The sequence below is a fragment of the Anarhichas minor genome, unplaced genomic scaffold (assembly GCF_050575085.1).
Source record: "Anarhichas minor isolate MPS153535 unplaced genomic scaffold, ASM5057508v1 ptg000027l, whole genome shotgun sequence".
In the NCBI taxonomy this organism is placed as follows: Eukaryota; Metazoa; Chordata; class Actinopteri; order Perciformes; family Anarhichadidae; genus Anarhichas; species Anarhichas minor.
Genome location: NW_027466473.1, coordinates 13,354,387 through 13,412,200, shown reverse-complemented (window position 1 = coordinate 13,412,200; position 57,814 = coordinate 13,354,387). Strand labels below are relative to the sequence as shown.

Below are 57,814 nucleotides of genomic sequence, written 5' to 3'. Positions count from 1 at the left end.
TTTCAGATCCAGAAATGCCATTATTCCAACATGGAGGGGTTAGTGTTTTTGTGTATTTGCATATATGTATATTTGTATGTATGCAGGCTACGCTATGTACTGTATGTGTCTCCTAGGTTTTTAGAAACTCTTGTGACAGTTCTGATGTGAGTGGGAGGGAGACTTCTGTGTTTTTAGCATTATTTATATGAAAAAAGGACTTGCTGCCACATTTCAACAGTAGGAAACCAAGCACAGCTCACACTATGCTGCGTTGTTACCTTAAGATTTTTTTCTTTTTTTGTCAAATTGTAGATCATCACGAATCTAAAACAGCAGCTGGAAGTAAACCTGTGATCAATCTTATTGCCTGCTTCTCAAGCAGTTCATCACTCTGTCGTTATGCACAGCAGCACATTCCCTTTGTTATTCAGGATGAACTCAATTTGCTGATCAACTCTGTCTCTGACAGAAAGTGTTTCCTAAAGTCAATTAACTTAACTAACTTAAATGCATTTTACTGTGAAGTTGTTCGTCTCAGCAGAACAAAAATAACATGCAATGTAAAGGCTGGGATTCTCATCAAGAAAGTGGCATAACTTGGAGAAATGTAGCACATGAGCCAGACAAGAAGGAAGCAAACGTCTGAATGCATGAGCCCTGATACATTTAGCAAGCGGTGCAGTAATTATTTTCCATCTTAACTTTCTTTTCTGTGCATTTTATTGGTGAGATTCGCTCATCTAGATTGTCACCGACATGATGAGGTGTTTTCTGGTTCCATGTGTTTAACTCATCATCTGCACCTTCTTTTTTTTCTCACATTGTTCAGATCCAGTTGTAGCAGTCTGCTCGTGTAGCAAAGGCTTCAAGACTGTCTTTGTCATTCTTCAATATGTATTTATCCCTCTGGTCTGTTTCTAATCTTTTTAGGTAATTGGAGCATTTCAAAGGATGGCTTCTACCTACGTTCTTTGTTCAACATAACTCTACAAATCGCCTCATGTGAAGCTGGCACCGGTTCAGCTAAAAGCTATGCCACAGACCTTGCTCCAGCACAACATGTTCTCAACTCATAATCAAGGTGTTTCAGAAACATTTCTGTGTTGGAGGACCTCCATTTGGAGTCCAGTTTGAGATGACTCCCAGTGACTGAGCAGTGGAGCAATGGCAGAAAAAAAGAGCTGTACATGTATCTAAAGCAAATAATAAATTCCTACTGATCTCTTTTGACAAACTGGAGTCAGACTCTTCTTTTTTATAATTCAAACCAAGGCTTTGAGGGAAGAACTGAAAAACAATGAAAGTTTAACAATCTTCCAGTTATCTTAGCTGTGAACTTTGAAGAGCTGGTGTTAACTTCAGAGATTTATGAGAGGGCTGTTACTGAAAGGAGGGGCAGACTTGGCTTTTGGGCAAAATCATAGCAGACCTTATGAGGGCAGTGGGCCAGGAGACAGAGACTTAAACCCAGTATGGTCACCATCTGGTTAGAACAGTAAATATACAGCTGAAGGCAAAACTGAACAGTAGCCCTACAAGCAGTATATACTGTATCATCATATGATCAAGATGGATTTATTTGTTTTTTAAATTTGGTTTGGTTTGTTTTTAGAAACCGAGATGGACAAAAACAAAAAAGAAAACTGAAAAGAAAAAAAAGACACAATACAAATATATAGATTACATTTTTTTTGCAAACTAACAATTAAATTAGTAGACATTAGGCTACAGAATGGCACCCACTGTAGTAGACTGAGGTCATCTATATCAAACCCCTGACTTGACATGATGTGTTTAACTTGGTATCACAAACATACTAATATACAATACATAAGACATTTGATTTTACTTTTATATTCTGCTAAATGTTACAATGAAATCTGAATTTACATCCTAAAAATGCTCTCCACAATGTGTTTCTATCACAAGATAGAGTAAAGGCCTTCAAACGTATCGGAGAAACCTGAGATCTAGCCAAGATCCAGTCGCCAGTGGATTCACTTCTTCCAGCTCATATAAAGGCATATGATGTTGATGTAGCTGAATAATTGCTAAATGTTTATTCATATGGAGCACAGACGTGTTTGCATAGCTGCTGGGGATTTCTGCGTCATTTGGTGATCACACACAGCCGTGTCGTGTTTCTGTGGCTATTGTTATGTACAGAAGGAGCTGGACATGGGCTTTGACAAGGTGCAAAAGAAAATGCCAGAGACAGAAGCTCCTGTGGTAAAGTGAAACATGCACAATACTTCTTGTGAAATGAGAGGTGATGACGAATTGTGATACTAACTATATTTGAATGTTGATCGTGCTATTTATATAGTGAACAAGCTTACATTTGTAGTCAGCTGAGGTTCAATTATACACTTCACAGAATAATGAACATATAACTAAAATCTTGCCTGCAAAAAAAAAAAGCTTGCTGCCCTCACTTACACACTCACCTCAACACAGCTGTGTTTACAGCCTGCTGTCCCAAAACTTCCTTTGCAGCCAACTCCTTCACTAGCCCCACACATCTTCGAATAATCATACGCACACACATGCACACGCACACACTTATAGGCTACTACACAGTGACACACATGGCCCACAACAATCTCCCCAGCTGATATTGGCCCAGATCCAGCTCCTACAGGCACATACTTGGCAGGTTATTTCGTCAAATCTGGGACAAATCTCTCTGGAGCAGAAGTCCTTTCCCTGGAGATATTGTTAGCCAAATTAAAAGATTGTTGGTACAGTATGATACTTATATGTGTGTGTGTGTGTGTGTGTGTGTGTGTGTGTGTGTGTGTGTGTGTCATACGGCTGTATTGTAGGCCTAATGTTAATATGTGATACCGTGGTGATCAACTGGAAAGACACAATACATACATCTCCTTCATCAGGTGTTCTAGTAATGAGCACCATGGTACTGGAAACCTATTGAACACTTGAAATGAGCAAGTTATGAAATGAGTCCTTTTTTACTTAAAATGGTAAATACATTTTGGCAAGAACATAGACTTATGTCAGTGTGACATTGTGTTTGTGTGTGTGTGTGTGTGTGTGTGTGTGTGTGTGTGTGTGTGTGTGTGTGTGGGTGTGTGTTTCGAGTGGTGCATTTATGTGCTGTAGAAAGCTTGGAATTTCTATTCTCCAGCGATACCAGACATGTTATTGTGGACTGACGAGATACATTTCCCAGATCTTTTGAACACAACTTGCTCTTCAAGAAGGCTATTTGTTTGTTTGACTTTAATTGATGAAACAGGCTACTTCGTAACAAGACAGAGTTTGGAAAACACACAGACAGTTTAAGGATTCTAAAAGCTGAAGATCCCATGTTTTCAAAACAGTAGGCTATATAAAAATGTATATGTATTTAATGGCAAATATTTTTGTAACTAGACTTGTCAATCTTAATCTGAGCAATGGGTTCCTTAAAAAAACACATTCTAACAGTATTTTATCTCAAACTTAAACTTTTGTACTTGCATATTTAGTCAATAACATCTAATGTTTTAGATATATTACTATAAGTATCCCAAGTAGTCAAATACTAAGGTTTAAAACCAAGTTTGAAGGGGCTTCAATATGCTCAACATCTTTCTTCTGAGTCAGCTGAGACCTCTGAGACTATCACTGTAAAATGTTGTTTTAAATGTTTAATATTTCACCTAATTTAACTTCCATTTACCTACTCTACAGGAGATTGGATCCATTTTAATTTAGCACTGTTTGCGCTTTCAAAATGGAGCACAAATACAGAATTTCAATGTAACATTCAATTGTTAAGAAAGAAAGAGAAACACAATTATGTACTAAAACGTATTCTCCACTCTCGGGAAAACATTCCAAGAAAGCACACTCTGACCATGTTTTTTTTCCAGTGGGTGTCTGGGTAATCTGCAGCTGCACTGCTGGAAACCAAGCCTGTAAATATCATGTTAGACTTGGCCCGTGCTGTAGTTAGCATCCAGGTGCTCTTTCATTCTGACTTCCATCAGTTCAACTTTATTAAATGATGAATCAGTACATGCATATTAATGTGCAGCTACTAAAACAATAACTATACAAGCAGCTGTTACGTATAAAGTATTGTGCGTTGTATATTGCAGACAAACATTGACGCACCGCAGCAGATGAGACAGTATTCATAAATGTAGGCCAGTGCACACACTGAAAGAGGTGGAAAAACAATAATAAAGAGGAACAGCTCTGAAAGTAGAAATCTTAATTGTAACGTTTAGCTGAGATTGCGGTCCTGCAGGGATTTGTTTTTCATTGAGGCATAATAATGAAAAACTGTTGTTAAAGTAAGTGCCAAATGTGATGTCTGTTGTGCAGCAATATTGCCTGTGTTTCATGTTGTTATGAAAAAGACTAAAAGCATCTGAAAGATATTAACTATGTTGCCTGGCGTCCTCTTTCCAATGATTACACTTAATTCAGTCTGATGAAATACTGATAAAAAGAAAATATTTCTGGCAGCTGCTTTTTAAACTAAAGCCATCTAAGATGGATGGTTGGTCAACAACCTTACACGAACAAATTCTCATGCATTCAACTGATTTTTTTGTTTACTTGTCATAAGGAGTAATATACCTGAGAAAACAGTTGTATAATGTCTTCTGTGACCTCCGTGAGAAAATGTAATTCTTGGGACTTAAAGCAAGTGGGCATTTAGGAGGCAGGAAAGGTCTTGATTGTGTTATGGGAAATATAGGATCGGTGTTATTGTTGCTCGACCCATAATGGGACTAAAAGTCAGGATATCTTGTCCGTCCTCGGATGCACAAATTTTGACCATTCTTTTTCAAATTTGTCCATTGTGAGTCCACCAACTTTGAAGAGCAATACTAAATCACCAGAGTACCGCTAAAAAGTATTTTGGCCCTTTCGTTTCTACGTTTCATGAAATCGAAAGTATCAATTTGAATTGTACACAATAAGGAGATTGTCCATCATTTTGCATATCCTTTTATTTGAGTCAGCAACATACAATTTTACTTTAAGGTAAAATAGGAGTACCTTAATTCAATAATCTATTCATTGTGTCCTCTTCACCCGGAAATTTCTTTGAACAGATTCCCAGAGCTACAAACAGGACCCGTGGTGGAAGTCGGCTGAGGTAACTTCTGCTCCAAGGTCAGGCGGGCCCCTGTGAATCTGTTCCCACTCTCTGGTATCCCCCACCCCAGGAAATCACCATGAACACATACATCCCTACACACTGACATTCAAAGGCTCTCAGCGGTACCTTTGGGGCCAAGATCCAGTTTCATGCTGTTTGTCAGTTGTTGTCTCTGCTGGTGAAGGAAAAGCTTCTCACTGTTCTCCATTGCTGTGTTGTTCGAGAGATGTGTGTGTTGAGACGCTGCGATGTCGGTGCACACGTCTATGCCTTCTTGTTGATATTGTCAAGTGGTAAACTTCCACTCATCAACGTAAAGTATATTACATCACTGTAATCCAAGACGTTCATTAACCTAAAGAACTGCAGAAATATCTCAGAATTATTTCTGCATCGCTTTTGTGCTCTTCCACTTGCGTGACTAAAAGGATTCAAGGAGGAAAAACAGTCATCGGGGCGCTCTGGCTCATGGCCTCTGAATTGCTATTTTTAGTGAGTTTTCACTTTTTTTTTTCTGTGGCGTCAAGCTTAGAAAAAAGAGACGGGAGAAAGGAGCCAGCTGAGTCAGTGTGAGCCTGGTTCTCATTTGTGCTGACCTTGCTTTACAGGACTCCCTCACTAGTGTCACTCACACCTCACACTGCAGGAGGGAGCAGGGTGAGATAGGAAAAGTTTACCCCAGTACTTGTTGGGTTTTAGAAGTACAATCAAATTCGGTGTAATAGAGCCAAAATAACAGGCCCCTAAACTCTGCTGCATTGCTAATTACTGAGAAATTACAAGAATGGAAGAGAATAATTCCGCTGAGAGTTTCGTGCCTTTTTAGCCTTTCTAATTACCATTTTGACCGTGTGTTTAATGCGCATTGTTTGTACATTGTTTAAAAATAGCACCATTAATCAAGTTTTTAAATGTTGAAAAAATAAATTGTTCTCTGGATTGCAGCGCAGAGCAATCAGTCGGCAAAGCAAAGTCTGAATGGACGAGAAAAATACAATGTGCTTCTAAAAAATGCTCATTTCCCCACAGCTCCCGACTGTTTCCATGTGAGAATGTGCAGGTGTGAAAGACTCTGGTGAGAGCCCAAACATTTCAGTTTATGGTCAGTCAATCAATCTGTTGGCTTTTAGAAGGCTGGAAGTACCTCAGGCACGACATTAAATATGGACTACATATAAACATCCATGAACTCTCCTCAAATGTTGAGACTCCGTAGTATTTGCATTATTTTTCCAGTTGTTAGATACCTTGTTCTCTCTTGCGGGAATTTCAGCAGTTTATTTTACAAGATGATGAGATAATTCAATTTCAATGCGTGAAATAATGAACCTAAATAAATTATTAGCTATCATCACAGCCACTCTCAGCGTCAATGGTCTGCTGATAATCTGACTTTCATAACTTTTTTCTCGATTGGTAGCATTTTGAATAAGTGTACTTATTTCACTGGAATAATGTCAGCAACAACACAAAGTACAACACCAGACAGAAGAACCCCAAATAGCCTTGATTAACCTTTTGTTCTGTGTTGTAGCCCTCCACAGCTTTTAATAATAAAGAGCAGTTACACATGTATCATGAGCTCATGTTCTGTGCCTGTATGGGCCATTCAACACTGTCCAGGTGGTGGCGTTGCCAGCCAACACATTATAGGGTGGGGCAACTTTCTAATTAGTAATTCTTTATTTGCATGAATGACGAGTTCAAAGGTCGTGTGGATGGCACCCAGTTGGAAAGTACAGAGGAAAGGGAGGGAAGCTGAGTAAGCGTTTGCCAGGATTATTCAATCTTCCCTGCTCTGCAAAAGTCCTGATGGACTCCATACTGCTCTCTCTGCTCTGTTTCTCTCTGTGTTTCTACAGTAGACGACTGCGGCAGGAGAGCTGGTTGTGGTCCTACTGCCCGTCAGCCTCTTAGTCAGTGAGGATTGTCAGGATGTCAGCAGCAGTTTAGTCTGAGTTCACAATAAGGTTCGGAGTCCTGAATTGCTTTTTTTCTTTATTCGTCTGTGTCCATGTGTCAGTTATGAAACCTCACCGTTTCTTAGTCTACTTCTATCCATCCCACCGGCCCAATACTGTCCCCCTGTCTTGATGTCTTCCAGCCTCCTTTGTCTGCTACATTTGTGTCCAAGATGTGAGCCAAAGGTCTGAGGGAGATACCGAACTTAAGAAAACACTCTTGGCCCTCAATCGGGGAGGTTAAACCAACACTATAGGCAAAAAAAAAAAAAAAAAAGCAACAGGACAACAAAACCACTTCTGCTCAGTACTGCAAACAGAAAAGGGCACTTTGAAAGAGAAAGCCTTTAAAAGGGAAGAAGCTGATTGTGGTGGAGGCGAAGCATGTTTCACATTACCAGCCATTATGTTGATTTATGATTGATAGGTTGATAGACTGCCTGAGTCAAGCTTTTCCTTAAATCTATCTACAACGTTGCACCGAGTGTTTTCAGCATTTTAAAACACCACAGATCCCCATGGCTCTGCACATCACGTGCACACCTGATGTTTTTTTCCACTGTGTGCAGAGCGTTTCCCAAAGCTCTGTAAGGAGGTGTAGGTCACTGACCCCTCAATGTCAAGGAAACGTCAGGCATTATCCTCTGCAGGTGTCTCAAATAAAAACAATAAGGACAAGCTTTACTTGTGGGGTTACAGCTGGCATTCCATCCAGATTATTCATCTGCTACTCAGTCCGGAGCAAAATCTCACGCATGTAAACCTTCCTAATGGCTTCAATAGGAGCAGGACAAATCAGCGGAGATCTCAGAGCATTCACTTGGTCGTACACAGTGAAAACAATAGCAGGAAGTAGCTGCTTTCCAAAGTGTTCTCTGCAAGTGTCCTTTTCAATTGATTTCCATGACTGTCATCTGACAAGATTTATTCAGACGAAATTGCATAATTAGTTTCCTGTAGTGAATAAGCACCTTGTGTTCACTCAGTTCTGTTATGATTCTTCTCTAATTATTTGATTTATTCGCTGCCATTTTTAAACAGCTTTTGTCTTTGTGAACATGTGCTTTTGCCTGTCAGTCTGAGTCTCTCCATGAGACTGTGAGAAGTACAGATGTTTTATTGCTTGGCTTACAGTGAATGTGCTCAGACACAGAAGCAGTCAAAAGTTAGATTTGCAGGGGCATCGGCAGTAGTTTACCCTGTAATCATCATCATTTACAAGTGTAATAAATATATGGACATAAGGCAGAGGAGCCCCTTTTTATTCATGTATTCTTCCTACAGAGCCACAGAGGTGCTGCTTCACATCTAACCACAAGAACCTTAAAGTCTGTTGTTTGGAATTGATTTTAAAAGAACACATACTGTATGTTTTACTTTCAAAGCAGGTTATACTACTCACTAATGTCCTTTATAACAAACTTTCACTTCCTCAGCTTGTCTTCAGACCGAAAATATCTCAGCCAACCTCCCGAGGCTGATTGTAGAAGAACCGCTTCATCTCTTCATCAGCCTTCAAGTCTCAGCTTCAGATGAGTCTGCCCAAAGTGGAGAAGTAAAACAGGGAATTAGGGAGTATTTTGTAAGGAGATCAGTTGTATGGAACTTTTTGGCCAAGATGAGACGTGAATCAGGCTTATCATTGAGACAAGCCAACTGCTTGTCGTTTCAGCTTAAAGCATTGGACCGCTTAAGTACTCTAGGCACAGAGAAATTTGCACTTTGTTTAGATTAACTTGGAGGGGGAGAGTATTGCTAAGCAGCAAGGCTTATATTCATATTATTTGCACTTCAATAAATTGACTCGTGTTTATTTTTGTCAGACACACTTTACAATAGCAGCATCATCCTCCTTCGCTGAGTGACTGAGGTGACAGCTGAGGAGACCGGGAGGGCTTTGACACGGCTTTCTGAATTTTGATCTACTGAGCGAAATGTTACACTTTTTCAGTGGTTCAAATATCATATCATTATTCATGTGGTTTACTTTATTCAAAACGAAATAGCTTAGCATTAAGCACAATCATTGCTTATGTGTAGACAGACATTAATGCACATGTTTAGACTGGCTAATTACTCTTTTGTAAATGTATAATTTGGCTTAAGTAAAATCCCAACATGGCCATTTTGTGGCCTGCTTATCGTATTCTGTGTTGGCAACATCAGTGGAATAGTTGACAACTGGATGGCTGGTCCACATCCAGAATGTACGTGTGGTCGTGATTCACAGACGCAGAACCCAGGCTCGATCTGGTGAGCATTATCAAAGCACGCAGTTATTTTTTTTATATGTTGTGTCTTTGCCATTATTGTTTTGATGCAGGTAAGACTGATGATACACCAAAACGTGACACCGACTTTAATAAAAATCAGCAGGGAAACTGAATGTTCCAAGGTACCCATTATATAATAAATCATTACTGTAAATGGCAGCTAAGTGCTCCTTTGAAAGGTCTGAGTCACCGCAGCTGCCAGTAGTAGTAGTAGCTGAATCAGGATACTGTGGCTCCTGTGTTTGATTATAACCCAGTCTCAGGGCTCCACATGTCTCCCAGGGTGTCTCACACAGGCTGTTTCTGTGAAGAAAATAAGGAGAAAGGGACAATGTGTTTTGGCCTGCATGAGTAATCAAACCACATTTATTTTCTCTTGCACGAAAAGGAGCAAGAGGGAGGGGGGATTGCAGCACTGCAGGGACGTAAAATCATAAGGATTGACAAGGCTTTTCGTTTGCTAATTGCACAAAAATAGTTTTCTGGCTGATAATAACCTGGATTACGCTCACTGATTCATAACAGCGCTAAGCTTTGCGTGATACTTTCTCCGTAAGCCATTTACGTGCTTGAAAGGTCAAAAGATCCAACACTGGATTGTTCCAGCAGTAGTGGGTGGCCTATAGTTGCAGATATAATGAGCAACATTTCAACAAGGTTGTTTTTTTGGTTTATTCTGATAATGAATGGTTGAACTCTGGAAGAATTGGTTTGGCTTCTTAACCGATGACAGCCTCAGACCACATAATAGAGATATCAGGCACGGTGAGCTGTGAATAATAAAGAGTTATGGGGGTGCTGTGGATATCTTCGAAGTGTCCCCTATGGCTCCCATATTTTCTGTCATGTCCAGAAAGTAGACTCCCTCCATAACCTGAGCATGGAGGGAGCCTCAGCATTCACTGCCGCCTCCCCTATTGAATATTCTGCTGCTAACTCCCATCTCCCCAAACTCTTATAGAGATTTAGATGGATGCATCCCGGTATTGCACCTTTCCAAAGCCCCTTTCTATCATACTTACAATTCACTGTTGTTTTTGAATTCTAGTTTGGAACAAACAAGCGCTGGCTGCGTCTGGCGGCAGGGAAGGAAGGAAAAAAATTAAGGTATTTTTGCAAGTCAAGTTTTGTTAGTGTAAAAGTTCCTTGACATTGGTTCTTCTCACCCCTATTTGATTGTTGTTCTGCAAATCTTACTGGAAGGACGGGTGATTTGGACGTAAGCTTCGCTGGCTGAATGGTTAATAGTGAAGCGTAAACATGACTTAGAGCCAGGGGAGTGGATACACACAGTGCAAAGTGGTCCACGATATCTTTTTTTTATTTTAATATCTATATAAATATTTAAACATCTTTATCTTGATTTAACCATTGGGTCGGTCATGCTGACATGGAGAAAATTGTAATAAGTGTACTCACTTGGCAAATCAAATTCTTTATAACTCCTGTGAAGCTCCTTTTTATCCCTATTATATTGATTTAAAGGTTTATTTAGGATATTGATTCATGGTTACCGCCGTAGTCTTAAGACAGATAAAATCCTGAACAACATTGAAAAGGTTTTGCAAATGCACCAATAACTAGCAAAGGTAATAGGTAAAACTTGGTTCATGTTCAGATTTGTTTCATTATAATCACAAGAGAAAAGTCTGCTGCTGAGCTGAGATAAAGAGATTTAAATCTTACTGACGCTCCATGGTGACATACTATGTTCCACAGAAAAATGAAGACGCCATGATCTTTAAAAAAATCAATTGTCTTCACGAAGTCAGGGCACCATTTGTCTTTTGTGCAGTTTACGCTGGGTAGAGGAACATCCAGCTTTGAGACATTTCAGCTCACTTTGTTAAGTAGCAGTCAGAACACCAGCACTCAGCACTGCCGTTGCTATTTTCAGACATACCACGAAATACAAAACACTGCCTCCCCTCACATTTGTGACGAACTACAGGGGGGATTTTTGACAGGAGGCAAGTTTTGCTTTTCACCCCCCTCTTAACGCTGAACCTCAGTCCGCCTCTTTCTCTCGCTCCTCTTGGCCCCTGCTGCGTGAGTCGTCCAGGTTGTAAAGGATATGGGTTGTGGTTTTACATAGTTCAGATGAACTGAATTCCTGGCAACGTGGCATGTCACTCGGAGGAACAGTAAGATGTCAAGGCCAGCGAGCCATGAATGAAGGAGGGAGAAAGAGTAGGGGGGGGGAAAGCCCATGAGATTGTGTTTTTGGAATAAGATGGATGAGGTGAGAATTCAGTTACAGTATAGAAGCCAGCCAGAATGAAAAAGTTTAGTTTTTTTTCTACTGTTTTGACATAAAGAATTTTCAGCTTACGATGAATTATTTTCCACATCTGCAGGTAGTGAAGGTCTAAATGATCAGCTTTGTTTCAACATCAGGCAGTTCCAGCGTTTTATTCAACTGCAGCTGAGATGTATTGTGTTCCTAAAAGGGATGACTATAGTTTAAAGCAATTGTGAGACATTTTGAATAATACTTTCTTGCCGAGAGTTATATGAGAGGATCGATACCACGCTCATATCTGTTCATTAGATATATTACCTTAGCTTAGCATAGATACTGGAAACAGGGAGAAATAGCTAGCCTGGCTCTGTCTGAAGGTAATAACTCCGCCTCGAAGCACTATTAACATGTTATATCTCTTTTGTTTACTTCGTACAAAAAACAAGTAAAAAATTGTCATTTTACATCTTTGTACATGATCACATTCGGAGTACAAGTTAAACATCCCAAGGTTAAAGGCTAATGTTAAAGTGTTTTCAAATGGCAATATAGTACAAATTTGATAGAAGTTGAGTATAAGTTTTAAAAGAACAAATCTTATAGCTTTTGGTATAGCTAAAAATAATAAAGTCATATCTATTTTTTGTTTGGGGTATATCTAAATAATTGCTCCAGGTCGTCCCTATGCTAACGAGCATACTATTCTACTCAACCACTGAACTACTCACCTTTCAAAATGGTTGAGGTGCAGGGAACAGCCATAACCAAGGTTGCCATCACTCAATTTCTGGCCCTTTGTAGGGAAAAAAGATTGAGGGTGGAGGAGGACAACGTAATCCTCGGGGCAGCAGACTTGTGAAAAATGCATATCATGGGTTTGATGCTTGAACTAGATCCAAGTCGACCAACCTCGTGAATGGTATAGTGTGTGAAAAGAGTTGAATTCATAGCAGCAGAACAACGTTATTCCTGTGCTCTTGTTTCCCACTGATTAATGGGCATACATGGGAGACTGGTCACAAAAGAATAGCTTGTGCCATTAATCACTGGCTAAAAATAAAACTCACACAAGCACAACTATAAGTGATGGAGAAGGTGACCAGAACAGAGTGAGTCGAAAACAGCTTAATCATTCCCAACGTGTGTGTGTGTGCATGTGACTATACGAAGCACATACAGCAGCTGTGTTTCAAAGAGAGATTCACTCATGGCTCAACCTGCATGTGTTTGGAAAACCCAACGCACCGCTGATTGTACTGTATTTACAACGAGCTATAAATACATATCTTTTTACAGTCTGCTTAAAACTAAAGTCAGGCTGTGAGACACTCACACACTCTTCCCTCAGGCCTGTGGGCGTCTCACGTGGAGGATGCAGACGGAGGACATATCACAGATACTTGTTTTCTGTTCTCTCCGAGTTGAGATCACGCAATCGCACACTTTGCGCAGCTTGGTGCCAAAGTGCATTGTGCATTCACGCAAAGATAAATACAATGGTTGGTTATTTGCCTGACTTTGCTTCTCGGGGGTCACATTACAGATGTGTGTGTTGCAAACATCATTCTTGTCATCTGAAGGGGGAAAAAAACAAAATGTCTCAGTATTGTAAGCTGTTACTGTAAGTTATTGTGTACCAGTCCGACAACACTGTCAACTGACCTCTCATGAACCTCACGCGCATTGTTTAGCTGCAGCGTCGAGCCAGACATCTTATTGTTGTTGCTTTTGGGGTTTCTCTCACGCTCACCCTGTCACCGTGGAGGGTCTTTCCAATGTCACTCAGCTGACCTCACACAGCGAACTTTATGTTATGAAGCATCATGCTCCCTACACATCTTTGTAAAAATGACAGGGAATTCAAATCTGTATACGAGTTCACATTCTTGTAAGCGCAGGCAGGATTTGTGTGTATGTTCTGTATCTGTGGTTCGAAACCTCTTGTTGAAGGCACAGAAACACAGGTTGAAGGAAACTGGAATGGGCTCAGAAACAGCGAGCAGAGCGAACACGAGTCCAAGACTTCAAGTGGAAACTATTCCAGACTAAAGTCCCATCTGCTTTCACTTTAGAGTCAGAGTCCTAAACTAAATAAAGATCCCTCCTGAACCCTTTTATTGCCATTTTCATTCCTTCTTTCTATCCATCCTTCTCTCTCGTAGACGTTTCTCAGTATTTCCTATTCCTAGCAGCACAGATTCTCTTTGTTACTTTGAAGGAGCTTCAGAGAGTTGAATGTGAGCAGGCTATACTGTATTATACCGCTCTCTCTCTCCCTCTGGTTGCAAATAAAAGTGTCCTGTGGTGTTAAAATTAGTTAAAAGGTCCCCAGTGAAGGCCAGATCTGATCCCTCTCATATGCAACTCTCTTTTATTGATGTGTACCTTACCTTCATGGCTTCTTGTTATTGGTGCATATCTGCTGACCGGTGTCTCTTCCTCCTGCTAAAGTTTTTAACATCGGAATACTATTTTTTTGTTTATGATGTTTGAGTCACAGGGAAAAAAGAAAACATGTTCTTTGGAACAAAGGCATGATTAAGCATCCCCGCCAATGAAGTGCTTTGAAGATCATTGGATCAAGAAAAGTTCTCGTCACTGTTTTCTGAGGCTGCATCACATAAATGCGTGTCTCTGAGGCCACGACGACATATATCAAAGACATCTTTTTAACTTTGTGCACTTCCCAGCAGCGCAAACAACCGCAGAGTAACATTAAATATTCCAATCATTACACGAGAACAATTGTTGAGAGCAGTCTGCGCTCACAGGGCGCTATCATAACGAATAGCTGCCACACTAAACCAAGACAATCCGACCGAGTCCACACCGCAAGTTTATGTCCCGTTAAAAGCTCGCATGGGATAAAAAGCACTGTAGCTCTGGTGCTGCTGGAGGTAGACCGAGAGATGTTTGAATCCATGTTTAAGTGTCTGTGTTTTCAGCGTCAACCAAAGGGAGCTCCTACACAGTGAATTACATCCATCTGCTATTGTCGTTCCAGCATGCTGCCTCCCCACGCCTCTCCCTGCACGATACGGTTTTGGATTGTCACACTCTGCAGCCAATGCAATCACTGGGCTAACCCCCAGGCATGCGCTGCAGCCCGTAGCCAACAGAGGCCATGTTTTTGTTTGTCAAAACAAACACTGCCCATTTTTGATGTTAGGTTTGTTTGGGTTTCAAATAACAGACACCAACGGAGGGATTGGAGTTGTTGGGCACTGAACAAAGACTTCTCCATCCGTACAAATAATTCAAAAAAACGAACGAAATGCTCCTTGAGTCCACACGGGTCTGAAGAGGCATGAACAAAGAGATTATGATGCATTTGTGGCTGACCGCATATCCCAAAGAGACATTTACTGTATATTTATGGGGAGGTAATTCTGTTGGCTGATGTGCAGTCTAACTGGCTGTCTCGGGCTGAGTACTTTAGGTCAGTGGAGGGCAGACTGAGCTCAGAGAGCTTCTGCCTTCTGGCTGCGTCACATGTGACCTCATGGTGCTGGAGACATCGACAGGCCTCCCATCTAATTCTTCCCATGGGACTCTAAGCAGCCACACAGGGTGCATGAATAAGTCATGGAGCATAGACGTCTTTTTATCTGAGGGGGATGCTTCTCTTTCTGACTGCGATCCCTTTTATTTCTCTGCTTCTTGCTTATTTGAAATTCAGAAAAAGAGCCACTCTTCATTAAAGCAAAATCAGCATAATGGTTCAGCACCAGTTTTCTTTTAAGATATGCACACTTGTCTTTCTCCTTCCCTCTCCTCGATTCGTCCCTTGGGTCCTCTTGTGGTGAAGAGGACAATTTATTCATCTATTGATTTACTTTACTGTGAGGGAGGAGGATTTATCTGTGGACTCTGTCTGCGTCTCGGTTGGTTACAGTGAGTGTTGTACGAATCACATCAAATAGATAACTTAGTTCCCTCGTAGAGTGAAGTGACAATTTGTATTTCATATTTGTATCTAAGTTTTATATAAAGGAACAGTGTCTAGCAGTTAGGGGAATCTACTGGCAGAAATGGAATATAATATTAATAAGTATGTCTTCTATAGTCTATAATCTCCTGAAAATAAGAATCATTGCATTTTCGTTACCGTAGAATGAGACATTTATACATACGGAGCAGGTCCTCTTCATGGAACCGGCAGCCGTGTTTCTACAGTAGCCCAGAACGGATTACAGAGTAAAAGCTAAAGTCCACATATCAAGTTTAAAGGTGAAATGGATACACATAGTGTCTAAAACATACAGACAAAAAGTCATCAAGAAAATGATGATGGTGAATCAATATTTACAAGAGAGAAGAAGAAAAGGAGAGAGATATGCCTTCGTTTCTTGATCCATTTGTTTATTGAGGCGCTGTTATATTGAATTGAGAATTGTTTTTCAGTGGTTTTTTTTTATTTATTTCTTCTATCCCCCAGGGAAGAAGACCTGCATAATGTGGGTATAGAGGTCAACGGTCAAAATACAAAGTGCTTAAGAGAGGCTAGAAAGGGCACAAGGATGATTGACTGTGGGAGAAAAGAAAACTAGGATGGTAACTGAATGCCCCTTGGAACTAATTTAGGTATAAAATGTGCAGAAAATCAGAAAGAGCATTTAACCACCTTCAAGTTCAGAATGCAGCATGACTAAAGAGAAGAAATACTGCCTCAGTGAGTTCCTTTGTTTGTATGTCACATACCAGAAATGACCCCACACACCTGACTTTTCCTATCACGTGTGCAGCAAAATCATATATTTCCTTTTTTTTATCCAACTAAGCAAACAAACCAAATCAGGATATAATGAGTGACAATGATGAGTTTGTTCGATTAGTGATGGCTTTGACATGCCTGTGACGTCTGAAGCCATTTCATCAAACACTAAACAGATGCACATTACCATGGGAAAGAAGAAAGAAAACCCTGTACAGCCTCTTCACTATAACCGTATCGTAAGTATTAGTCAATTAGACGTTCTATTATATCAGCTGATAAAATGTGTCCGCATTTTTTGTCAAATAATGCCGTCTTGCTTTTATTTATATGAATATTTGCTGGCTTGGTGTCATTCAACAGATACAATTCTGCGTATAACAACAAGCAGCAAAACATAATTTCAGGGAAAAGAAATCTAGAGCAAGCAAGAAAATATGAGCTTGGCAGGGAGAGACAAGATTGGAATATTTAATCATGGAGACAGGAGGTAGTAAATCAGGGTTATAGTAAAACGTGGAGTTTGCGTCTGGTGTTTGGTTGGTTTGAGTGTGTGTGTGTGTGTGTGTGTCTGTGTGTGTGTGTGTGTGTGTGTGTGTGTGTTTGTGTTTGAACACAAATGTAAGCTGGTCACAAATCTGCTCATCCTGACATGCATTCATGGCAAAAAGAGGACTCCTCAAGCAACATGTGCATCTATTTTGAGTGTAAATGTTTTGCCAAGTGTGACTCAAAAAACACAATCTGTTTTTCATATTTATGACATTTGGCCAGCTGAGAAAGGAAAACTTGCGCTGGCTGTTATTTATGCCACAAATGTTGTCTCTGTCACTAACAAATACGTCACTTTGTGTGCGTGTGCGTATGTGTCTCCCATGATGCATTCATCAAACTCCAAAAGACGATACGAAAGAACAGGAATAGATGGAAGTTCCCAAAGTTTATGAAAGAGTTCATAAAGGGTTTTTTAAAAAAGGACATTGAAGTTTACTTTGTGCTTCTTGGTTATAATTCAGGATAAGAAAAACCGTCTTTGCTGCATGATCTCAACGCTGGCAGTCTACTAGCTGAGCGTCAAGCAGTCAAAGGTATTAAACTGGTTCTTAAGCTTCCACAGATGGATATACAATGGGAAGGCCCTTCTCTGCTTTACCCCAGATACACTGTACATAATCTTAGATGAGGTAAATGTGAATGGGGTGCACAATAAACATTTCTTAACTGTAAAGGACAGATGTCTCCGTAGCATCAGCAGCCATTGCAGGGGTAAGATGAGCAGCTTTCGCAGTAATCCACAATGAAAGGCTCTGAGGCGCCATGATGAGCAGTGCTATAAGCTGCACTCGCCCAGAATAAAGTTGAGGCTGTTTTCTTGAACTTCTTTTTCTTTAGGAGGATAAGGATTTGTGAGAGAATGTGGGGATCACTCTGGTTTTATGGCTAGTTTTGATTGGTTTAGTACAGTTGATCCAGTCATGCCATCTTCGTGGGGTCTCAGAGGATGGAGAGGAAGGAAGCAAAGAAGATCATACACTTACTTATTACAAGATCTCACCAGAAAAGTGCACCACAATGTGTACAACCATAATTCAGGGCAGAGGGAAACCTTCTTAAAAACAAAAAAAAAGTTCATCATGAGTTCAATAAGAATTCAACACAGGTTTGACCAGCTGTGCATGACTATGACCCTGGGCTGCAGTCAAGTGACACACACACGGGGAGAAAGGACCACTTCAAGAATAAGTAAAAGGAAATCAATGAATACAAGGTGGTTTTGTTTTAATAATATAATAATAATAATAATAATTAAAAACGTCTGCCAATGGAACAAGCAAAAATGTGCTCGATGATATTGCTTGGAATAAGATAGAGATATTTAGGACCCTATATCACACTGAAATGTTACTTGTGATTGTGTCTCGGTGTTATGAGAAATTCTGACTTGTAATTAGACAAATATACTTGGTAAGATTGCAGTTGCGCAATCATCACAGCAGCTACAAAACAAATCACTTGGAGGAACTGGAGTCTGGTGTCTTTTGTTCTCATCCAACTACAGTTCACAGGTTTTCATACACTATCTCAACACCCTGAGATTTAGTCCAGCCAGCAGAACTGAGAGCAAAATTACACCGTGACCATATAAGGACAATATGTCTCCTGATCTGCAATCTGAAATGCAGCTGTGTTTGTGTGTGTGCGTGCGAGTGTGTGTGTGTGTGTGTCTGTGTGTGTGTGTGTGTGTGTGTGTGTGTGCTCAACCCTTTTAGAAAGTGAGGACATTTTCACTTCTTCAAAAGACATTCGTCTGGTTAAGACAAGGCATGAGGGTAAAGGTTAGAAATAGGATTATTTTCCGGTTTCAGGTTAGGTGTTGGGGTTAAGCATTGTGATTGTTAATGTCATGGTCAACATTATGGTTTGGGGCTATAGGGAACATGTCAGTGAGTGTCCTTACATGTGCTTGTGTGAGTGTATTTCACGATGTGATTGTTGTGTTTATTTTCTATCTCAACAGATAGTCAATGTGTGTGATAAAGAGTAAGAGAGCAAGTGGGATTGTGTACATATACACAAGCATATACAGTATATGTAATGTATGACTTTTATTTCTATTTGCTATTTACAATATCGTGTCACTATCCCAAAGACAACATTGGGTTAAATCCCCAGTCTCTGCCTGAGTTCCCAAAAAGGAATCAATGAAAACTCTCAGAGTAATATAGTTTCCCCATTTTACAACATGTCAGAATCGTGCTGTAATGTTCCAAAAATGCAACAATTTCTCATCCACTAGAAGCTTTTCTGGATCCTCATGTGCACAGCGTTTCTTAAAGGGGCCCGGGGATAAAACATGGAATGGGTTTGGATGGAACACAAGAATGAGAAGAGGGAATATCAAGAAAGTGTAAAATCTGCAAGTGGGAGAGAAAGCAGGTGGTTGAGCGCTCGCATCTGACCTGTAAAACTCGCTTTCAGGATAACGGCAGCCTACTGTGCCAAATCTGACTCACTTTTGATTCAGGGTCACAAATGTGCTCAAGCCTGAAACGTATTTGGGACTGACAAGTAGACAGAGGCAGACACAGTGACATTAGATACAGAGGCCAACATTTTGGAGGTGGGGGACTGTGGGATGAGTCTGCCCTCTTCGCCTCTTCATTCAACAGATTTGACAAGTAAGTTCATTTTGATGAGCAGTCTTATCCACAGCAGAGAGGCTTAGGGAGTGGTCATCATAATTAAATCCTTATGATCTCTCTATAAATTAATTATCTTGGGGAGTTTACTTCCATGTGAGCTTGTGTGTCTTCCATAGTCTGTCCCCCATCACAGGTAACCAATCATTCCAATGCTGCTGCACAAAGTCCTGTATATTTGTAGTTTTTGGCCAGTTAAGTGATAGTGATTGATTTTTATTCTTTTAGGTCTGTTGTTTCTGTGTACTGAATGATTTTAAAACCATTAACACAGCATCCTGTGTCTGCAGATAGATGCCAGTTTCTCTTTGCAATCACTTCAGCAGCAGCTATAAGGCTGAGGCCAACAACTGGCTTTTACTTTATGTATTATCATCATCATCTACATCGCAAATTAATGTAAGGGGAGGAGGAGCAGCAGCACAGGAAGGGAGATGAGGGAAGTAAGGAAGAAATTATTTGGGTTTTTTTTGCACTGGGGGGAGATGTCTTGTCATTTTAAATGGTTTCGACGGGATGTTTGCTCACCCTCTTAATGGCTTAAAAGGACTGAAAGCATCTATCTTTCTCTCCGCGCATTTCGGATGGGAGGGGGGGGGGGGGGGGGGTCCAAGAAGAATGGACCCATTCTGCCTTGTGACTGATTATTGCACAAGCTCCAACAGATATGCCTCAGCAGCACACATGGAGAAATATCATTATTAAAGTAAATATCACAATGGAATTTCCATTACGCTGACACGATTTGGAGATGAAGTGCATATGACTAAAATCCCATGAAACCAATTTACATTTTAATGCACTCATCAGAACTTCAGGAGAATGGGATTTTGTGTTTTCATAACTTAACAAGACAAAGTTCAGTCCTCGAGCTGAAGAATTACTTGTTGCATGTAAGCAGACTGTGGATGTATTGTCATTACAGGGTTTAATCCAGCTACTTTACATCAATCTCTTGTGACTTTGTGCATATGTGCATGATATAAACGGCACGTATTTACAGTATAATTACATTCCTGTAAGACTAATTTGTCTCTAGAGCAAGATATAGTCCAAAGACAAGTCATTGTGGATGTATTGTGAAAGAAAGAATGAAATAAATGCTGTATAGCCAATGGAAGTATATGCAAAGCATGCTGTAGATAGAAATAGATAATAAAAATAAAAATAGATGTCGAGAGAATGTGCATGCATCGACACACTCGCACAAATGATCACAAATCACCCTTTAAATCATTTAAGCTAGCTGCCACTGAGCGTGACCAGTGACAGCAGCCTGTCTGCCAGGCCGCCGTCATGTGGAGCCTAGCACTGGGGTTGACAGCCCGGGCCTGAAACACGAGGACCAAATGGATCTGGAAATCTCTTGGGGGGCTGGGTAGGATCCTTCTGCACCTCTGTGTCCCACACATCTGGCCTGCTTGCAGTGTTGTTACGGCTGGAGGTACACAGGGGTGATAGAGGCGCATTCTGGGGCAAGAGATGAGGTCGTACACAGTACAGACCCGTGCAGCTGTTCTGTGGTTTATTGCTTTTTTTCCATGTGCAGATTTTTTAAAGACCTAATAAATACGGGAAGATTAATCTGGCATATAATAAGTGCTTCATTTATCTGTCTGAAGGAAATAAGGATCCTTGTCATTATTAATGTGTGTATGTATCCGTGCAGTTGTATTCTTGCTTGTTAATAGTTGCCTGTGATCACACCGGGCCCGTCAGTGGCCTGCTTGACATGAATTTGGACATTATGCTTGAAGACAAATGCTCCAGAAAGGCTCATATTGTGCGGTTGCTTGGTAAACAGACACATTCTTGGCATATTGGGCATTACTTACTGCAACTTTGGATTTGACATTAAATGTGGCAAAGTAAATCTTTTGGCAGTGTTTGCAGGAGTAAATGTTGACTTTAAGATTTAGTTGCCACTCTTTGCTCTTGCCAAATAATTTCCTACAGATGTAATTGTTATCTTTGTGATATAGCATCAGAGCTACTCCTACTGTTGTTGAGGTCATGTATTTATATGTCTTTAGTGATGGGATGCCTTCAAGACTGAAAAACATTAAAAACGTCTCTTACACCGCAAGTACAAAAGTCCCAATCTTTACCGTTGTTCATCTGTCCTATTTCTGTCTTCTTTTCTCTTTATTTCCTAATAAGCATCTTCCAGCTGACCAACGTAATGGAAAGCTCGAGGCCAAACCATACTGGACTCAACGCACATTGCAGTCAGTCTGATGGGTCTCATGAATCTGAATGATGTAAATGTCACCAAGCAGCTCAGACAGAGACCACAGACAAAACCAAGAGGGACAGTGTCTGAGTGTGTGCCTGTAAAATAATTGTATTTGAACAGAGCATGGTCGGTTCTGTGTTCAGAAGTGTATAACTCATAGAAATGTTGAGCCATGCAGCCGCACTCATTCCACCCTTATACATACAATGCCTCAACTCATTAATTCCCTGGAATTTATTATGGTAGGTTTATCATTTTCTGTCACCAATAGGAGAAGCAAAAGTGATGCTAACGTTTCATAGCAGTTTCAAGAGAGGACAACATGACTGAAACACATTTCCAAGACAAAGACCAGCATGGAATGTCTGAGAAAAAAAAAGGTGTTTCCTCTTTCATTGTTAGTGGTGGACTGCCTCATAAACCCAGTGAACACTTGGTGTTTCTGTGGCGGCTCATTTGATTACGGTCCATTTCCCCTCTCCCACAGCCCCACCAGGTGGCTGCCTAGCTCTCCTCTGTGAAGCAAACCCACCGTGATGCCGCAGTGCTCGAACCTCCTGAAGGCCCTGAGGTTAGTTCAGGGGCTTTCGGGCTCACTGCAAAAATGATGGGTTCGTCAGAACAATTTCAAAGAAACAGAAAAAGATCAAAGAGGTGCCTTTAAAGTCCTGCATTTGAAAAGAGGATTCCTCAGAATACACAATGTGTTGGAGGTCCTCTAAACTCCTAAACATTGCATCGACATATTGGTTTCAAAGGGATTTTTTTTATGGTCCTGGTCAACTGCCTTTGCTGATCATGCCATGTTTTTTTTAACTCTGCACATGAATTCAATGTAGACATTTACGAAAATGTATGCATATATGTTTTTTTTTTTTTTTTCATAAGACACATTTTGTGTTTGCGCCTGGCTTCTGTAACAATGAATCCCAAATGGATTTTCATATTTTAGTCTTGGATGATTTATTGTTACTTTTTGCAAGACCATAGTCAGTGCTTATCGGTTTAGCAATACTTCTAAAATACATTCAACAGTTTTACGCTTTTTCCTTTTTTATTCTCATTGGAGATGATTCCAGCATGAGCTCACTTCTCTTTAAAACCTTGTGAAGTCAAATCAGCTGAAGAGTCCCTTAAGATGTCACCTTCAGAAAAACAAAGCTTAGAAAAACCTTGACTCTTATTAACTACTGATTAACTACAGCTGAAGTAAATGTTTATGAGATAGCTCTTATTTATTTTCCTCTCATATGCATTTTCTTTCTCCTTTCATGATTAGGCCTATGGATCCCCTGTTTCCTGGTGGGATTAGTGCAGTTACTTTGATGTGCACTGTGTCCTGCTTAATGTGTGTAGGCAGGCTTCCTACACCTGTGCGTGTGGCAGGGTTGAGGTGAAGGGGTACGTGCAAGCCCCCTTTTTACTCTGGCAGTGTTTAGATGTAGTGCGTGACCTACCGTGCACCATAAAAAAGCAGATTCAGGAACAAATACAGCTGTAAAACAGCAGTCTTGGCAACTAAGGCAAACACTTCTCTGATCACAGCTCGTTCATTTGGCCACATCTGCGTCTTTGTGTGTGTGTGTCCCGTTATGCGAATTTATGTAGTTAATTTGTACATTAACAAGTTACGGTGTGTTCTGCCAAGTACAGGTAGCTGATTTTAAAACCAAAACAAACTCAGGAAGCATTAATAACATCTCTGGCACATGGGTACATTGAGTGTTTCCAACTTTGCAAAAGCCTCCATAAGAATGACCAATTCTTCATTGGAGAGACAAACTAAAGCGATATCATGTTCAACATGCATCAGTATTAATACCTTTAATGTTTGAGTTATCAATGTTGGTAAGAAACTTTGTTATCAGACTGTCAGTTGAGGTTTAAAAGTAAAACACAACTTTGGGATAAAGCCTAAGAGTTCAGGTTAACCTTTTAACTACTAGGCCTGTTTTTAGAATTACTCTAAAGTGATATCTAAACTTTGGCCATATAAATATGTACAGCGTGAAAGTTTATTCTTTACCGTGGAAACATAGTTTAACAAAAAACTTACCTTCAGGTCCACTAATCACCGTTATTAGAGCTTTCGACTCAATATCATGGAATTCCTCAGCTCAGTTGTCATATTTAGGACATTTGACGACAACTGAGTTATTGCTTCTGTGACTGCTGAGGAGACTGCTGAGGCTGCGTGATGCGGTTGAAAGCTCCAGAAAAGCTAGAAGGTGGGCCTTGAGTTAAGATTTTTTTTGTCAAACATGTAAATACGGTGAAACCATATTTAACCATACACATAACCAGGATTAAAAATACAGAAATCTGCAAAGTGTGGAAAGTTAGTCTGCTGGAAATGTGTTTCTAACTGTGACTGTTTGAATAGCATTTCAGCCACCTATCAATGGAAGCGGAAGGAAAGGATTTACGCCACTCAGCTCAGAAAGCTCCTGTGCTAATATTACTGAACAACACACACGCTTAAAAAAAACAGCAGCACGACATCCTGCAAGGGAAAAGAAAAACCTTTAAAGCTAACGACCTGTAATATTTACCCAGGGCGACTCCTGACTGGCTCACTCACAGCTATAGAGGTCCCCGGACACATCAGGGCAGAGGCCGGTTGTTTTTTTTGCTCCTGATGCAGAACAGATGAAACTTTTTGGACATTTTGTTTTGGTTGCTATTGAAGATTGTGCGATCAGCTTTGTGGTCAGTCAAAAATATTTAGACAGTGATATGGCCCTAAAAATACGGCGTGTTTGTGTGTATGTGTGGCTGCTTCACAGGAATTTGTCTACATGAATACAATATCTCAGTGGAGCACACACAGCTACAACCACTGAGAGGTCGAACACTTTGTTTGAAAAGAGGTTGGGGTGTCTCTCCACAATGTAAACACCTCAAGCAGAAAATCAGTCTATTAGCAGCGTTTCTGATTAGCTGATGAACAAAAGCAATCAAAGGCTTGCTTGGTCCCTTGGAGAATATACATCAATGTCATTTGTTCAGGGCCTGGTAGTGATTGGCATGTTCATTAAGTGTCCTGTTTACAATGAGCTGAGAAGCCCACATGTGAAGTCAGCAGATGATTCTAAGTGGCTCCGAAAGGCTGTTAGTCATCCAGCAGATCATGAAAATGATCGTAAAAACTGCTGCAGTCATCATCATGTGGCCACTTCGCTTTTTCCTAAGAGAGGATATACAAGCTGATTTCAAAAGCCTCATCAGCTTTTGAACCGAGTCGTCTCTTTGATGAAGTCTGCTCTTTGTGTATATACTGTAGACATCGTTCTTATTTGTCTGTACTGTATTTATGTTTGGGATTTGGTGCCATCATGAGGGCACATTAGGTATAGGTGGACCATAACTGATTTTTACTCTGTATTTATTGATTTTGTTGGGAGGCAGTATACTAAATGTGTGCTGCACTAAAAATGTGAAATGCAATCATTTCTGATTTGTTATGTTGCTGGTTGTGCAGAAAGTGACTGCGTGAGACTTCCCCGAAGTTTGCGTGAGTCTTTACGTGATTCAACAGGTGAGTGTGTGCACTAATGACGAAAACATCCCCTGATTCCAGTAACTAGTCCTGCTGAAGCCAAGCTCATGCTTCATGTGGTCGCTGACTAACTCAGACATAAAATACTTTCTACACCACTTTCTGCAAACACGACATTTACTGGTTTATGTGAGTGTGGTTCACTACCAATCCTCTATGTTCGTGCTGTCCCATAATGGTCATTTTAATTATATTAGTCACAAATGGACACACTTTCCTGTGATTTTGCAGCAAGTGAGAATTTATTTGATGTGTTTATTGTACGCACTACAGTTCCTCCACGTGTAGGCATGCGCACATAGGACTGAGCACAGGAAGTAAGAAGTATAGCCATGAATTATGGGCCTTGATTTGAAGTTCAGGTGGTGGAGTTTTGACTGAACTGAAACTCACATCAACAGCACATGCTGTGATAGATTGATCAAAAAATCTGCTGTTTTCATAGCATGTCTCTTTTTTTCATCTTACCCTCCTGTTGGAGGGATTTATTTTCAGTAAAAAAAATAAACATGCTTTTCTCCTACACCGGCCTGCAATTGAGCATGAACCTATTTAGGGTTAGGTGTCATTTGTTTAGCCATTTCTTGTATGAATTGTATTCATTTTGCCCTACTTGGCTCTCTCATCTCGTGTAAAACTCATAGAACTAAAGTAATTGTTGCATCTCGAGGAGAAGAGTAAATAAATCCACTCAATCCAGTAAATCAAGACTCACTGTAAAAGTGAATCGACGGCTATAATCTGGGTGGACAGCACTGCACACATCTGCAGCAGCAGCTGTGGCTAATTTTGTTTCATGTGATTATATTGTCTGCAAAACATTTGTGTTGTTTCTAAGTTGTTTAGGATAGAGAAGAAGACAAAGTTGCACAAAAACGCTCCACCGTGTACACTGGAACAGGTAGTGATCCAGGCTGGCAACCAAAGAAAACACACCAAGAGCTGGAAAATTCGCAGTTTTCAAGCACACTTCCATTAGTAAAACATTCCCATATGGCATTTCACGCCCCTTCCAAAAAATAGCATGAGAGTTTCCTTTGGCTCCACACTTCTTTGAGCGTCCAATATTCATTAATAAAACGTTCACTCTCTTCCTGGCTTTCACTTTCCACCTCCTCCCTTAAACTCTGATTGACTGCAGAGGCTGTTTGAATCCCCTCAGCCCTCCAGTGTTTGTAGGATCTCTTCCAGCACTGTTAACATCACTATGGTTCATTCATCGCTCACAGCATTGAGTAAGAAGCGTATGCTCCAAGTGCCCGCGTTAGCACAGTCATTGTGTTGCATTGTTCTCTGGCATGAGATCAATATTGTGACAATGTGTACAGTGAGTTGTATATGCGGCCTGTTGCCACCCTGTTATTCAAACATGACAAATTAGCTTTTATTATTTGTTTTTGATATATGAGACTCCCTGTGAAGCAGTATTGATACTAAAATGAAGTATATGGAATCCTCGCAAAAGAAACAACGAAAATAATAAATTTAAATATGAATTCAAGTTTTGCATTTACAAATAATATTAAGGTTTCATAATATGTGTGTTTCAGTGATAAAGATCACACAGGATCTTTATGAAAATACTCAGTACACAGAGAAAAGTCACGAGACAGTATTGGCAGTAGTTCTCCTCAGCAAATCACATACTCACACTTACCCACAGAGGGCAGTATTATAGTTATGTTTAGCTTTCACCACAGCCTGAGGTTGGAAATATCAAGCAGTGAGGACGTGTACAACATGAGAGATGATGAGTCAGCACAACTACTCTTAAAATTCACTGGAGACATGTACAGTACAAGGAGAAAGAACAATATAATACTGTGGAGTGAAATCAATTTCAAAATGGTCACAAATGAATGTATTACATGATCTACAAATGAAAAAAGGTTTACAAATGGGTATGACAATTTTTTCAGATATGAATCAAATTCTGTGTGTTCTGTATGAGGTGCATCCTCCAACAACCCTTCACTGAATATGTATCGGTCTGGCTTATAATAAAATTTATATCACACTAACCATTATACAATCATTAAGATTAATTCAGATCCTTTATTCATTTTCAAAGACAAGTTGGAAATGTCATGTCAGGCTTCAGTATCTTCAGAGAGTAAAGAAACATCACGAGATGAGTTAACCCAACCTTAAACCTTTCACTTATGAATTTTGAAACTTGAACAGACTTCAACCAGTCCAAACTAGGGAGTGTTTGTTCCCATACAATGGGCAGCATATTCTCCTTTTCACACAACTAATTGTCCTTTATCTGTGAGGATGAAGCAGCATAGCCCTTTGATATAAAAACATACATTCATACCCTACATAACAATTCTAAAATATGTATCTCAGACAAGCTTTAACGTGCAGGGCCTACAGGTCACTGTGTATCCCAATTATATGATCAAAGAATGTCCTTAGTTAATGTAGACATCAGCCATCAGCCATCAGTTTGCTAAAACGTCAATACATCACCTGCAGGATGCTCTCAAAGATGGGTCATAGGCGTGTGAAGGAAAAATGAAGACCTCTCACTCAGTTCCAATTTCTAGATACAACCCCGAAGTGTGAAGGGTAAATGTGCTCAAAATCACAATTCATTGACTCAAAAAGTCAATGAATTTTGTCAATAGCATCAAACTATCAAATAAGCACATTACCCTTAATTTAAACTACTTAAATGGGTATGCACACATACCATTTGTCGTAATCAAAATGTGTGGAAGTTCAATGTTACAGGCAATTCTAGTTTAATAATGTCAATATACACTTTTTTATAATCAGGCAACTGGACTGTATTATACATTTATGTAATATGTTCATTTATACATGTATATAAAGACGCGTGGCTTGAAGGTTACCTCTATGCTCCAGGGAGCACCATGTCAGTGTTTTGCCTTTGTAACGAGTGATCCATCTTCTCCTAAATAGACGTGCTTTGGATCAGAGCGCGTCCATCTGCAAAATGAATTGTACGGTGTCGTCAGTTCCGTAAAGCGTTCCTTCTGGTTTCATTAAAGAAAATAAGATAGATACGAAGACAAACGCAGTAAGAACAAGGCTTTACCCGGCTATGGCATCAACATATTCTTAAACTAGAGCACTACGTTGTTTCCCGCGGGCATTTTTTTGTTCCCCCTCGGACTGACCACAGACACAATAGTCTCCTCCTAAGCCGCGCGCATAAACCGGGATGCACTGCCGTTAGCCCGTTTTATTAGCTCGCTTGCTAGTTTTCCCCCCCAACTGCTCTGTTTTTAACGACGGGACCAAGCATACCGTAAGTCAAACCGCTTGAAAACGACGATATTAGCGTTGCATTGTGACTGTTTGTCATTTCTACATATGTTAATCAACCAGCTTATACACAGTGAGTCCTAGGTTGTGTTTTTGACCAGCTTCCTCCCAACAGCTGCTCATGTGACATAGAAGCAGGCCTTTTTTTCTAGAAAGCATATTCTGCTTCAGTGTGACATTCATAACCGGTTATGCCTTTACTGCCCGGATAAAGCCCCTCTGTGCTGGGCAGATTGAGCCCACCGGGGGAGGCCTGCAGCTAGAGTTACCTGCTGGAGAGAGAACAACTGTACACCTGTGCTGATGCACCTGTCGGGGCTCCCAGGATTTTGCAATTTAATAGTAACCTATATCTTACCTTGTATAATAATGATAAAGAACATTGTCTCTGTTGTAGCACGTGTTCTTCAAGTTATTTTGAAAGCTGTCCGTTCCTAATTATAGGCTGTTAATGATTAATACACAAGGTAATGCCTGAGCTCCCCCTGTTGCTGTTTCATATTGAGTCAGCCTGGTTTAGGTGGTTCGACTAAGAGACAGAATACAGTGGATTGAGGGACTTGGCACTGTAGCAAGATCAGGGCCTTCATGTAGATGTTATGCAAAGCAGTACTTTGTTGCTCAGTCTATGATGACCTTTGTTTCCCTGCCTGTTCTGCAAGTGAAAATTCCAGCGTATCTTTATCTACTACTTTATCTTGAAAAGAACAATTCATATGGAGAAGATGGACATTTTTTTTCCATCCCAAAGATCTGACACGAGTGCAGCGAGATGTCTACTGTTGAGTATTGTTGGGCAAGAGAACCAGTACTTCAAATGTCTTAAGTCAACAGAGATGTTGTCATTCCTCAGGATATGGACTGGGCACGGCCCACAAAAGCCCACTTACAATAGGCGAGGTCAGAGCAAATGTAAACAAGCGCTACCTCCCTTCAAACAACGTCTGGGACGTTGGTGCCAGCAAGAGATTTAACCGCCATAAACCTACCAAGTCGTCAGAATTAAGTTAGAGTCAGCCACATGGTAGCAAATGTCAAAAAGACACCAAGCTTCTTTTTAACTAATCAAATGTGTTGCCTTAGTTTGCTTACATAATACACACAAACCGTACACTCATTTTGAGTTATGCTGCATATATCTGATTGCTGGATGCATCCTGTGGCGGGATGCACACACACACACACACAAATACATATACATACAGTACATTCAGTGATTGTTGGAGTGAATACATTATTTCCTTCCAAGCCCAAATATAGGAGCTAAATTACTGCTTGTCCAGCCCTTTCATGCTTATGTGATTGCACATCTTGAATGTACGTGTTTGACCTATTAGAATCAGTGTTGATCTAATCCTTTTGCTATCTCCCCGCTAGTCTGTGTTTTTAGGGAGTGGGTTCTGCTAAAATCTGGACCTTTTGAACAGGCTGTAGAGTAGAGTGGCCACTTCAACAGCTCACTGTAGCGGCGGTGCCCTAGCGTGGGCCTTTCATAGGTGTGCTGTATTCATGCCGAGCGGTAGCCTTTCTCTTTGAAAACCACCTCCTCGCTTATTTGCGGCAATTATATTCCCATCTGCCTCATGATTTGGCTGTTTTGACTACGCTCTTTGCTCCGTCCTCTACAAATCAGAATTAAGGCCTCGCTGTTTTTCCATCCCTGTCTTTTTTTTCCGACATCATTTACATATGTCAGTTTGTTGTTTCAACACGTTCTCTCTCTCTCTTTCACACAGACATAGTGCATTATGACAGACAGCATTATGAGTAAAGCTGCCACAATGGAGATTCCTATCAACAGTAACGGTGACACAGGGACCCTCCCAGAAGATGACAGCCTTGAACAGGTGGGTCACAGTTATATATCGCTCTACTGTGTGTAACCTTTTGACACCAGCCTGTGTAGCTGTTGTCAACCTATTTAAAGCTATTATTACACACACTGTTAAGCATTTACCCGCTTGCAACCCCAAGCTGACAAAAGATAATGTGCACACTCAAAAGCAAACCAGTGAGACAGAGTTGTTTATTTTCTTATTCATGTACTTGTAAGTAATGTATCTTATTTGTCTGCTCAGGATAAATACAGGACTGTCTCTGCAGCTTATATCATTCACATGAGAGCACATGAAGAAAATGAACCCTACATTTAAGCCTGATGTCATTACGTGGTGGTGCGGTTGGTTTAACCCAGTCTGACGGATTAATGCGAGCCTTCCGTTGTTTGAAGTTGGGTTTCGGGGTATAGTTCTCAGCTATCAGGAGATCAGCTAAGTGAGTCGACCATTCACACTACCACAGCACTACCCTGTGATAATATGCAGAGTACAATTTAAGACTAATCCTATTAGCAAATAGAGTCTCCAACACTGGCTGTATGGCTGTGGCCCGTCACTTGTTGTTCTCTCATATTGCTTTAATGTGTCTGTATTAACCTGAGAGCAGGATGATCATTCAGGAGATTTGCTCCGGTCCTTTTGTAGTGATTTAAATGCTGTATTCTCTGCCTGGGTTTAACTATTATTGTGTTATGTGTTGCCTGTCGTACACAACCACAAGTCCTTGTATTACGTGGCTTGCTTGGATACACATGTGGAAAGAACTGGGAAATTAGGTGTTGTAGTTTCCACTCTCCTTGGGAAGCAGTTGTTCCCATTACCGGCTCATGTTCAGGGTTGAGGACATACTTCTGTGCTCTATGCTCGGTGTTGAACTGAAAAGCTAAACTCTCAGATGTAGGCGCTCATTTACAGAACAAATAAGCACTTGTTTGCCTCCTTCAATATCAAAAGAGATTGCTCTAGCCCAAGTGTATATTGCCAACATCATGTTTCCAAACAGATGAGTTGTAGAGTACGTTAGGTGGAACCGGTTGTTCCCTTCCCTGCGTCCTAAGGCACACCTTGTTGGACAAACAACCTGGAGATCCTGGAGGATTCAGGTTATTTGCTCACCATACGTGACTCCACTCGAGTACTAAAAGAAAAACCCCTATACCTTCTCACCAACATCGCACGGTGAAGCACGTATTCAACCGTTTGGTGTTGTCTACCGCGTTCACGTATGAGAAGCGTTCGGCTGCGCTTGTTTCGGTGCTGCATATTAAACCAGTTGTCATAGCAACTCTGCAATTAATCTGAAACGGGCTGTGCTTTTGTCCTTGGGTGAAAGCCCTCCGAAATCAGATTGGCATCTGCTGTGCAGCACTCACTTTAGAGCCGCAGCAGCCTTGTGTCGCTCTCAGCACATCGAGAGGAAGATCGGCAGGTTAAGGACGAGCAGAAGTCTGGACTCAGATGTCGTAGCGTTGAACAGACTGCTAGCTCGACTGCTAGCAGCATCAGTGTCTACTCGGTGTCTACTCAGACAGTTAACGTTACTTTAAGATGTCCTTTTATGCTGTTATACTTCCATAAGTCTACCAAACCTCACTACTAAGATATGACTTCCAATATTATCGTTTGATGACTTAAAGGCTCTGTAGTTTTTCTTTCATCTCAAGGAACGGACTCTATTTAAACAAAGTGTCCAGAGAGGATCAGTGTCTGCGGCAGCGTTTCGGCCATATTGAACAGATGCCAGAAAGAAAAAGGAGAAGATGTAGTTACACAGGCTTTGTCCATCATGTTCATGTTAAGTGGCGACAGAAATTGTACTTATGCTATAATAAAGACCATTTGTCCGAAAGGTTCCACGCAACCCATAGAATTGTCTTTTCTGGCCACTCAAATTCTGTGTTTTGTGTGTGTGTACTCGGTTCCATCTTGATTGTTTTCCCCTCAGTGTTAACGTCACCTTTTAATGTCTGTAAATTTCTTGTTAAAAAACATCTTTATTTGTGCAGTGCAGAGCTCAACAATACAGATTGCCCGATTTGCCCGGGGCAAGTAAAACGGCCTGTCGTGCTAGTAAATCTGGAAACTCACTCGCCCGATCTGGCAGGTGGTTAAAAAAACAATAGTGAAACACATTGTGGAGCTGAGGATGTAAGTGGCTACGAAGTGAGCCATCTCGCTTCCTTCTCATCTCTCCACATGCACTGTACCAACTTTAGTCTTTGCTGTTATTTAAGACCGCTAATAAATAAAACTATTTGTATCGGGGCAAGTCAAAACTGACGTCAAGCAAGTAGATTTCTGACGTTGAAACCTGCATTGTTGTACAACGGTCTGTATTTTATTTTTCCCAGTGACAGTGATGAAATAATATCACGGCCACGCTGTGGTAAGCTACAATGTCCCAAGCGAAACACGTTCACCCCGTGGACGAGAGGATCCGCTTGAAGCTTCAACATGAGCTAGCTAAACGATGAATCGTGAGCTGCTGTGACATCAGTCATCACTGCTCTCCATCTTACATCCCGGCTGTTTGTGGACATTATGATGATTTATTTTATCATTCTATCTTGCCTCATGATTTCAGTCATGGATTTTTTCTTTTTGTCTCCTTTCTTTTTCCTATTTGTTTCTTTTTGTTGTTGTCGTCGTCGTCGTTGTTTGTCGATTCCCCCTCCATCTCTGTGCAGGCTGCACAACTGCAGTGGAGCTTAGATGAGAAGGTAGGGAGCTCCAGAGGCACCAGGGTGAGCAGGCCATTCGTCCATTTGTGTGTGTGTTGGTGTGTAGTACTGCTCAGTGGTTTGACTTTATGCGGCGTTAAATTGCCTCACAGCACTACGTCGGTCTATTTCACAAAGTGAAGCAAACCACTGCGCAGCTTGAATTGTGCCGTCTGTTAACTCGGCTCCTACTAACTCTCAGGTCTCTGACCTGATGTGTGTTGAGAGATATGTCCCTCAAATTGAGTAGTATTAACAAAATAGCTGGCATCTAACACTTAGGCCTCAATATTACAACCTGTTTCCATTTGATTATTCATAATACAACCTAGATTCTGTGTGCACTTGATGTGTGAGTGTGATTCCTTCATTTTAGCGGGTGTCGGGGTTGGCAACACAATAATGGCGTCGTACTAATACTCATCGTGTCGTACTACTGCTGTAATAGTACCCTGAAGCAGAGCTTGGATACATGTTGCGTATCGTACTGAAGATTCCTCGTTTAACCTCCAACAGCACAAATCACAGCAGTAGTACTTTTACTTCCTTCTGGATCAGACATGTTTGCGTTTGCTTACAAAAAGGAAATGGTTCCCTAGAGCTTAGAGTTTCCTTATCACAGACTTGCGTTAGAGTTTCAGGAAGTGTAATGTATGAATGTTTTGCTCCAGTTTACGTTGTCGAATGGACCATATCTTTGCCCATAGTTCAGTGCAACGTCTGTAGGGAATTAAATAAGTGGCTTGCTTACGACACAGGCAAGAGTTAAACTCTCTAAAGTCTCGCGCATGGTTTTCCAAAGTGAAAAATCATTCCAGTATAGATTTTTTTTTTTTATTTTCCATAAATTCCTCACAGATGTTATTTATTTCTTTACTGGCTCATAAGATGGATCGTAACACAGTTCCCCTCCCGATCCAGAGCTTTACTGAAACCTGTGATCATTTTTTGGGAAGGAGGAAATAGTTTGCAGGAGCGTTTCCTGCCGCATAGATGGTTGAAGTCACTGCTTGCGTTGGACTGTCGTAGCGGTGGTATTGGAGTCCTCTCGCTCGCTCCTATCAGGGCAGGGGATGCAGGTTAGGTTGATTATTGACTGGGTACTCTTGGTGTGTTTGCCGTCTTTCACATACTTCATAGTTTTTCCTGTTGGCTTCCAGATAAGGGGTTACATTTAGACACTGCCTTACGATTGTGTGTACTGACTAACCTCTCTAACATAGTAGTGTTTGTCCCCCTCTAGTGAATAAGCCTCTAACCCACACTGTCTGAATTTAACACTCAAGTGATAATCTCCTGTCTATGTATCCCCCCCCCCCCCCCCCCCCCCAAACCCCTCAATCCTTCCCTTCTTCTTGTTCTTTTTTTATTTTATTTTATTTCCCCACTTAAACTTTGCAGGACCTGCAGCAGGTGATGGTATCGGGTCCCAATCTCAACGAGACAAGCATCGTATCGGGAGGTTATGGAGGAACAGCGGAGGGAATCATCCCCACCAGCTCAATCAAAGGTAGAGTCCCACTTCTCTCTTCTTCTCTCGCTGATCTCTGATACCTCTTCAGTCTCCTCCCAGCTACGTCGCCGTTCCACTTTGACTCGACACTGTGCTGCGCCTCTGACTCCGACGTTATTCAGCGAGTCTAATGACGGTGAAGTGTTTGGTTTATGGGGCCTCTCATCATTCTTCCCACGAGATCGTCCTGCGATTCATTTGTGGTCAATTTGCACTGATTCCTCCCCAGCTCGCCGTAGCCTCCACTGCATCTGAAGATGTGGTCTGTGGTACTCACTTATTTATGGTTCTTCTATGCACACATATGGGAGGGAGCAGGAGGGCCGAGTGAATGATGAGCTTTATTGATTTTAAGAACCACGTGAGCACAAAAGTGTTTAGTCTGATCGTAATGTCAGCCGTTTATATCTACGTATGCAGAGGCTCCTGTTTCATGGAGTCTGCTATAGTGATATAACACTATGGTTTAAGATGGCGCTATTTGTGTCAACCACCGTACATTACCTACAGGCTTGGCACACAGATAAGTTCTAGTACTCACCACTAGATGTCGCCAAATCCAACACACTGCACCTTTAATGGTAAAAACCAGGCTTAATAAAAAAGCAGAAACAAACCCTTTTTTGGGAGGAATAGCAGGTCATCAGGGTATTATGCCACAGAGAGCTGGTATACATCTGAAAGTCTGGAACCTGAAGGTTAATGCGAGATGCAGCACTTTGTGACAATAGTCATAAATCTGATTTAGGAATTTATTAAAATAAATTGTGAAAGTGAATAAGGGTTAAGAACATTATAATGGAGGTACAGGATGGCCATCCCTATGCTCTATTATGCCTCATAGTGGTTGCAGCAATTTTGGGGTTGATGCCAGCTTTTGGTCCAAAAAATGCATGGGATTAGCATAAAGTGCACGTGTGTAAAGGGGGTAACTCATCAGTACCCATAAAACCAATTTTTTCAAGTTCAGCCCCCTTTCTGACAAGCTCACCTGACATGGTACCGATAGATTCCTTGGTTCCTCTAGTGATCCTCTTACAGCCTCGGCCAGGATCCTCTCGCTCTCCTCCACCAACGCAGCCCCTTGCATTGTTTTTAACAGTCTACATGTCACAACTCATGACCATTGTAATGTTTCCGATATACTGTAACTGTACTATAACAGTAAAAGACGAGTTTATTATCAAATGTGTCTAAATGTCGAGCAACGGTTTGAAGTCGTATGTCAAGAAATCCAAGTATCCTACATCAGATCACAGTACTCCCATTAATCACACATTTCATACTAAATGATGAACCCATTACGCTGTGTCTGTGAGTTGTGTGATAGCATTGACGTCGGCAGCGTAGCTGAATAAACTATATCAAAGGGAATTAACACTTTGAGTAGTTTTTTAAATACTAATATTTCTGCTTCTCTCTCTCTCTCTCTCTCTCTCTCTCTCTCTCTCAGGCCCTGCTGTGCACTACAATGCAGAGTTTAACAAAAGGATCCCAGTTACAGGATTAGGTGGCCGGATTATTATTTATAATCTAGAGTTTATTTCCAAAATGTGATGGAATCATTTTTTGCGACGGAGGACGTTTATAGGATCCAGAGCCTCCAGTCTGTAAATATGTAGTACAGTACTTTTTAGTTAACTGCAACACATAATGTCATTCTGATTTTAATGTATATCGCTCACATGATGTCTATCTCATTTTGGAAAGACACTTTTTATACCGAGTCTGTCTTTTTTACATAACTGGGAACCACCTTCTCTGTCCTTTTGATCTTCAGCATTTTCTCTCTTTTTCAGAGGCGAGAGGAGCAGTACACTTCCTTCCTTCCGCCTGCTCCTCTCTTTTAAATTGTGGCTTTTTTTTCTATCGCAGCATTTCTTTGACATCATTTTCTTACTGGTTGTTTTTTCTTGCATGTTTGTGCTAAGACATTGAATATAGTATATGGTGAAGTAAGATGTTATTGGGAGAAGCTTAGTAAACGTTTAAGTTTTGGAGGCCCTCATTTCTCTCATCTTGTCTAATCTTTTCTATTTATCATGATGAAATGAAAGGCAAATCCAGTTTATTTATCACAATGTTTAGTTCTGCTGCAATTCAAACTGCCCCCGTCTTCATCGTCACTCATTTGTCTTTATTGTCACTAAATGTTGTCTTTTCATCTTTGTACTTGTCTATCTTTGTCATCCTTTTCTCCATTCCCTCCCACACGTTCATCATCCTCCTCTTCTCCCTTTTGTGATTTGCACTTTTCTCTCTCTTTTCTGCATTTCCCTGCTCCCACAATCGTCCTACGTTTATCGTTCCATTTTTGGCACGCTTGTTCAATAATTACGTCATGTTTTAAACCCTAAATATCCAACTATCATTTTAAATCCTGATCCAGTTAAAACATTCCCATAATATACACAAAAATCCAACGTAAATCCCACACCCTAATTCATACTGACCCTGAACCATTCCTTCATCCATACCCCCCCCCACGGTCACAGACCTGCGCGCGAAGGCCAGGCGAAGTAGCGTTCCCCCAAGCAGTTCTATCCTCTGCGGCATAGCGAGCCAATCTAATGAGCACCAAGGTACCGGGGAGGGAAGGATGTGAAGTTGAATGCTAAAGGCTCGACATTGATTAATCAGATTGCAGTGACCCAGAATATCTTCTTTCTATTAAAGCTCAATACAAGTAATTTAATGTTATTTTCCTGTTATTTATTTACTCAGTAACTCCAGCTCACTCCAGTGCATGTTTTACAGTGGTGTGAGGGATAATGGTGATGGACACGAATGCAGCACAGTTTTAATGTTCTTTAAGTCGTTTTTTTTTCGATTCTCTATATGATCTATTCTTTGCTGTGCTTAATCTTGTCTACCTGCGTTTGTGTTTGTTTACTTGCATTTTTTTTTTTACAATGTTCCTGTGTTTCTACATTGTCTCTCAGGTTCCAACATGCACCACAGCAGCAGCAGCTCGTCAATGGCGGCAGACGACGCGACCCGCGGAGTGGCTGTGGAGAAGCTAGAAACGATGAAGAAGTGGGGTCTCAACACCTACAAGGTATCTGAGGTTCTGTAGTGTTGGAGCTTCATGATAAAATGCTACTTGGGGATTTATTTATTTGTGTCTGTTCCTGAGAATGTCCTTATGCGGTATGCGTTGTGTTCCTGATGTCTCTGTGCGTCTTCCTTTTTATTTATTTTTTCAGTGTACGAAGCAAATGATCTCGGAGCGTTTCGGTCGGGGTTCCCGGACTGTGGACCTGGAGCTCGAGGCCCAGATTGAGGTGCTGAGAGACACTAAAAAGAAATATGAGAATGTGCTGCGATTGGCCAGAGCGCTCACCAACCACTTCTACAACATGGTGCAGACCCAGCATGCACTGGGGGACACCTTTGCTGACCTCAGTCAGAAATCTCCAGAGCTGCGGGTGAGGCCTAAAAATCTCTTTGTGTAGCTTTGATGCTTTAACTCTTAAGACATCCATCTGCTTGAAAGTTGAATATTGTGTGTAGACAACATTGGGAAACATGAATACATTCATGTTCATTTGTGTGCGTTCATTTTCTTTCACAGGATGAGTTTGGCTACAATGCAGAGACTCAGAAGTTGCTGTGTAAGAATGGGGAGACTCTACTTGGTGCCGTTAACTTCTTTGTATCAAGCATCAACACGCTGGTCAACAAGACCATGGACGACACCCTCATGACAATCAAGATGTATGAAAATGCAAGGTAAGCGCATGCAGCACATCGATTATTCTTTTCATCTGAGATAATCAGACGGATAAAGACGACACTTAGGAAGGAACGGACGGATTGGGTTTAGGTTTTAATCCTGACACCCAATGAATGCATAACTATATTCATTAAATGATATGCAAGGAATTTGTTCCATCTCTCTCAGCTACGATGAGAATGTGATGCACACAATGAATTCTTTGTGCGTAGCTATTCTCTTGACATTTGAAATTTCCCATTCAGTCTGAATCTCTTAAATATTCCCTCTATATCCTCCTTTTTCTTAAAGCGCTTGAACTTGTTTTCAGTTTTCAACTTGTTTTTCTTTAACAATAAATATTTATGACTAAAAATGGTGACAACCAAGAGTTAGTGTTTGGAAATTAATATTATTTTCGTACATTTTTAATAGAGTTTAACATCGGCTGTCGGTCTGACGACAGATGAGCCTCTGGGGGCTATATTTCTGGGGTTAGGTTGAAGCCAGAGGATTTTCCTTTTCCATACTCTGCTCGTTATTTACACTCAGATTAGTAATTTGAGATGTGAGACTAGAGATGGAGTTGAGAGACGACGAGTACAATTACAACAAGTACAACGAGCAATGTTTTAGGGCCATTTAAAACTATTTTCTATCTTTTTTTGTTTTCTATGAACAGGCTGGAGTTTGATGCCTACCGGTCAGACCTGGAGGAACTGAGTCTGGGACCGAGGGACGCTGTTGCCATGGCCCGCATAGATGCTGCTCAGGAACAGTACCAAGTCCAGAAGGACAAGTATGAACACCTCCGCTCAGACGTCATCATTAAACTCAAGTTCCTGGAGGAGAATAAGGTTAGTGAGCAGGGTAGGCCTGCATCATCATCATCATCATCATCATCAGCCTTCAAAGTGAAATGTCGGATTTACTCGGTGTGTTGTCTTTGTGATGATGTGCATAAATCCATTTTCCCAAGCTCCCTTTGTTTCTCTCCATCAGGTGAAGGTGATGCATAAGCAGCTCCTCCTCTTCCACAACGCCATCTCGGCGTACTTTGCAGGCAACCAGCAGCAGCTGGAGCAGACGCTGAAGCAGTTCAACATAAAGTTGAGGCCTCCGGGGGCCGACAAGCCCTCCTGGTTGGAGGAGCAGTGAGAAGGTTTTTACTGGATCTCCTGCAGCCTCCTTCTCAACCACCTCCACCTGCTACCTGTCGAAACCCCCCAACTTACAGAGGACCACTACAGAGGGAAACGCATACATTGTAATTGGGTGGACTGAGATGTGAGATGAGCGTGTGGCTGGATGATTGGACAGATGGACTGCAGGGTAATATTGATGAGTGGGCAAAATGCAGCAGGGAACCAAGCGGCCAGTGTCATGAACAGTCAGGGGGCTTTCAGTGCCTCTTCCCAACTTCCTTTTTTTCCACTCCGACCTATTCTGTGTGCTTTGTTCCCAGAGGATCTGTTCATCTCCCCCCCCCCCCCCCCCTTGACACCCCTTCTATGTCAGCACCATTCTGCTGTGTGAACTTGTGCTAGTCATGTTCATGGTCATTATTGTTCCCAGAGTTAAACTTCAACCCCCGCACCATCTTGGTTACAGAGACCGACGACAAAAAGGAAACATGACAAATCCATTGAAACACACCGGGATGTAAGCAGACACTACGTCAAAACTCTTCCAGACCTTATCACTCTCCTCGTGTGCCTCTTTCTTTATGAGCTTACGCACTACATGAACATGTGGGCTGCAGGAAGAAAGATAAATACACATGAATGGGATTTGTATGGTACACTGGAAAAGGAATGCTTGGACATTTCAAATCAATGTACATTTCAAATGAAGTACTGTTTAAAATAAATAGTGTATGATTGTTTGTAGCTTATAACACGAAAAACACTGCTGTGTTGAGTTTAGTTCTTGCTGTTTGACTGACATCTTCTTAATTTGTAATTATTATTTCAGTACTAGTCATGCTTCAGAGTGAAGGACAGTATACTGTCTGCTGGTGCTTTAGAGGGAACGTACTGTAGGACTCCGTCTGTAATCAGCAGAAATGCTACAGATTTCAATCGTAACCTTTTTGACTTCAACTCGTATATGCAACGATTGTTTAAGGAACACTGCCACAGCTTCCCAAAAAGTTCTGCTGGTTGGGATCTTTACTAATTGTGTTTTATTTACCCAAAGATAATTGAGAGCGATGTTTACTGTACCCTCGATGTGTTTCCATTGGTTGGTTCAGTCTCAGCGGTGGACTGAGGAGGCAGGATGAGCACGTCACACAGTTAACAACAAACCTGATAATTAATTGTTTAACAGACTGAGTTTAAAAGGAATTCATTGCATATTTTTTCACATTGATACATTGAAATGTGTTTTTTTGACATCTAGCGTCATATCTTTCGGTCTCCCTGAAGCAGAATATATGTGTCTATGGTTACCTTTCTTCACACTGAAGATTACTGTAGCTGTCTAATATTACTAATCCTGATATTTCAACACACAAGCTTGTAAGTTAGTAAATTGGGGAATGGGATAACACTGCTTGTTTATCATTTGCTTCATGTTCTTTAATTGAAACACTAAGTATAATAAACAATCATCTATTGTTGACAATTAGGAGACGGTATTACCACAAAATATCGGCATGGTACTACAAATGTAATGTGTAATGTAATTTGTATGCGTCATTGTATTTATTATGTTCATTATGTCTGTTAATCTGTTGGAATCGACACATTTGTACCCTGAGACTTGTGTGCAAATTACTCAATTCATGAGTGTGACCTTTTTGCAGATGACACACTAATGTGAGAATACTCTGTGATTGATATTTCTAAACTAACCGATCAAACGTGGTTTAGTGTTCCAGGGTCAAACCTCTGACGTGAGATGAAGATAATCCAGTATAATGAATGTTTTACCGTGCTGATCAGTTAATGGGTTAGTCCTCCACCTTCTTGTCTCCTCTGTATTTGCATGGCAGGCAGCGATCCAAAGTTCAGGTGCATACATGTGTGTGAACGCACTGCTGCTCCACTCTTGGCCTTCTGCTCGCATGGACTGGCATGACGCCATGCTTACGGTTGTTGATTCACATCTTAATACTGGCTGAAGCAAAAATCCAAAATGTGGGTTTCCTTTTAATCGTCTTAAAGACAATTGATTTATGATGAAAAGCAGATATAAGTTGTGTGATTTGGTTGGCTTGTGTTTTACTGAGCTCGTATCTGTCAGTGTGTCAAATGGGTGTGTTTTATTCTGACTAAGAGTCGCTCGGTTACACCTTGGCCTCACCTGCGGCTAAAATTGCAGTTCCACTGATCAGCTCCTGATCGTCACACAGCAATATTAAAAAACAATGTGACTCCTCTTTTCCAAACCTGCCCCTTTGAACATCCCGAACCCCAACACTGAAATGAATGGCAATAGGATATGTTTTGTTCCGTAATTGTGAAACCAGTAAATTGAAAAAAAAAAGGTGTGAGGAGCATTTACAGTCACTCTTATAGCAGTCTTTAGATTGTTGCTGAGAAAAGAACCAAGATTTATAAAATGAGATATTTTATTTGTGTACAATCAATATTTTCTAGTCTGAGCTGGTGTACTGTACTGTATGAATGATTGCACATAATGATATTTAAGATGATAAATGAAGTTGTGTCAAGGATTGATGTGATACTCTGCCTTCATTCCTCACTCAGACCTGAAAAGTCCCACCTCCACCCCGAGGGAACAAATTAAAAGTGCACATTTTCAAACGCTCTGGCTGTATCTTACGTTTGCTTTCATCCCATTTAAATTTCGCTGTGGCCCAGTGTGCTTTCTTTCTGTTGCATGCAAACGGAGACGCAACCATCTGGATTTAGTCAAAACCTCAATCTGGTGATTACAATTGTACAAAGGTATTTAAGAAGTAATCTCCTAATCGAGCATCATTTATCAAATGTCTCTCGTGTAAGTAAACTCTCCTGTTTCATAATGAAGATAACTCCAGTATGATTGATATATTTCTGAAGCAGCTCTCCTCTTGACACCAGCAGTTCACATATAGTTCAGATATTAATTTATTTTTGCATATTAGTGTCAATTTTAGCAGCACTGTCTTTGTTTTCTTCACAGTATTATTAGTATAACTTTTCCATCTGCCTTTTTAAAATATGTTTTTGCTAATAAAACGACATGGTATTATTCATGTACCTGCCTTTGTTTAGGTTATGAATTAGGATTTGCTAGCCAGGTAAAGATAGAGCATGTTATACATAGGCTGCATTTGTAAATTATTATCACCAAGTGGAAGTGGGTTCCCCCATCATTTTACTTACCTCTCCCTACAAGGGCGTTCTCGTACCTGGAAACTAACTTGAATGTGATTGGTGGAGGCGCGCCCCGCACCTGTGACTGCTGCTCGTGAGACAGACAGGCTGTAGACCGCACTTCGCGTGAGCACGAGGCACGATCAGTGACTGAGGATTTATATGACAGCTGCGTTTCAATAGCACGGTAAGTCAAACAAACAAAAAAGGTCAATTGAAGCGCCACTGTGCGTTTTATTGTGTATGATGGATGAGTTGTGAACGTTTTGTGCGCCCTTCACTGTGTGTAAATAACTTGACAGCGAAACACGCTCATGAAATTGTCAAATTAATGATTAATGAGAACGCGCGGACGTGTTTTAGAAATATCCCAGCAAATAAGATATTTTTTAGTACAATTTCCTTAATTCTAGTTGGAGCGTCTCTTAATTGCAACAGTTTCCCTCCTCGGAGATGAGCAGCGGATATGAGCATAAAAACAGCGACTATTTCTGAAGTAGTAGATCTTTATGAATATATTGGTTGGTGGATGGCTGGCATGCATGCCGAATATACACCACTTGGCTCTAATAAGTGATATAAACTGTCATGTCAGGGAATTTACCTTTGCTGTGAAGAAAGAAGCATTAAAAAGTAGGATTTTCTCAATGAAGTTTCGTGTTATATCATTAACATATGGAAGAACTATAATCAGGAGAAAACATATGTATGGAGCAGTTGTTATGGTGTGTTGTATAGTTCAGGGAAGAGAAGTAGAAGGTAAAACAATGATGGCAGTTCCTCTATAAGTGAGAAAGTAATGGCACTATTGACAAACTATGTCTGCCTTTAGATAGCCTATTTTCACAGGTAATAAAAAAGCACTTCTGAAGGCTTCTCTTTGATTAAATAATTCACATTTTTTACCAAGAACTTTAAGAATTTTGCTAAAATGATATCGGCTTTTGGCAACCTTTCAGCAAACTATCAGTTTCAGAGATGGAGCAGGAAACTGATCTGTATGATATGTTGTTGATGCGTAGTTTCATGTTCCAAATCCTCTTTTTCATCCTCTTATGGATTTATATTCCTGCATCTCCACAGATCTGAGTGGCTAACAGCAGGACACTTCCTCCTTCCACCATCTTGGACTTACAGATGGAGGGAGTGCTGATTTTAAAATCTGCCTCTGCTCCCAACATTTCCTCCCAAGACTCTTCTCCTCCTCTTTCACCGGATTCTCAGGAAGATTCAGATCTGCAGTCATCTTCTCCTGCGCCTCCCCCCATGTGTGTTACCGCTGCACCACCACCACCAGCACCACCACCACCACCACCTCCACCTCCTCCTCCACCCCTTCCTCCCCCTCCTTTTTCTCATACCGGCCACCGCCGTTCCATGAAAAAGCTGAACTGGGACACCATTCCCAGCCAGCGTGTCCTGGGCAAATTGAATGTCTGGACGTCTAAACGGCCTCAGAGGGATCTGGTGCTGGATATCCCGAGCATGGAGGAGTTGTTCAGTCATGTCGACAAACGGGCCTCGCTGCCCAACTTGAGGATCGTGGGTCTGAAGACCTTTGATGGCATGGACCTCTTTCCAAAGGAGCCTCAGGTGAATAGCTAGCTTTGCACTCGGGCCATATTTGAAATTCTGTCTGACATTTGATTTACAGTAATAGATGCAGACCTTCCTAAGTTTTTATGGTAACGGTAATACCCGCAGAATGTTCAAACTAGGGAAGTAATGAACACACAAATAGGAACTGCTTTTTCAAAGTTCCACACTAATCATATCGTCAATGAGGAAGTGCTAAATTAAAACCATGTTTATGATATGGTTGAACAGAGAACAATAAATAACAATTTTTTTTGTTTTTCCTTTTATCGTTAGGTCACTATCCTTGACTCTAAAAAGAGTATGAATATTGGGATCTTCCTGAGACAATTCAAGAGGTAAGGATTGCCAAATTTCAATCTTAAAGAGAGGGATGTCTCTTTAAGACTGATGATTTGGCGAATAAACCCACAAAAATGCATACACATCTAAAACCAAAGGGACTTCAAGAGGAGGAACTGCAGTGAGCAGAGGTCTGAGCAGGTTGCTCTCATGTCAGACATACTGTTAACACGCTAGTCACTTCTGCTGCGCTAATCATTACCCAACCAGCAGGCTCGTTATCTCAGTGGACCATATTCAAATTTAGGGAAATGCCTTTTTAAACATCACTTGAGAGTGTTCAGTGTCAAATGGAGAACAATTATGCCTCACTTGTATTAATACTTAAATGATAGGAAAACACAGTCCTGACCCAGTGGGGGAGGGGGGAGGATACACCCAGCAGCCATGTTGGATAACCAGTGTTATGTAGCTGCATGTTTCATTCTTTCCATGTAGTTGTTTCTTATGAAATACAGTTTCATGTAACAACAGGAACACAGTTGCTTTTTGAGTCCCTACTTGTCTACTAACACGGCCAGCTGTGCTCGTTGGGGCACTCAGGGCGGTGATCTCACTGTGAACACAACAGTTCTGCAATATCGTGCATTCATATGCATTTATACCAACCTAGCAAATTACCTCATATGATGAAATTGATTTTTTTTATTCTTTTCAAGATAATGGTAGAATAACAAAAAAAAAGAAGTGCTGTTTCAGTAATACACAAAACCTTTTTGAAATCATATTTATCTCCCTTTATACTGATACTTGCATTTCCATTATTACAGCAAAACCCATTTTGTTTTGTTTTTTTATTCATGTTTAAATTTTTACAAGTAATTTTAGTTTTTTGCCTCCAAATTGTAATTCTACGTAGTAAAGTTAGATTTTTGTCCCAACATATAAACAGTGTATGTAGTCTCTCCTGCACTGGATCCAGTTTCTGTGTGTGAACCTCATCATCATGATGTCGCTTTCGGTCCAAGGTCCACTAAGTTCTGACTTTGAATACCAAATGCACACCAGATGTGTGTCAACAGCTAAGTACTGGAATGAGCTTTAGCTTTTAAGTTAGTCAAATTCAAATTCCCTCTGCTTCCGTGTGGTAGTGACGAAAAGGCATCTGGTGATGCTATTTGAGGGCATTTGCAGGATATTAAGCAAATATCAGTTAACTTGTTTGAATGTAAAGAGGGCTCGCTCAAATCAGGCAGCGGTGTGCAACAGCAATGTCACGCTGCAGCAACTTGAAATAGAGATGTGTGACGGATAACCCGACTCAAGCAGGTTTTTAATTATCTGTAAATAGTTTGATTGGCGTGACTAATCATGTCCGATAAGTCCTGTTGATTATGGCAGGCTTTCTTATTATTGTTATCTTTTGTCTCCCTCTACAGGCCAGTGACAGAAATGGTGCAGGATATTTGTAAAGGGAACTGGCTGAGATTTGGGACTGGAAAACTAAAAGAGCTTTGTAAACTACTGCCAGAAGAAAGTGAGGTAACGGCAGCTCCACTCGCCGCTTCACATCGTTCCAATTAAATCCTATATGCAACAAGATAAGACAAATGAACATTTGCGTGTTGCTGCTTGCAGCTTTCTTGATGACCTCTCATACAAACACCTTCCTACCTCCTACTCAACACTGCGCTTCCTTGCGTCCTGAGCAATACACCTGCTATGAATTAGTTGCATCACGCACCCAAGTTGCGGCTGCTCGCATTTAAAAAATACACTCTGGTTCACGGGAAAAAAAAACTTACCGTTAAGGAAGATACAGACAGACGTGAATCAACAGATGATTCATTGCTTTATACTGAGATATCACATTTTTCTCCATTTAAAATAATTTAAATATTGACCTAAAGTTCATAATTCACCTTCATTATTAAAAATCTGTTTGCAATCATTTTTGTACGGATGTCCATTAATGCAAATGCTTCATATTAATCAATCATGTTACCCGAGGACTCCATTTCCCTCTTTTTCTCCAGTTTGATCTTGTAATGTATATCAGACGGAATTATAACAAATATATCCTCCATGTTTGTTGAATCAAAGTTGTGTGTGTGAACAGGTGAAGCAGCTGCTGTCATTCAGTGGGAACCTCTCCGTGTTACCTGAGGCTGACCAGTTCATGGTGCAGCTGGTCAAAGTGCCGCGGTTAGTTTTCCTGCGCTAATGTTTTTGGTGATTTGTTGTTCAATTTGAAAATGTTTCCTCATACAGATATCTCTCGGCTTAAAGGGATAATTCGGGTATTTTAAGGTTGGGTTGTATGATACTCACCCATAGTCAGCATATTACTTACAATAGATGGCTGTCTTTTTATTGACGTCTCTTGCCTTCAGCTATGAGGAACGCCTGAAAACAATGGTGCTGAGGGAGGAATTCTTTCCTCTTATGGAGGACGTGAAGAACTCTTTTGCTGTCATGACCAAAGCAGCTAATGGTAATAATCTCAACCTGGATTGTGTTTTACACCACCAGTTCTTATTTGAGTTTTTTTTATTATGGCACTTTGTCTCCATCTCTTTTTTCTTCTCTCCCCTTAGAGCTGTTGGAGTGTGATGACCTCCACTCGGTCATTCGACTGGTATTAAAAGCCGGGAATTACATGAACGCTGTTGGTATTTTTCTTTTAGAATTATGTATATTTCTTATGATTGGATGTATTCTATCGGGTGCATTTAAGCTGCCCTTTGGGCTTTTTACTCAGCAGTTATTATACTGATGAATACCCCATTCAAATCATTTATTATTCAGGGTGGTTACAGTGCCAGTGCCAATGCAATTGGCTTCAGGATGACTTCTCTGCTCAAGCTGGCAGACACCAAGGCCAACAAGCCTGGCATGAACCTCATGCACTATGTTGCCAAGGTGAGGAGGAGCCCTGGGATGGACGGATGACAAAAAATATCTGTGAAATTATGAAAAAGTCTGTTACTATCATGCTTTGTCCCAAAACTCCCTGCTTTGTCTTCCACCCACAGCAAGCGGAGGACATCGATGCCGAGTTGCTGACGTTTCACACCCAGCTTGAACACATTGGGTTGGGCTCCAGGTGGCTATCATTAGTATACTCGCATCTATTTGGTTATTTAACTGAACATGGTTTGTTCACCAATAGTGGCTTCAAATGTTGTCTGTTTCAATCTGATACTGTATCTGGTTGGTAGTTTGCACGTTATTGTATTACTTGGAATACGTTCCGTCAATGTATAAACGTCGCTTGCTAACACAGAGTTTGCAAAGAGGAGGTCATCGCAGACTTCGAGAGGGAAGTCAAGAAAGTCAAGGAAGTGAAGTTGTACAGCAGCAGACAGCCTGGCCTCATACAACAAATGGAGACATTTCTCGTGGTAAAGTCGCCGCTTGTTGTTGAATACCAAAATGTATAGAAAAAGCCCACGCTGAGCTTGTGAACACTTCAGTCAGTCTACAATCTAGATTCCTCTTCTTCATATCTTTCTATGTTTTCTTCCCTCAGAGGGCTGAGGCCAAGCTGGCCGATCTGGAGACCTCTCTCCGGGAGCTAAAGGCTCTGAACAACGCTGTCGCCGAGTACTTCTGTGAAGACCCGGCAACCTTCAAACTGGAGGAGTGCTGCTCCATCTTTCATTCGTTTTGCAAGCGGTTTGACACAGCTGTCCAGGTAAGAATCTCAAGAATTTACAATAATACTTCAATGTGCAATGAAATAAACCGCATCACAGGTGAAAATGATGCTGTTGCTTTGTATTTAAGGGCCACCTTAAAGAAACTTATAATGATTTAATGTTGAGTACTTTTAATGTTTGCAAGCGCTGTCCTCCTGTCCCCTTATGTCATTAGTTTGCACTGCGTTTCTATTTTACTTGAATGTATTCTCGCTGTAGGAGAACCGAGAGCGAGAGGCAGCGGAGCAGAGGCGCAAGCAGGAGAGTGTGCGAATTGTAGCCAAACGCCGCTCCACAGTGTCTTGCCTGGGACCTGAGCGTGATCAGGACTCCTTGTGCTTGGAGTCGGCCTTGCACAGCTTTCTCGCCAACGTTCCAGACGGAATAGTCAGATGCAGGAAGAACATACTGCCCACAATCGAAGGATCCCCGTCTGAGTGCAGCTCGCCCAATGCTCGATCTGTAGCAAAAACTGAGGCTGCGCCGCGCACCAGACAAGAGAGACCTGAGAAAAAACAACCCAAATTCCAGGAGGAGGACGGGATCATGGCAGAACTAAAAAACAAAGAAGAAGCTCAAAAGATGTGTGAGATAACTCGGAAGGTGCTTCGCTACCAAAACGGCGAAAGCAGCCTTGATGAGGACAGAGTTTCAGGCACTCCTCCTCAGTCGGAGAGCACAAGAGACACACCAGCTACCCCAAGTACCCCTCAGCCTAGAACCAGAGACTTCTTCTTTTCCGACATTGAGGGTGTGGGCTCCCCATGGACTATCCTGAGTCCCTTTACTTGCACCCAAAGAAACGGCTCCTACCGAGACAGACAATCGCACCAACGCAGACTATCCTCAGCTTCAGGTGGAGATGACCTTGATGATGGAGTCTGGGAGAGTGACGAAGGCAATTACCTCCCCTATTTCTCCAATCAGGAAAATGGGGGTTCTACATCTGCGGGTTGTACATCTCTTCCTGAGTGCCCCATTCCAAGAACTGTGTCGAAGGGTCCAATGCTCAGGGCCATTTCCATGGATGAAACCAGGCGATCTCCAGGATCTGGTTTCCGGCTGGGAGACTTGTTCCAGAGAAGCATGTCTCAAAGGTCATCGTACTCCCCTGGATCAAGGACAGAAAACGTGAGAGAAGAAGAAGCAGCAGCAGGAGTCAGGAAATCATTGCTTGGTAGGAAGGCAGTAGAGGATCAAGGAAGCACCTCTGGGTTCATATCCTTCTTCAGACACATTGGAAGCAGAAGTAAGCCTGTTGACGTGGAAGAACAACCACGCTTCAAAGGATCTAATACTTGATTCATACGTTGATTTTATTTAGAGACAAAGGCCAAGCGTTGCCTTTTTTTGTGTGTTTTAGATAAAGTTAAATATGTTTGTCTTTTTTAATTGTTATGGATTTACCCTTCAGTGGACCCAAGGCAATTGAGGACTTGCTTTGAACTGTGAAGGTTTTGATGTTGTGTGAGTCAAACCACATTCAAAAATCATATTTCTTTGTCTTTTTGTGTGCAATAAATAATTCATTCTACCTTTTCAATGTTACTTGTATATGGATTATCCACTGAACAGTATTTATTATTTAAAATGTCTCTTCCACCCTTTTCATTAAATCCTTGAAAGTCTTACTGGTGCTTGTGTCTCCTTAGTGAGGCCTGCTCAGTTTCCAGTGCTTGCCTTTCACTTCATCTATTATTTCTTCTCTGTCAGTCTGGCGGGCAGACGGTTGTTCAGGTAACAAAGGGAGCCTTATAACTTGTAGGCTTTTATCACTTGTAGGATATGAACACTGACAAACACAAAAGCAACCAGATTGGAAATTTAGACCATAGGTATATCCGTTTAAATGTCTTAACTCCTCCCTGATGCTGTCATCACAATTGACAAGAAAAAAAATCTGAATAGGAAACATTGCAGCTGGTGAACCCACTCTGGTGTCCAGATGAAGTGTCCTACCACCACTGTGCCACCCGGGTCTCTCTGCTCAGCAGTAACTGAGATTGTGGACAAAAAGAGACCTTCGGCTGTGTTACTCGGGTAACAGGTTTGTTTAGAGCCATTTCATTTGAGCGCTTAGTGTAATAATACTCTCTTGAACAAACTGCTCAGTACAGGCTCCTTTCTGACTGATCTGTTGTCCTCCCACATCCATCCCACCCATTGGCAAGAACTCAGTGGGGACATTTTCAGTCGCCTAGCTTTTCAAATCAAGGGCACAATGAATAGAATGGCACAGGGAATATATGGGCTTTCTTTCTTTTTTTTAGGAGATGGACGATAGAAGTTAAGTATTTTCTCTTGGCTATATAAGCATGCAAGCTCCTTTCCAATGTCGGGGATCTTTGTTAGTCAAACAAAAGCTCAAAGCATGGCCTTGTGCACATGCAGATAACAGTCTGGTAGTTGGAGCCGAGTACTTCGTCAGCAGCGACTGACCTGTTTGGTGTAAAAGGAGAGGGCCAGAGAACAATCGGGCCTTTGTGATAAAATGCTGAGTGCCATAAGAACCATCTCATGTGAGTCAACTCCTGAGGACTTGGAAGTGACCTGTGTGTGTGTGTCTGTGCATGAATAGAAAGGAGAAAGGAGGTGAGGTGGGGGGGAAACTAGGACCAAGTCAGAGAGGGAGGGAGACCTGCAAGTTATATTGTGAGGAAGCATTTAAGCAGATAAGAGCATGTGAGAAAGGAATGCCAATATCTTAAAGACAGCGTAAACCTAAAAGGCAAATGCACAAGAGCATAAACTCAACAGGATTTATGGATGAAAGGAAAAGCCTGTTTACTCACAGTCCTGGATGTTTTTTCACTGTGGGAACTGGCAGCTGGACCGAAAAAGGTTGCAGAACATGTTTCGTTTCGAGAATGCTTAATAACAGATCAGCTATGAGGTATGTTGTCAGGTAAAAGCATTGCTCCAAGTGAAATATTTTTGGCTTTATTCTGTGTAAGCCTAAAGCGTTAATCTCTGAAGCAAAGTGTCTCGCTCTTTGGAAACATGACGGAACATCACGGTGTGCAAACTTAATCCACCATAGCAGCCACGGGCATTAGACTGTTTACAAGTGTTGGAATCAGATTTGAGGTTGAAAATGAAAACCAGGACGAATCCACGCGTGAGGCCCTGAGATGCGTTTCCAGAGTTGCATTTTAAATAATCACATTTTTGGGTTGTAGGTGACATTCCTCACTCTATTTAATGTTGAACTGTTTTGTGCTAAAAAAAAACAAACATGTTCAGCCTTGAAAACAGAGGCGACTACATATTTGATTGACAGTGATTTCAAAACCTGATTTGAACTTATTTTCGAATAATTAGAGAACACTTTCTGCGTCTCTGAGTATGTATTTGTAAAAAATGTATTTGCACAGACCAATCCCAAAAACACATTTATGAACGCGTTACTATTGCGCCACGAATTCCTATAAGGGAATAAATGCTCATCTGGGTGTCGTAGAATCTATTTCTATCCACTCACGTTGCTTTTGGATATCTGCGCAAAATGTTTGCCTTCTCCATCGTAAGCTACAGACATCAACCCTTTCTTTGTGTTGAAGTACAAGAAAAGAAACCTATCGCTGTGCATCTCGGATACTTTGTAAAGTACAAATATACATTTTTACTTTTTGGACCGTAAGTATTATTATTTTTGTCTTTTATGCGTGGCTTCATTGAATGTGCGTCTTGATTTTCAGATAAAAGAAGGGCTGTCAGCATGGTGTCCCTAGTTCCATCCAGTAAAATGTTAAGTTGCTTTCGACGATGTAGTCTCCAGTTAGTCACTAGATGGTGCAATTCAACAAAGGTATGTTTGTTTCTGATTCGTTACGTCCACATGCAGTACAGCACAGAGCCATGAAGGTCCTCCACAAAATAATAGCTGAAAGTGAAGTAACAGATTATTGACGTTGGACTTAAGTGATGCCACTTGTGGAAGTATACATGTGACATCGTTGTGCATGCCCATGGTCCCATCCCTCAATCAAGAACAGGATATAAATTAATATGTGGTCATATGGAGGAAAAAAAACACAATTTGCAAAATCTGTATATGAATGTGTGCTGTTTTTCTTTGTATTTCAGATGCGTTCAGGTCTGTCTGTTAGTCCCAGCTGTTTTCGTTACTGGAAGGAAGAGGAGCATCTGTAGAATCTAGGACACCTGCCAGCTAACCTCCATTAGTGACCAGCCTGTTCGTAGCAGAATGGAAAGGTAAGTACACACAAAATATGTCTAATTTTGGCACATATTTGGTATTGTCTGTAGTTTGACACTGCTGATATACAAAGATAACATCAAGCTGAATCCGAGTGCCTTTCATAACTTACAATATTCTTTAGTTCTCCCAGAGGGGTTTGTTGTCATCAATAAAAGAGTAATCACATTCATCAGTCAACTTAAAGGGCTCAGTGCTGATATTGATGTCCTTCCTGTCCCATCTGAAGTCGCTCTGATTGGGATGCATGCTGTTTTCCGTCCGCTCTGATGAGATGGGTTTAAATGTCAGGGAGTTGGAGCGCCACACAGCTAATTGATTGGCTGGGTAAATGTCACATCGTAGCCGAGGTGAACGGATGGTGATGATGTCAATATGTATGTCTTTTCCATCCACTTGTTTTATATCTCTGCTTTTTGGTATCACACCAAAGCCAGATTTCCTTTTTTTCTCAATCAAAATATTTAGTAGGTCATCTGGAAAGAGGGATTAAAGCATGGGGCTCAGTCTGCATGTGACTTCCTCGTTTGCAAGAAGCCACTAAATTGGGGCTCTGACTGTTGTTTGTCAGCGGTTGGTTTGCTTAAGTCAACTGTTAAAGGTCATAGGAGCTTGGCAGTAACTAAGCAAGAAGACACGTGTGCCTGTCTGTGTGCGTTTGTTCTGTAGCTGGACAACACAAGAAAGACCAGGCTTAACCAGGTTCAAGACAATTACAGTGAAAATGTGTGCTGCAGTTGATATTGAGTTTGCGACTGCAATCGGTGTGTATTCTGCATCTATACTAAGGCAGAAGATCTTCAGGCAAATTTTAATTCTTGTTCCTGCTCTATGGAAACATCCAGTTTATACAGCCTCCCCCACACACATCACTGCTGCAGCAGCCAAAGCTGCATTACCGCCTGATTCTCAGGCTGCTCTCCCACAACTAATACCCATCTGACCACATTCACAAGGGTTTCGCTGGATTATAAAATCCATCTAAGACATGATCTACCACTTAGCTGAAAGTCCGCTCTCATCCAGCTAATAATGGATTTTTGAGTGGTGATTTGGGGAAAAGAAAGTGTACTGCAGTTACTATCACTATTTGAGTGGTAGCATAATGGTAAACCATTTTAACTCTTAAAAGAAGTGTTGTTTTTGAGCATGAAGACTGGGACCAGATATTTTGAATACTACTTCACTACTTCCAGATCCACACTGTTTTCTATTCATTCAGTGTCACGATCGGCATATGCAGACATACTTGAAACAAATATCACATCACAGTTAACATGTACTCTTTATACAGTTTTATTTGCTCAAGTACATTAAAACCTTTTTAATGCAAGACTATTTTTCTTCCCAGTTTTTCATTTCTGGCCACCTTGAATGCAATGACATGCATCTAACTCTCAACTGCTGGTGTTGTCAACTCACTGAGCTCAATGTCCACTATGATGGATTCCTTAGTCTATCAGTCTGTCTGTCTTTTTATTGTTAAATAAACTGAGCTTGTTTTATTTATAGTAACATAACTTTATTTGATTATACACAGTATAGACAAGCTGAGAAAACCAGTTGAAAGTGCTGATGTAGGGCTTTCACACAATATCTCACACAATAGACATTGTATGTCTCTAGATCATAGAAAAATGTTTGAAAGACATTTTTAAAACGTTTTTTTATCTTCATAATATCCTGGCATCAAATAAAAGTAATGTATTCCTGGAAGTTTGACAGTTAATTTGAGAACGGTATGCTTTGGAAAATGGTCAACAGGACAACTCTTTACAGATATTGATTTAACCACTCATCACCTTTACATCCCCTTTTCTGCTCCAGTCGTCACATTTTACTATTGTCCACACAATCCGCTTTCAAGTGCAGACCATGTACACATTACATCACAATGAAGAAGCATGTGATGATTGATCTTCACACCAATAGCGGAATGTGCCTTCAACAAAGAAGTGGTTATTCATTTAATGGATATATTATTACGCAGTTAGTGTGCTATATACATACACGTTTAAATATATTAGATGATATTTTTGGGGTAAATAATCCTCTAGCAGTATTTGTCCTGTTCCCTTCATTGATGTCTGTGTGCTGAGTCGAAAGCTTGTTTGTACCTGGAGGGGTTTTCAAAACCTGCACAGACACCAGGTGTTATGATTTGCTGGCCAGGGATGAGAGGCTAACTGGACTGTTTCAGGGAGAGGGAGAGAGTGATAGAGAGGGAGACAGGGGGAGAGAGAGAGAGAGAGGGAGAGAGTGATAGACAGGTGGGGAGAGAGAGAGAGAGGGAGAGGGAGAGAGAGAAGCCATCTGCGTGTTCTGCTGCACTGGATGCAGTCTCCATGGCAACATGGTGCTCCCGCAGTAAAAGATGGTCTGGTCCCCGCCCCCTTGCGCATGCACATAAGCACACTTGCAAGGTGCTCATGCTGTCCACACACACACACACACACACACACACACACAGATATTACAAATTCCATGTCACAATTTTCCTGTCCATACACTTGACTGTTACATCCTCTCTTTACCACTGTATTTTCTCCACTGTCCCACGCTCTAAATGATAGACAGAAACTTTACTACATGGTTTGTTGTCCTTGAGAAGAACCTGAACCCTCCATTAGCCGTTGCATCTCCCTTTTAAGCTGAGCTCCACCTTTATCTTCACAAGCACAGCCTTCAATTGTTTGCGTTCACAACAGGATTCAGTAATTTATCTCCCTTTCCTCTGATCCGCTACCCTCCACCTGCACTCTGTGTGTGCGAGGGAAAGAGGAAGAGTGATAGACTTGGTTGCCTTTTCTGTTTATAACACTGACTGACTCCCATTTTTCGCTTATCAGGCAGCAGCAATTTTCTGTTTGATATTTTGGACTTTATTCTCTTTACACATAATCAAAAAGAGAGAGAGAGAGAGTCAGGAGAGGTAAAGGAGAGTGCGGACAGGAATACAAAAGATTATGCTCCTTCTCTTTGTTGCTATCTCTCCTTCACTCTGCTCATCTCCTACACTATTGGTCAATCCAACCCCCTCCCATTTCTACTCCAGCCAATCAGCTCATACAATCTCTCTATATCTCTTGCCTCCTAAGAGTCTCTCTCTCTCTGTCTCTGTCCCTCAGTCGTTTTCCCTCCCGCTAGCACACACATACATGAGTTAAAGCCAGTTCTTGATCCCACTCATACACACACACACACACACACATACCTGCCTCCCTCAGTAGACTCTCTGTGTGAAGTGCCTTTTTGGGCGATGTTGGATTTTGTGGAAGGATATCGCTCCCTTTGGAGGAGAGCGTGCTGAAACTTCCTTGTACCTCTCCTTCATCTGTCACGAACCTGCTGTAAGTAATCTCTCTCTCTCTCTGCCACTCGCTCGTTCGTGCCATCCTGACTGTGTGCCAGCGCTCATTCCTTCACGCTCCACTATTTCCATCTCGCACCCTTCTCCCCTTGGCAGAGGGTGCGAGCCTTTCCTCCTCTCACGTCTCCCTCTCTCCACTCCATGACTGTCTCCTGTTTCCCCTCCCTCCCACTGGTGGACGCATACACCCAGCGTTGTCTGTATGCAAGCCAATGCCGCAGGCCATTTGCTGGCCTATGATGGGTTTGTGCTGTGCAGCATAACCTGAGAATATGTCCTGTCTGTGTATGCGAGATACCCTCTGTGAGGCTGACCGGACTGGGATTAAAAATGATTGGCGAGACAGGCTGCAGTTATTTGTGCTGGAAATGTGGTTCGGGGATATTCTGATCTAATTGTAAACTGGGGGACACTCAAAGTAATTATTGTGTGCTTGATGCTGCATGTTTTAAAAAAGTGTTTACTGCTCGCATTGAGCATGAAAAAACTGGGGTGAGAGCTTGTTTTATTGAATCAGTGAAACAAAAATCTGTATGTCTTTCAGAGAGCACAGTTGCTTCGTGCAACTTCGTATAATTCACAATGCTATTCCACACAATGCAATTTCCACAACCTGTCAGTCCCAGACAAACCTCTCAGAACTCCGTGGATAGTATCAAGAATCGATTGACATCATGCTTAAAGCAAGACTGCTTTTACCTGGTAAAGTTTGCCATTACTCAGTCAGTTATATTGGTTTCAGGAGGTTTAAACCTCATCTTTCACCAGCTCTACACTTTGGTCCCATGCTGTAATCTAAACATACAGTTGATGGTGTTGTGCGCAGAACCTTACTTTGTCCCCAAGCATTTATAATTTGATGATGATTTGAATACAACTCCAACAAGACTGGACACCGAGGTCATCAGGAGATGACTACAACATGACTACTTTAAAAAAAAAAGGTTGAAACAGTGATCCAGGGGCACTTCCTGTCGCTGTGGGGGGAGACGGAGAATGGAATGTCCAGCTGGTATGGGAGGAATGTCACTAGAGCTGCATGGGAGGGGTGAGAGTCACGAGCGAGGAGAGATGTAAACTTCACCACGCACTGAATGATTAACTGAATGGCCGTCAACACTGTAACTACTGGATTTTCTGCCCCATTTGTGTGAGGTGTTGATGTAGTCGCTGCCAGAGAGCTGTCGCTGTGCTCGCATTATCAGCTCACTTGATGCACATGCTGAAGTCCAAAACAACCAGTGCAGCAATCGATAAATGTGAAGATGTGGAGCCAATTTTGTGTCCAATTATGTTTACTCTTGCATCCAAATGGCTTTTTTTTGTTATGACAATTGGTACACACACGCACGCACACACACACACACACACACACACACACACACACACACACGCACACACACACACACACACACACACACACAAGGGAGAGATAAGAGACAACCTTACAGTGGCATCTAGCACCGTGACAAATGATGTGACACCAGCAGCAATAAACCTTTTAGTCTTGACAGTTGTCAGTTGTCACAACGGTGTGTGTGTGTGTGTGTGTGTGTGTGTGTGTGTGTGTGTGTGTGTGTGTGTGAGAGAGAGAGTGAGAAGGTGTGCTTCTCTCTTCGTCCTCCTTGCCGACTTAATCAGCTCTAAGGTGATTTTGTTGCCATGGGTAACAGCAACAGAATTCCTCCTCCACTCTGCAAAGTCACGCCGACGTCTACATTTATGTAAATGTTTTATTTTTTAAATACAGCTTTGATATGAGCCCATTAGAGGGGGAAATGGTCTTCATGGCAAAAAGCATCAAACAAGTCCAGTTCAAACTGATTAATTCAAAGTTTTAACTTTGTGGAGTTTGAGTAAAGTCTTAAAGCTACAGGAGTTCCTCTGAGAGATGTAACAGCTTCTGCTGGGGATTCTGGTCAGGGTTAAGTGTTATTACCCTCTGC

At 41.3% G+C, this 57,814-nt stretch overlaps 2 protein-coding genes across 8 annotated transcripts; both read left to right on the top strand.

Moving 5' to 3' along the window:
- Positions 1–28,262: 28,262 nt before the first annotated feature.
- arfip2b (ADP-ribosylation factor interacting protein 2b) lies at positions 28,263–42,149 on the top strand. Of its 7 annotated transcripts, none has more exons than XM_076102055.1 (10): positions 28,263–28,569; positions 30,323–30,433; positions 33,112–33,144; positions 34,546–34,654; positions 36,111–36,167; positions 37,600–37,715; positions 37,864–38,085; positions 38,232–38,389; positions 39,055–39,229; positions 39,375–42,149. In XM_076102055.1, exons 2-10 carry the CDS (start codon positions 30,335–30,337, stop codon positions 39,528–39,530), a joined length of 1,125 nt encoding a protein of 374 aa, XP_075958170.1. In that variant the 5' UTR covers positions 28,263–28,569; positions 30,323–30,334; the 3' UTR covers positions 39,531–42,149. The 7 variants fall into 7 exon arrangements, with proteins under 7 accessions (XP_075958170.1, XP_075958175.1, XP_075958169.1 ...); XM_076102060.1 differs by lacking the exon at positions 36,111–36,167 and adding an exon at positions 37,153–37,239 and having other exon boundaries at positions 33,112–33,168; XM_076102054.1 differs by having other exon boundaries at positions 33,112–33,168.
- Positions 42,150–43,837: 1,688 nt separating this feature from the next.
- fhdc3 (FH2 domain containing 3) lies at positions 43,838–49,813 on the top strand. The gene is made up of 11 exons (XM_076102379.1): positions 43,838–44,293; positions 44,573–44,634; positions 46,018–46,120; positions 46,698–46,783; positions 46,972–47,072; positions 47,176–47,246; positions 47,387–47,500; positions 47,614–47,684; positions 47,865–47,982; positions 48,111–48,275; positions 48,499–49,813. Exons 1-11 carry the CDS (start codon positions 43,838–43,840, stop codon positions 49,579–49,581), a joined length of 2,430 nt encoding a protein of 809 aa, XP_075958494.1. The 3' UTR covers positions 49,582–49,813.
- The last annotated feature ends 8,001 nt before the right edge of the window (positions 49,814–57,814 follow it).

Coding starts and splice junctions, on each gene's coding strand:
- arfip2b (XM_076102060.1), top strand. CDS start 30,335: ATGACAGACAGCATTATGAGTAAAGCTGCCACAATGGAGATTCCTATC. Junction 38,086..38,231: donor AGAAATCTCCAGAGCTGCGG/GTGAGGCCTAAA, acceptor TTTCTTTCACAG/GATGAGTTTGGCTACAATGC. Junction 39,230..39,374: donor AGTTCCTGGAGGAGAATAAG/GTTAGTGAGCAG, acceptor TCTCTCCATCAG/GTGAAGGTGATGCATAAGCA.
- fhdc3 (XM_076102379.1), top strand. CDS start 43,838: ATGGAGGGAGTGCTGATTTTAAAATCTGCCTCTGCTCCCAACATTTCC. Junction 47,247..47,386: donor CCGGGAATTACATGAACGCT/GTTGGTATTTTT, acceptor TTTATTATTCAG/GGTGGTTACAGTGCCAGTGC. Junction 47,501..47,613: donor TCATGCACTATGTTGCCAAG/GTGAGGAGGAGC, acceptor TTCCACCCACAG/CAAGCGGAGGACATCGATGC.